Genomic DNA, 72089 nt, shown 5'->3' with positions numbered 1-72089 from the left:
CCCAGCCACATTGGGAGAGGCAATCAGACATGAAACATACCTCCTGAAGCTCCACAAATGTGAGAGACAAGATCCATGTGGAATACTCTGTGGACAACCTCCCGAATGAAGGATCCATATCCATCTACATGCTCCTCACTAACTGCGGCCGCAGATACTGCAAACACAGAGACTTGGGACTGGTGGGAGGTGTACTTTCACCGCTTTTATTCTATTTTAACTGTATTACCTCTGCATATACGAACATAACTACTAATAAGTATATCTCGAATCAACTAACAGAGGAACAGTCCTATATTTACCATAAGCACAATGACTACAAACCACTGCGACCTGCAAGGGCCCTGCAGAGTCGCATATGGACAAGATTGTACTGCTATAATCGTTTATCAAAAATAGTCATTTATGAAATATACTACACAAAGATACCCTTTTTATGAAACATCCTTCAAACTATGCTATGTTTTTATATGTGTTTTACACTAAGAATTTTAATATATATACTCCTGTGATTATCATACTATGAAGATATATACTGATATATGCCTATAGAGCCTTATGAATCTTGATACAGGTGTGTTTTTTAATTTTGTTTGTATTTTTCACTGGTTAATTTTATTTTTTATTTGTTTCATCTTATGAATATAAAAAATATTTGTCTCTACACACAATTCTGACTTATTATAATCAACCATTTATGATATAACCAGAAACGATATATATCTAAGACTATACAGTACACATTAACTTGGATAATTTAAGGGGAGTTATGCTAGAGAGCCTACTACTTCTATTACTCAAGTTTCTAAAGTAATAGATTATTTTAGGAAGAACCATCTTGTTGCCGCTATTCGGACCACCCACGTGAGGGGGAGTTTAGAGTAGGCATCTACTTCCTTAGTTATAGTTTGCTCGTGATTAAAGCTGTGCTATTTACTGATACTAAGTGCTTTAAGGGGTAGGTCAAAATGATTCCCAAGTATGGGATTTGCCCCGTAGCCCATTTGTAGGGATGCGTATTCTGCAATGTGGTTTGTGTGTGTGAAGGGATTCCCATATTGAGTATTAAGGACTTGGAGCCATTACCTTTATAGTAGCTTACCATGCCAAAGTCATGTAGAATGAGATCCAAAGCTCTCAGAGACTCAAGGGGGGAAGATAAACAGACAATCACATCGTCTTCAAAAAGACCCACACGGTGATCCACTGCAGCTATTGGTATACCTGATATACTGTATCTGGAGATGATCTTATTAACTGCGCTAGGGGTTCCATAACTAGAGTGAATATCATGGGTGATAATGGACACCCTTGCCGGGTGCCATTAGTTATGGAAAATTCACGCGATAGGGTGCCTGAGGTAAGAACTCTCGCTGATGGGGTGGTATATAGGGCCATGATATAAATGAACCGGACAAACCAAACTTCTCCATCACCATTTGCAAATATCCCCAATGTACCCGGTTGAACGCCTTCTCCGCATCCAACGTGAGAAGCAGAGAAGGCGTTCAACTCTGCTACGTCACTGCTGCCTAAACTCTGTTACGTCACTGCCGCCTCAACTCTGCTACATCACTGCCTACTCAACTCTGCTATGTCACTACCTTAGTACCTCAACTCTGCTATGTCAATACCTTACTACCTCAACTCTGCTAAATCACTACCTTATTACCTCAACTCTGCTATTTCAGTTATTTATTAAAAGGAAAGAAGTATTTTACCCTCTCTTTTTTTCTGTCATTCTTAGAGCCAAATTTTCTTCTCTAAGTTGTTCCATGTATCCAGTTTCCTCTTTTGGATTGTAATTCCAGCTTCTCTTCACCTGTATAGGTATAAAAATTAATCCGAACATCTCCCATTGACTTTAATGGGGTTCGAGTTCGAGTTGGAGTCGAACCTCAAACCGAACACCACTACTGTTCGAGGTTCAAGGTTCGAACATTTTACTATTCGATCATCACTAATTCTTACATCTCCAACTTTAGCAGCCCAGACATCTTTTGTTCCTCACTAGGGTAGCAGATTGTCAGCCTCTGTACTAAAGAGGCAAATATCTCAGGACACCCTTTTATTATAAATAGATCTCAGCAATACCAGTTCTGGTGTCAAAATTATCAATACAAAGTTGCAACAAATATCGGGAAAGTTCTCTACACTATTTGACATTTTCAATGTGCTGTCCCTGGTGCTGAACACAGAGCTAAAGACACTAGATCTAATCAATATTGTAATGTAATTGCAACTTTCTAAGTTAATTCCCTTTACATGACCCATCGTCAGAGATGTTGTTATATCCTTACCTGCCCTCATTCCAGCAACGTCTTCAACAGCGTCTGGATCGCCGCCCTGGACTCACAAGAACAGGCTGCCCGGCAGCCACACATTGCTGGAGAGCTCCCCATCACCCAGAGCCTGAACCGCCTGCTGGGTGATGTCACGGATACCTGACACCGTCCTCTGCACCACCAGTCTGTGTCACCTGGTGGGAGGTTTGAATTACTGCAGCTCTACTGCAGTATAGGAATGACTGGCATGTCTCCCTGCCAGTCAGAATGTGTTACTGACGTGTGCTTTGTGAGGATCAGGGGGCCAATCCCCAGTCCAATCACAGTCTGAACATAAATATAACCCATCAGTGGATATTTAGACTAAAGTTTCTACAATCCTCTGTGTTTCATATTCTGCATTGTTTTCTGGCTTTCCTGACCTTGACCCTTGTTTATCTGACTATTCTCTGCTTTCTGATTTGGTATTTTGCTACTCCTTTTGTTTAACTTCTCCTTATATGTAAGTTTGTCTTGTCCGTGTTTTCATGTATTGCAAGGCTGTCCAAGGCAAGTAGGCAGGGACAGTCGGCCGGGAAAAGTTCAAGGTTCACCGTCTTTCTCCGTCCTGTCTCTTTTCTGACCATTCTCTACTTGTGCTATTGTAACAGCTGTATTAGGGTTCATTTTTTGTGCCATATTTCTTGATTTTTTTTTTGTGCCATGTATGTAAATCACGTTTATTCACTTTTTATAAAAAAAAATTTGTGGGGTCTGACATTTGGTATTAGTTACACCATTTACACCATTCACCGTGCAGTTTGATCACAGTATACATTATAGAAGAAGTCCAGTGATTTGAAACAAATGAAACACATAACAAACAATCACGAATCACCTCTTCCTATGTGGTAGCAGTGCTGGATTGCTGCTCTTGGACCCCAGCCAGGCTCTGGCATCTCCTGCACAGCCAACGACTGACCCAGTTGATGGACAGCCTGCTCAGCCAATGACTGGGGTGGGACATCGCTGAAGTCACTGATTGGCTGACCATGCAATCCTTTAGCCAGAATGGGCACGTTGTGACGTTGTAAGAACTTGGGGGAAAATGGCTTCCGGCAGGGGTCCTTGAGTCTGTGAACCGGCACTTCGCGGGCAGGGGGAGAGGTAAGTAGTGATTGTTTATTATGCTCTCCCCAACCCCTACTAGCTGTGAAATTTTTCAAATTGCCGAATTTCTCCTTTAACAGATCAGACATTTCTTGAGGCGGTGATACTAAACATGTTTGTTTGTGTTTACACTTTTATTTGAAAAATGGGGGGGGGGGGGTTGGGGGGAGGGATTTTACTATGGGAAGGATTCATTTATATCATTTTTTTAAAGCTATTGTAGCCGAACTAGGGGACTTATATGTTCTGCATTGATACAATAGCTAGATGCTCTGTTGGTGCAGCCTGTTGTAAGCTGTATCAACAAATAATTCAGATAGGCTCCTCACAATTATGTCATGAGGACTGGACTCTTAAGCAAGGAAGCATCAGAGATTTCAATCAATAAATTACAAGTTGCAAGCCTTTAAAAAAATATATGTTTCCCTTCCGTACCATTGGCATCACAACATATGGGGTAAATTCGCCCCTGCGAGCCCCTGGGACAAAGGAATATTTAATGAAAAAAATAACAATTCAATTTTAATCCTCTCCTCCATGAGGTATAAATAGGCTCCACCTCCCCCTAGACCTCAGTCTTTTTTTACTTCGTTGCTGTTAGCCCTAGGGGACTTTGTCCCTCCTCCGTTTTTATGCTTTGTTAACCTGTTGCATTTAGGTTTTCTCTCCAGGTAATGATTGCTGGGATGCCGCTGGAGCCGGTGTCCAGGTAGTATCCTGATATTTGCTTCTGCAGGTCTTAGCTTTTAAGTTTTTCTTACCTAGTGCGTCTTGGAACGCACTCTGCGTGTCACCCAAGCCGCTAGCTTTTCTTCCAGTCGCGTTCGACTGTGTAACGCATCTCAGCACTGCGGCATCAGCGTCATGTCACTTACAGGGGCCGGCAGCGGCGCGCGCTCTCTGCATGCCGGATTAGCTGTGTGTTCAAGGCAGAAGGTAAGCTGTTGCTACCTCTAGGTCTGGCTGTCTTCCTCTGGAAGGATTTTCTGTGGCTCATTTGGATCTAATAGAAAACATCTGAGTGCAAAGTGCTGTGATCTCTCTTCTATATACTTAAAAGTAAGTGTTGCTGCCACCTAGTGTCTCTTTCCGATATTACTCTAGCCAGGCTAGTGGTTTATATGTATTGTAATACATTGATTATTTGCAGATGTCTGAAATGGAGACCAGTCCTGCTGCTGGCAAAAGACCTTCTAAGGAAGCACTTCATGTGCCGAGTGTGAGACTCCTCTACCTGACGGCTATGGATACCGTAGGAGGATCATTTTTTCCAGATAAGATTCATCCTTTCTTTCATAAAAATATTTATGAATGCCTAAAAATATTTATAATGCCTAAGTACGCTGTCCTTCATGCAGACCTAAACCTATGAGGAGCCTGATGTTCAGGATGTAGTTGTATGGGTCAAGTACTATGTGCAAAAGACTTAGCGGCTAATGAGAATCGCCGCCCGTGTCCTAAGTTAAAGACCAAATGGAGTATTTCTCTCTCTACTCCCAGCCTTTGAGTATATTACTTTATGGCTGTAGGATTATGGTCATTTTCAGTTTTACTGTGATTGATGAAGTTAAGTCATCATCTTCTTCTGAAACCTCTTCTACTTCTGAAGATGAGAAAGAATTATTCAGGGGGTATTTCACAGCTGATCGAATTCACAAGCTCTGCTAGCTGTGCAAGCTGAAATACACCCTGAGGAAATAGAAGAGGATAGGATTGTTCCTCCTCAAAAAAGCCTAGGACTTCATTGTCTATGTTACAGGCGCAATGGAAGGAACCGGAAAAGGCTCCGGGTTTGAGCAAGAGGTTTAAGACCTTATATGTTCTCAAGGAAGAACAATGTAAGGACTGGAATGAGCCTCCAAAGGTGGACCCGGCCATAGCCAAACTGTCAAAATGTACTGTACTGCCTGCGGAGGACAGATCCAATCTTAAGGATCCGATGGATAGAAGGGTGGAGGTAGCCCTCAAGAGATCATATACGGCAGCGGCAGCCCAAGGGGCAGTCTCCATTTCTTCTTTGAGGTTTCTAGAAGCCTAAGAAGATGGCTGACCAAGGTCCAGGAAAATCTGGAAGGTAGAGCTAGCAGGGACAAGGTCCTTCGCTCCTTAAAAAAGGTCATTATGGCCATTGACTTCCTCTGCGATGATGCATCTCAGGGAACCAGGTTAGCGTAAAAAAACTAGTACGCTCTCAACCGCTGCCGAAGGGCGCTATGGTTAAAACCCTGGGTTGGAGATGCTAACTCAAAAATTCAGCTCTGTAATATGGAGTTCAAGCCAGGTAGGCTGTTTGGCTCTGAGCTGGATAAATTAATGGAGGAATTGTCTGACAAGGAGGGGAAGTCCCTACCATTGTCCTATAAGAGCGGTGATTCCTTTCGCAGAGCAAAATCTCCTCAGCGAGGCAAAGGGAGATACCAGTACAGAGGTCGAGGAAGAAACTATTCCAGAAGAGGTTCCGGGAAGCAGCAGAATAAGGACACCAACAAGAAACCAGACTTCTGACGCAGAAGCTGTCCAGTGGGAACACGTCTGAGTTTGTTTCTCCCTGCCTGGGAAGAATTAAGAAAAGATCACTGGGTGTTAAATATTATTCAAAATGGTTATGTCCTTCATTTATCATCTCTTCCTCCTCCAAGATTTCTTCTGTCAAGAAATCTTAAGCCAGAAAGACACTTAGTCCTAGAGACAGAAATTCTTTACCTCCTTTTCATTGAGGCTCTAGAGGATGTTCCTCTATCCGAGATCGGTCAGGGAGTTTACTCCCCAGTGTTACTAGTGCTGAAGCCATCCGGAAATTGGAGGCTTATTATAGATTTGCGATATCTCAACAGGTGCATCGTAAAGAAGACGTTCCACATGGAGAACATAAGATCGGTAAAATCTATCCTCCAGGAGGGAGATTTTATGGTCACCATAGATCTACCGGATTTATATCTTCATGTACCGATTCTGAAGGCTCACAGGAGAGCCTTCGCCATCCAAATCCAGGGGAAGGTAAGACACTTACAATTCAAAGTCCTTCCATCCGGAATACCTCTGCACCCTTTGTTTTCACAAAGGTAGTGTCACCATGATGTTTCGCTTCCGTTTACAGGGGATAAAGTTATCCCTTACCTGGACGATTGGTTGATTATGACTCAGGATCTTCTGAGAGTTCAGTTGATCTATGTCCAGGACATACTTCAACAATTAGGTTGGCTTATCAACATAGAGAAATCAGACTTAATTCCTAATTCCTCCTTGTCAGGTATCCATAAGAACATAAATGCGCTTTCTAGGGCTCCTTGCCTCAGCTGCGGACGCGGTGCCATGGGCGTTATGGCACATGAGATTTCTTCAGAGAGAAGCAATAACAGTATGGAACCGAGGACTGAAGGACTTGGATGCGATGATGTTCTATCGACTCAAACAAGACATTCTCTAATGTGGTGGAGACAAGTCAAACATGGAGTTTTATTTTCAGAACCACACTGGATAACCATCACGACAGATGCTTCAGGAACAGGTTGGGGAGCTCATCTGACAGTCATCACGACTGCAGGATCTTTGAGTCAACAGGAATCCGCTCTGCCCTCCAACGTGAGGGAGCTCAGAGCGATTTACCTAGCTCTTCTTCATTTTTCTCCTCCTATTTTACAGAGAGCAGTCAGAATCCGGATGAACGACATGACCTGTGTGGCGTACCTAAACAGGGAGGTACCAGATCCCCTTCTCTCCTCAGGGAAGTAGAGAAGATTTTTCTGTTGGGCATAAACCAGAATAACCAGACTCTCTGCGATTCATATCAGGGGTGTCGACAATATATTGGCGGATTGACTGAGTCGAGGCCTGACATTACCGGGGGAATGGTCTCTCTCAAGGAGAGTGTTCATTCAGTTAACCCAGAGGTGGGGGCTTCCTCAGAGAGACCTCATGGCATCAGCAAGCAATGCCAAACTGAGGAATTTCTGTTCCCTTTACAGGGCAGACAATCCCACGGTAGTGGACTCAATGACAATACCATGGACATACCAGCTGGCGTATATCTTTCCTCCCATAGCCATGATTCCCAGAGTTTGACGAAGATCAGTCTAGATCAGTCGTCAGTAATAATAATAACTCCCCTCTGGCCGAAGGGGTCATGGTTCACCCTGCCCATGAATATGAGCAGAGGGGAATTTTGGAGATTACCTCTGCATCCGGATCTAATATATTCCAGGGTCAACATCTGTGCAGGAATCTTTCCAGCCTCAGCTTGACAGCTTGGAGACTGAGAGGACCGTATTGGACTCTAGTTTTTCTCACGCTCGTAGTAGCACTACAAATAAATCTTATGCACGTATTTGGAAGATTTTCAAGATTGGTGTGCAAGCAGGAGTATTGATGGACTTAAACCTTCTACTCCACAGTCATTGGAGTTTTTACAGGAAGGCTTCTATAAAGGATTAAAACCTAGTTCCATCAAGGTGCAGATAGCAGCCCTCTCTGCACACCTAAACTCACGTTTCTTTCAGATCTTGGAGGTAAAGAATTTTGTTAAGGCTAGACTAGGCCTAACCTGGTAAAGCAGGTAGACCCATGGGACTTATTCTTTGTGTTGAGACGCCTGTGTCTTCCTCCCTTTAAGCCTTGGGAGGAAGTAGACTTCAAGTTAACATTGAAAGTTTCTCTTTTAGTAGCCATTACCTCTGCTAAGAGAGTTGGAGAACTTCAAGCCCTTGGCTCTGCACCTCCATACATGATTTTTTCCCAAGACAAAGTTATCCTTAGGTTCCTTCCAGGATTCCTGCCTATGGTGGCTTCATTTGCCAACAAGTAAGTATGGCTGCTCTTTGTTTGCATCTCGTAAAATGTGCCTTGCACAGCACTGAGCCCTTAAAATGAATGTACCATCAGGTACATTCGCTTTAAAGTGTCACTGTCGTGATTTTTTTTTTGCAGAAATCAATAGTCCAGGCGATTTTAAGAAACTTTGTAATTGGGTTTATTATCCGAAAAATGCATTTTTATCATGAAAAAGCAGTTTGAAGCTCTCCCCCCTGCCTTCATTGTTCTCCTATGGAGAGAGCTAAAGAAAATACCAAAGCAGGACAACAAAGAGTTAATCTACAAATACCTCACCTGATATCTCCTGTGACAGTCACCAGTGACCTGTCTGAGCTCGGATTACAGCTGTCACCCAGCTCCGTGCCTGTAATCCTCTGTTATCTGCTTTCTGCTGCCGGCTAACTCCCTCCTTCCTCCTCCCCCCTCCCCTCTCCCTAGAGCAGACAGGGGACGTCTCCTGCAACAAGTCACAATTTTCAGATTTTTCAGAGTGGATGAAAAAGAGGAAGGAGGGGGGGACCTGGGAAAAGGCTTTTTACATGCAGATAATGGCAGATTTGGCTAATAAACCCAATTACAAAGTTTCTTAAAATCGCCTGGACTATTGATTTCTGCAAAAAAAAAAAAAATACGACAGTGACTCTTTAAGTATTGCCAATGTATAGAACGGTGCATGCGTGGAGAAGCCGATGCTGTAGACCTTATTTTGAACCTCGGCCCGGCTCCCGCGTAAAGGCACTGGAGGCGGGCTGGGCCTGATGTTACATTTGCTTTAAGCATTGAAAAATTCCTCACTCAATATCTATGAATGCAGTCAGGCAGGAGTACTTTGTAAATAGATTATTGACCAGGGTCTATTGTAACATAATTCACATATGCCTCTGGGAAACATCTGATTTAGTGCAGTGATTGTGTTCTCCGCGTGAAGAAGACTTTGCAAAAATCATTAAAAATTTCTTGCCATTAAAAAACAAAAAACAAAAAACCTTTGATATTTTAGAGAGACACATAAAAAGTTTTTTTTTTTTATCAATCAGGGTCTTTGTGTTCCTCTCTCCGCTCTGTCCCTTAAACCCAGATGGATCATAGACTTGCATTGAGAGTCCGTCTAGGTCACATGACACGAAGTCGGGAGTACACGCACTTAGGCTATGTTCACACTACGTAAGTCTCCGGATGTAGTGCGTTCTGTGAATAAGCGTCCGGAGACTTACATAGTTTGCGTACAATGGAAAGTATACGATGTACGGCGGCACAGTTCACACTACGTAAGAACTTACGCGAGGATCGTACGCGGTGCCGTAAAAAATGAACCAGACCATTGTTTGAGGACGAAAATGCCATAACTTACGCCCGTAGCGTAACATGCGGTCCCGTACGTAGTGGTGATTTCTTTATTTTGCCAGATTTTTGTGCCAATCCAAAAGGTTCTGTGGGGTGTCCGGGGCTAGGCGAAGATTTCCAAGTGAAAGACCGCTGTCAGATCGCTACGTAGGGCGCTCGGGAAGCATAAGTAGACTTCGGGGGTAAGTTCGCGGTCCGTACATAGCCGGCTGCAACTAGCGTAAATCCCCGGCTGGAGTTTACCGCGTATATGTCCGGACGGACATATACGCAGTGGGAACATAGCCTAAGCTTGTACTTCTTTTGGCTCGTTCTCTTAATCAATCACAGTCTGAACCTTAAAACCCAGACCAATCAAAAAAATTTATATTTCTCTCTGACATAACAAAAGTAATTTTATTTGTTTTTAATTATCCATTAAAAGCTATTCCACAGATTGCTGCAAAGTATTCTTCACGCAGAGCTCAGACAAATGTGCTGAAACTTCTTTGCCGAACTGGGGTTCCCCCAGATGCATATGGAAGTTCTGCATTTTGTCATAACATTTAAGTATCAGGGAGCCGGGCAGTGGGGGTCCATTACATATATGAAGTGACTTAGGTGAGTACACTACTAGAACATAACACACTCAGGTGAGTACACTACTAGATAGGAGTATCACCTTCAACATTACTACTATTTTTCATTACATATGAGTGCAATCGATTACATAGGGATTTTTTAATGCTCTTCTTCCATCGTTATAGGTATTGGAAAACCTCTGATTACACCGCATACTAGAGGTGACACAGACATATATCATTACATGTCTACAATGGTTTACCAGTTTAGAGGTTTTAATATTTGAAAAATGTTTCTGCAGGTCACATTACAGGAGATGTCTTGCTTGACCTCAGTCTTGGTTCCATGGTCCATCAAATGTATACAGCCTGTGAGTTTTTCAAACACATCATAGTGTTGAGGATCAGTGACCGATGCATCATGGAGCTAAAGAAACGGCTGGACTGAAGGACTGGAGCTTTTAACTGGGAACATGCCACAAGACTTCATTTAGGCATACAAGGAATTGGGTAAGGTTTTTCCTTTTTTCAGAAGTTTAAAAGATTCCCACCATCATTGTTGCTACTGTACAAGAAATATGAAGAAGATATACATTTATCCTCTAGATCAATATTTTCATTCATAAGGTCCTGAATAGAGATGAGTGAAGCAGCCGGAAATTAGTTTCACGAGCTTCGCAAATTTTTGGTCAAACTCAGTAACATTTGCTAATTGAATCTTAATGAATTTCATTAAAACAGCCAAAACTATAGTAGCTACAATACTGGAACTACTACAGAAGGGCAAATTTGTGAAACGATGTTGTTGTAAAAGTGTCGGAAGATCACAATTTAAAAAAAATGTCAATCAGCCAGTCAATAATCCAATTTCCCCCATTCCTCTCGTCTCTGTCCCTATATGACTTTGTTAGTCTCTCCCAGCTGTAACTGCCTGCTGCCACCCTGCTCTCTCCTCCACACACAGCCGACTGGCCACCTCCATTACCGAACCGCCTTATATAGAGGGGGAGGGGGAGAAGCTGACATCACAGAGGGGCCTGCAGCTGACTGGATGAGCCCTAGGGATGATGGTTACTCCCTTTCTCCTGCCCAGTGACGCTCCAGACAGCATGTGCGGCTGCCATTTGTTTTTCTTAACGAATCCAAGTGAATTTGCTTCGCTCATCTCTAGTCCTGAATATTAATTGGTTCTATATGAACGGCAAAGGAAACCTTGATTCTTAGCACTTCATGTTGACTATGAGACAATCATTTTCCTATTTTTTCTATCTCTTTCAGTGATCAGTTACAGGATAAAGAAGGGAACATGAGATCAGCAATTCCACAGGTTATGACCTTGAGAAGGAAAATATGACAGATCCAATAGTCTTACCACCATCCGATTGTATTATCAGTCTTTGGCTTCTAGATGATACATGCAAAGACCAAGATGATTACATCTGAGGAAGTTCTCAGGGTTGCTGAAACCTGGAGGACACCTCCTATTATTTTGGGGTATTGGTATGTCATATTACACAGTCGGGAAAGACAATTTCCATGTTCTCACATATGATGAGGTTTTTGCCAGAAAAGCTTTGACTGGAGAAGGATTTGTTATTGATGACTGTAAGGTTAAGAAGAGAACAGCTGTGAGTGACCTTACTGACTATGAAGCCAGCATATTCATTGTAGCTCACAAGGAGAACCGATAATTCTTGGGGATGGTGGTATGGGGCCGGCAAAGGACAGAGCACAATGTTAGGAGGATGCTGTCATTTTAGTGAAGTTAAACTTCACAGCAACAGAGAAGAATATGTCGCCCCCTGCAGGACCACAGAATCTGCTGCCTAAGGCCGAATCTTCATTCCGCCTCATGGCAGAAGCGGCCCTGGTAATCTGCTGCTCCATTCACCTGGGGGACAAGAGATCTTTATTCTTGTAATCAGGAAGGGGCTGATCAACCAGACACCAGTGTATAGGTGATTGCTTCTCCTCTTAGAACCCAGATCAGACCAAAAGCTTTCTCTTCTCACATATATTATTCCATATAGTTTCTCTACACATAGGGATGTGTGGCACTGTTTTAGGAAAATAACCACATAATATCTGATGTAGAGTAATGGGGAGCCCTGTGCAGGTACAGTAATATGGAAAAAATCGGGAAAGACAGAAAACTTGGATTTTTTTCTTCATTGTCTCTTTAACCATGCAACTGAACTGTTTATTTAACGATGTTTGTTGTTTCCACTGAATTCTTGATTAGAAGTTCCCATGACCGGCGCATGAAGACCAAAACTCATGATACGATAAGTAACGTTTACTCATATTTGTACTAAATTCATTCTAAGCAATTCTGTACAGACACTGAGCATCGGTGTAACCTGTCTAGGATTAGACAATGGCGTCCAGCACCTACAAGCACTATCATGTACACGGCTTCGATTCCAGACAAGCCCTGGAGCATTACGTGTCAGATAAACCTGATATGGCCTTTGAGGAGGATGCTTTAAAGTTTCCAATAGAAAATTTTGCAAAAACGTTCTCTAAAGGTAGGTACCGTAATCTTTCTATGTTTTATCGGCTTTATACTTTTTGATGTTTTTATTATAGAACAATTGTAAATTCTAAATAACTGGAAGTTTTTTTTGTGTGATAGAGATCAGAGGGGTTTTCCTCTGTAACTTCTAAAACATTAGAAACCCGTCTGAGAATGATGGATCTTCCAGTTGTGGAGCAATTACTTATTACATCCTCTATTATCCGGCTGAGAATTACCAGTTATTTGTACTCTCTTTTCCTGTCCGGTTTCAGCTCTGGTTTTTATAGACTAGAATTTATCTAGTAACCAGTGTCTGGTACGATAATGGCAAAAATTGGCGTGTACTACCACATAGTAGTTGTTGGGGCACAATCTCCCCAGACTACTATTTTCAGGAGTGCAGTCTTTGGCTATGTTCCCACTATGTTTTTTCCTCTCTGTTTTTGAAAAAACGTCCATCATTTTGCTGTTTGGTTGCCCGTCAAGGCAGTGACGGCTGTTGGTCCATTATTCTAGGTCTGGTGGACTGATTGGCTTTTGGGTGTGTCTTTAATTGAAAAGTCAATTGGATAGTAAAACTGGTCAAAGGACGAAGAAAAGAGAAAAACTGTGTGTGAACAACTAAAAAATTACGTCCGCTGTTTGCAAAAGACGTCCAAAAATATTTAAAGGGGTTGATCTCTTTATAGTAAAATAGTTTAGTGTTCAGTATTAGCAAGTGTTCTCACTGTATATACTGATAGCAGCTCCCTGTGTACCTCATAGAGCTAAAATCAGACTCCTTTCCTCCAGGCGGTGCTGTCCTGCTCTGTGATGAGTCTGTCCGTAAGATGGCCGACATGGAGGAGCATGTGTCCCCAGTGTCAACCACTGAGCCTGTATATTCCTATGGAGGACACAGGGGGCGGGGAATGGTCACATGCTCCTCCATGTCAGCCATCTTATGGACAGACCCACCAAAGAGCAGGACAGCACAGCCTGGAGGAGGGGAGTCTGATTTTAGCTCAATGACGTACACAGAGAGCAGCTGCCAGAAAGTAATTTAAGTACACTTACTTATACTACACAAAAAAACAATTTTACTATAAAGTGGCCAATCTGTTTAACATAACCATTATATTGACATCAGCGCAGACATAGTCTGTTATTTAATACACTGTGTGCATTGGACGTCCGTCATTCCATTGACTTCAGTGCATTGCATTGAAGTCAATTAAATCGAGGAAAAAAAGGGACGTCTTTTAAAATAGAAAACACCTATTTATAAATGTTGTGTCACCATAGCCTTTGGGTGGCATGGTTTTGGGGGGTTGATTAACAATAGCTTTTACTTTTATTTCTGATGTAGAATATTATGGAGCACTTTGCCACACAGCAGGTACAATAAAATGGGTACATATGGCAGTAATAGATGCAGTGCCACCCAGCTCAATAATCTTTAGCTTATTACTTCTTACGAGCAGGAAGTTTGCCCAGTATAGAGTCCCCCAGTAGCAAGCACCACCAGCAAGCACATTCTCCCTGCAAGTAGGCCCCCAGTATATATTGAAGTCCCCTTATTCCTGAGGTCCCCTGATTCCTCCTTCTACAGATAAGCCCCAGTTGGCACTTTTCCCCAATACATCTTCAGCAAGGATGTCTACAACTGATCCTGCAACTGGGGGCACTTCATGATCAGCTGATTGTCAAGGAACTATTCACACAGGGAAACTTGCAGCTGAAATCTCGCTGTGAGTTTTGCGAGATCCGCTAAGAGCTTAGGTCCTGGCAGGTCTCTGTCAATACATACTCGCAGCGGTCTGAAAGACTGCTGCGAGTATGTAATTCAACTGCCCCTTAACCCCTTAATCGGCTCCCGCTCCGCTGTGTGTATACATTACCTGTCTCCTTGCTGCACGGGGTCCCGGCTTCCTGCTCTGCCGCCCAGCTAATCAGTGTGTTGCCCAGCCGCAGCCACTGTCTCCTACCTTTTCTGTCTCCTTGCCCCAGTTCTGGGCTGCTGCTTTCTGCTGAAAGCACAAAAATCTGTGTTTGAGCTTTTCTCTCTGTTTTCCCCACCTCCCTTCTGAGACGGTTGATGGAAACAAGTCCATGTCTGCCTGTATCTGCAATATTGTAATCTTCTTTTTTGAAATAATGGGAGGGTTATTCAAGTTGTGATTATCCCTCCCGGTATTACGGAGTAGTGATGAGCGAACATGTTCATAAATTTTCATATGTTTGTATGAACAATACGCTAATTGTTGGGAATCGGAATGGTTATAATGATCATTTTCGGACATATTTGAACTTGCAAATGTACATAACTGCGTAATTTAAGCTTTGCGCCTATTAATCTGTACTCATGTGCATAGGCTGAAACTTACACTTCTACTGTACGTTTGTTATTTGTTCAGGAATGTTTGATGAACACAAACCGATCACAATTACTTTTTTTACGGTCATGTTTGAGAACTGACATTTTAGAAGCTTCAATATTTGGAAATATTTTTTCCTGTAGGTCACATTAATGGAGATGTCCTGATTGACCTCAGTGGTGGTTCTATGATCCATCATCTCTTAGCAGCCTGTGAGTTTTTCAAACACATCATAGTGCTGAAGGTCAATGACAGATGCATCCTGGAGCTGAAGAGATGGCTGGACTCACGGACAGGAGCGTTTAACTGGGGACATGCAACAAAACTTCATGGAGAGATAGGAGGGAACAGGTGAGAGATTAGTCCACATTTTTGGAGATACCCATTGTCATTGCTTCTACTGTGCAAAAGATATCAAGCAAATCTGCACTACATTTAGGTAGCATGACTTGAATCTACCTTACTTTTTAGACCATTAAAAATTTACTTTTCAGTACCAAAATCTGCATTTATCCTTTGAGGTCAATATTAGAGATGAGCGATCTGGGTTTGGGTTTGAGTCGATCCGAACCTGAACGATCAGCATTTGATTAGCGGTGGCTGCTGAACTTGGATAAAGCTTTAAGGTTGTCTGGAAAACATGGATACAGCCAATGACTATATCCATGTTTTCCACATAGCCTTAGGGCTTTATCCAAGTTCAGCAGCCACCGCTAATCAAATGCCGAAAGTTCGGGTTCGCTCATCTCTAGTCAATATTCATTCATGAGTTTCTCTAAATTAAAGGCGTTATTCAGTATTAGAAAATTGTATTTAAATAAAACTATCAACCCAAGTTATATAACTTACTAATGTAGTGTTATCAGTAATAGTACTGGCTTCAGTGTAGCTATAATACTGGGACTATTATAGATTAACAGTTTTTTTTAACCCCTGTTTCTGTGACAGTGTCGAAAGATGGAAAATGTCAATTTTTTACTAATGTTACACAGCCTGTCAATCATTCAAATTCCGCCATAGACAGCAGTGGACCTTGGTGGATCAGCTGCTGAAACTTAATTTTGTCCCAGGACAGCAGTGGACATTGCTGATTTTGCAATGTCAAATGACGCTTTTTCCCAGAGAGTAGGGGACATTGATGGATCAGTGACATGAAATCAAAAGTTTTTCATTGGCATCATTGGACGCTGGTGAATGAGCAACGTAAAATGAGTCTTTCTCCCAGAACAGCAATGGACATTGTAAAGTGGCAGCCACATTAGGGGCAATGTCTTAGTCTTCAAAGGCTCTACAACAGACACCTGTTTGTTTGTTTGTTTGTTTTTCATACAACCTTCAGTTTGAGAAGATTTTCTCACTATACCATTTTTCTGTTCTTAAAATAAATAAATGGTGGAAATGATGTGTTGAAACATCTTGCTGAATACATATGGACACCGGCGGGGCGTGGTGGGGCAGTTTACACCATTTTCAAGTGGTAACCAAGAGCCTCATTATTTTTATGGAGGGTTTTTTTTGGCAGTTGGGTGGGCTGCTTTTAACTATTTTCATGTCTGTAGTGGGTCTGTATCCTGCCATTGCGGTGAGCTGTTGCATTTTTCTGTGTTTTTGTGTGTTTACACCGGCTTAATGCTTCAACAAAATGCAAGACGCAACCCATGCATTAATCTTTTGGGGTGCTTAAACTGTCCAGCTTAAATGAACAGGAAAGGGGAAACCCCTGATGGGGTATGGGAGTGGCCGCCCCCCCCCCCTCGCTTTGGTTACGCCCAAAAAAACTCTCCTATCCAGGCTTTATTCATTTTGAGGACTGTAAGCCTCTTTGCACTAAGGCAAGACAGCCTGGTCCTCCTGGGGATCAAAATGGCCCATGCCGCACTAAACACTCTCTCCAATGAAACACTGCTGGCTGGGCATGACAGCAGAGTGAGAGCAAACTCTGTTAGCTGCAGCCAGACATCAAGCTTTTCTGCCCGGAATTGCAACAGGTCTGAAATGGTCATCCTCTTATGGTCAAACGGATTTCTCCATCTCCTTGGGTGTTTCCAGGCCAGAGATGCTAACCGGGGGTGTTTGGAACACCTGGCCGTATACCTCCTCTTCCAGCACCAATTGGTCCATCTCCGAGTTTAGATGAACATCATAGACAATTGCACTGCCCCAAGTACCCTCTGCAATGATGTTATTTAAAGTGGCCTCCATATTGTGAAGCAGGGGTATGACATTATTCACACCGTACTCATTGCGGCTGACCAACAGACAAGTTCCACTGTCTTGGCACATTGCAGACCAATCAATGTTCCTGCAGTCCACATTGGCATTGTATCTTGCGGAGGGCATTTTGTGCCACATAAGATTGACTGTGTATATAGTTTTCTTGACATCTTCAGGAGATCTTTAAGTTCTGGCAAGAAGCAGAGAAACCTAGGCACGACCAGGTTCGGCATATGGGTCATGCAAGGAACATGCATGAGCCCTCCCTGCTGCAGTGCAGAAACTTACGGCCATTGTCAGACACTATGTTGCCCATCTGCAAATGCCAAGGAGTCAGCCACTTTGCAATGTCATTCTCTATTGCAAGAAGTTAATTCCCAGTGTGGCTTCTTTCACCTAGGCTGCACAGGTGAAGGACAGCCTGAAAGTGCTGGGTTTGGCAGTGTTGGCACGCCACTCAGACTGGGGGTACAATGGCGTGATGACTAGACAAGGTCGTGGAGGCAGGATATGAGCTTTCCGGATGATGTCCACAGACAATTCTGCTAGCCTGTTATGGAGTGCTGCCAGTGACTTTGGGTACTTGAGTGACTGGGCCTTGCCAACACGGACTGGCTGAAGCTGTCCACCTCCCTCTTTTTCCTCCGGACCCAAGAGCTGTTGATGGGAGTTGACGCTGGGTCAGTGGCAAAAATACAGTGTCATCCCCTGACAATGATGCCGAGGATGACATCTGTGGTACCCAGATTCCACATCCTGTCTGTGACATCATCGTCATCATAGTCTGGGATAAAAGTATCTTCTCCCAAGCTCCCCATCTCCATACGAATATGGAAGGATCCAATACTTTGGCCCGAAGCTGCTTCTGCCTGGCTCTCCTGACTCCTTTGGAGCCTGTTTACTCTGGGAATCTCAAGGCTTTCTTCCAGGTCTTGCCTGTCAGGCAATTCCTCTACGAGATCCTCAGATTGGAGTGGCTGAGAGTGCGGGGGGGGGGAGTGCTATGCTCACCAGCAGCTCTCTCGTTGCCAGGCCTGGCAAGTGGTATTGTGTCTGGGACACGACAAGAGCTGTGGCAGAGGATACATCCTGGTCTTGCCACGGAATAGTTGTGGCACTACTTCAGGCGACCCTTCTGTTGACTGCTGTCTCAGGTTTGGGTACTGCCTGACATAGAGCTCGAACTTTGAAGGAGCCAGTCCACAATACCAGGCTGGCTGGACTGCCCTGTTTGTTTCAATGGTAGATGTAACCTTCCTCCACTGCATTTCTCATCAACTCTACCACAATTCTGCGATCCACTGAGGCCACCCTGGCTGCTACCACTTACCATACCCTCAGAAAGCCTAGTTTTCTTGGCAAGCTTGGACATATTGCTGGGTTTATGTAAACTACTGGGGGCTCACTTGAAATGGAAGGGGTTGAATACTTAATTAGACTTGGATTGGAACGGGTTTTATGGGGACTTTCATATTTTTCACAAGATTTTTTTATTAAATACAGCAGGAACTCCACTGAACAGCAACACTGGGTTTACTTCACAAGCAGCACCGTCACACTGGATTCACTGGATACTGGTTTGATATCAGCCACACACTGGTATAACAATGGGTTAACTTTACCCAAAGAATGGTTTACAGTTCACAGTGTCTTGACACCACTAACATACTGGTATAGCAATGGGTTAACTTTACCCAAGGATTGGTTTACAGTACACACTGCCTTTACAGCACTTTACAGCTAGACACTGGCTTTACAGCGGCCACACACTGATGTAGCAATGGGGTATGTTGACCCAAACACTTATTTACTATACACAGTGGCTTAACTGCACGACACACTGGATTCAATTGAGAGTTGACTCTGAAATCTCTAGTGCTATGCGGAATCCTGGGAAACTACCCAGCTTTGCTAGTCTGACTGTCTCACTTGGCTGTGTTAAACACTGGCAGAATATATAGGAACCTGGGAAAGTACCCAGCTACACTGACTGTCTATACTTAAACTTGTAACAAAAAAAGATCGCTAGGTAAAATTCCACATTAGCCTCTAGTATCATTGCTGATGCAATTTCCTCAGGAGGATAATGGCTGGGGGGTCGGGGATAGGCACCTGACAGGCACATCCAGCCTGCATGCAGCACTCCCCATTTGCTCGGCTCTCTCTCTTGCTCCAGGGCCATATTGCAATGTCCTAGAGCGGGTGTAAACTGCTATTGTAGCAGCACATATAGGTCAGTACTGTGTGTTATAGACTCTAAGACTGAAGACTGTGTAATGCCGCTCCCACCACCAGACATCACTGTATTCCTTGCATGGCTAAAGGTCAAAAGTATGTAAGGGTTAACTGATTGCCCTATTGATTATATGAATTGTTTCACTGTTCTTTACAGTACACTTTAGCCAATCCCTGAGCCAGCTACCTTAGGGGCTACAGTACTATCACAATGGGTTATTATGTTTCTTGTCCAATTATATTCCCCCCTGAAGGGATTAATGTAGTGGGATGAAACTAGCTAAAGGTCAGTCAGTCCAGAGAGTGTGTTCCGTAGTGATTATTGATTATTCCAGAGAGCCTGCTGAGAGCATTGTTCCTGGGCCTGGCCAGGCGGCCAGGGCTCATGTGTGGAACTATTAAGTCTTTTGTATATACTGATACCCTAGCCATGTCTGGCAAATAAGTGGCTGTGGAACACAGATCTAAATTCTACCTGTGCTGGGCTGTCGTCTAATTCTTCTACCTCTGAATTCAAAGCACAAGTAACTGAGGTAATGTATCAGTAGAATCAGTAGATACATTACCTTACCAGTAGAAGTCAGTAGAATAGCACAGTGCAAAGGCCCGAATCTCTAATGCAAACCTGCTAGGATTCTTAAGGGCTACCCAGACGGCTAGCTCTCACACTATGTGGGCCTGTAATCCCTGATCATTTGTCACTCTGTGTCCACATGGTAGCTTAGGTGGATATTCATTCCCATGGATACAGGGCTTTCTCTTATGTTCCCAGCTGAGCACCACAGTTATCTGGATAGGATGCCACATTTACCACCACAGACCCCCAAGTCACTGCAGCTCCACTTCTCAAGATTACTTATCTCAAAAGTCTAGTGTCTTTAGAGTCTGCTGACATAACTCATCAGTGTATTCCCTGCTCCTATGCATAGCATGGTACAATTACTCTTCTCACCACATGGCTGAGTTCACACATGACGTTTTGTTGCACCATGTGATCTTTCAGTGAATTGCACAATCATGACAAAACCCCTGCAAAGATTGCACAATTTTTCTGCAATTCGCATCAAAATAACAGGGAAATTTGTGAAAACAGGCATAGGGAGAGTGAGGAGAAGAGTAACTACAGCATATTTACAGATTGCAGTTTCATTGCGGTACTGCATTATTTCTGTGAAGATGATGCAGTACCACAACAGTACTGCAATGAAACTCCAACAAGTGTGAACACAGCCTAATGCTGACCGATGAGCAGGTGCTGTAACCTCACTGATGGCGTGACAGACAGTTGACAAAAGACAGACAGTTAAGTAATGGTATCTGCTTCAATAGCATGTTTTTTTTTACCTGATGTCGGAGTACCCCTTTAAGGGGTACAATTAGAAGGGCCCAGAATTCCTCAGTACACCAGTCCTGGTTGAATAGAAGTCTTTCCATCAATACTGAAACCAATAATCCAGCGATAAATAATGATCTTTGATGTATTCAGGTTTACTGTAAGAAAATGACTGTCCTCTTTCTTTCCTATTTCTTTCAGTGACCAATTTCAGGAACATGAAGGAAAAGTGAGATCAGCCGCTCAACATGTAGTGAAATGTGACCCTGAGAAGGAAAATATGACCGAACCGATAGTCTTACCACTGGCCGATTGTATCATCAGTGTTTGGCTTCTAGATGTAATATGCACAGACCAAGATGATTACATTAGATATCTGAGGAAGTTCTCAGGGTTGCTGAAACCTGGAGGACATCTCATATTATTTGGGTGTTTAGATATGACATATTTCACAGTTGGGAAAGACAAGCTCCATGCTTTCACATATAATGAGGATTTTGTCAGGAAAGCTCTAGTTGGAGAAGGATTTGTTATTGATGATTGCAAGGTTAAGAAGAGAACGGCTGTGAGTGACCTTACTGACTATAGGGGCACAATCTTCATTGTAGCTCACAAGGAGAAGTAGGTAATATTTGTCTTGGGAAATTACCTGAATGCTGGTTTCATAGCTTACACTGTACATTACTGCTCTATAGTTTCCTCCATGCTGCTGCTGTTTCTGGGTGTTTTAAAGAAAGTCGAAGGCTCCCTTTTCTGTGCCCCATTCGGCCCGATTCGGACGATTATCGCTCTGTGAAATAGAGAGAACGATCAGCCGATGATCGTGTCATCGGCTGATCGTTCATTTAGGGCCAGACCTAAAATCATCGTTCCCACACTGGGCATCGCTACGGTTGAATAGCGGTGCACGGCGGGCGACCAACGATTTGAGAAGCAGCAGCAGCATACATTACCTGTCAGGTCTTCTGCTCCGCTCCGTCTTCCTCCCCGGGTCCCGGGTGCTCTGGCTTCAGAATGGTCTGTCAGCTGGCGGAGCGCTCAGCCAATCACAGGCCGGGACCCCAGCGGCCTGTGATCGGCTGGGTGGCCTGTCAGCTGACAGGCCATTCTGAAGATGGAGCACGCCGGACCCGGGGAGGAGGATGGAGCGGAGCAGAAGACCTGACAGGTAATGTATGCTGCAAGGGCTGCAAGGACATCGGTAACGATCATCGGGCCGTAGAATAGGCCCAGTAAACGAGTGGCGATCTAGCAGATCGGCGCTCGTTTACTTCGTTGATCGGGCCCTCATCGGCCCGTGAAATAGGACCCTAAGACCCCTGCCACCACCATTTTCCACCACGTCAAAGGGAGGGGGTGTTGTGCGGTTGTCTGGTTATGCTGGTTTGTGATGACAACTACTATACAGTATAAAGTAAATGATCATTTTTTTGTGTTCAACAAAGTGTGAATTCTTTTTCATGGAAAAATAAGACATCCCTTGAAAATAAGACACATCCCTGAGGAAGCTGCTAGACGGCGGAACGCGTGGGGTGATTTCTTATCCCATCTGACTCTCATTCTGTTGGACTGTATATGGTGATCTTTTCCAATTTTCTTTTTTTTTTCCTATGCTCCATTATTTGTGGTTATATTTTGTTTTACTGGGTCTCTGTCTAGGTAGAGATGTTGGATTTTTGTTATTGTACATACAGTCCAGAGTCAGAGTGGTAGATTAGCCCTGGCTGGAACACCAGCAGGACTTATGGTGACATTTTAGTGTTTTTAATGTAGAGCAGGATTTGGGGTGTTGTCTCCCTCATTTTACTACTCCTGTACATTCATTTATTTATGTGGTATTTTGTATCTATGTCAGTGTTATAATAAAGATTTTTGTGATGTGCTACCATTTTTTGTGCATATGCTTTTTTTCTTTTGAGAGGTTGAAAATAAGACATAGCACATGTTTGGAAGCAAAAATTAAAGTAAGACACTGTCTTATTTTCAGGGATAAGAGAAACAGATCACTGATGGCCGCCGGTTAAATCCTAGGTGCATTGCTCCTTGGGAAACATGAATATGTAAAAGAAGAGCCCGTGGAGCCTCATTTAAGAGTCTCAAAACACAGGACTATCCAGATGTCCCTCCGGGAAGGACCCAGCCAAGGGGTGGCTCCTGTAGGGAAACCACCAAAACCACCATATTAAGTGGCCCTATAAGTCAATGTAATGACAAGGGAAAAACCAAGGCCAGGTATCCAACCATAGACAGCTGTTTCGGGGTGTTGCCCCTCATCAGTGTGGAACAGGATTCTGGTTTTGGGGAATCACGGTATGTATTCTAAAAAAGAAACCTCCTGGACACCAAGCTGACTCTTAGACAATTTAGCACATAACCGGTTCTGTCGCAACCTGGAAAGGACCTCCCTTACATGCTCAAGATGAGTTTCCCAATTGGGGGAAAATATCATCCAGACATATGACCAAAGAGATCCCTAAAAATATCATTAATAAAACATTGGAAGACAGCTGTGGCATTACTCAGGTCAAAGGGCATCACCAAATAATCAATTCCCTTGTGTTAAAAGCTGTCTTCCACATGTCACCCTCCCTGATCTGAATCAAATTGTAGGCACTACGAAGATCAATCTTAGAAAACCACTGGGTACCTGTAACCTGATGTTGCAGTCATAGGTTTGGTGCGGTGGTAGAAACTCTGCAACAGCCTCATCAGAGACATCTTTGTAGTCGAGAATAAAATCTGGAACATCAATGTCATTATTCACAGTACAAATCAGAGGATAGACAAGGTTCAGATGAGCACTACACGAGTCCCCCCATTTGACTAACTCTGTAGTTCTCCAGTCAAAGACGGGTTATGTATATGGAGCCATGGTAAACCAAGAATTAAAACCAGTAAATTTTTCAATGACAAAAAAACGACATTTTTTTCAGTAAGCAGACTTCAAAATGACTTCAGAGGTACAAAACTTTATTCTCCCTTTAGTCATAGGGGTAAAATCACCAGAGACCAAAAAGGGAGAACACAGAGGAATTAACTCTAGCCTCCAGTTATAGAGCAACGGCAGCATGAATAAGACTGACAGCAGCCTCTGCATCAACCATAGCCTCGTAAGTAAAAGCATTACAGTTCAAAACCGAAGTAACTTGTAAAAAATTTGTCAATAGAATTAGGAGGTACCTGTGTGGTGTGCCCCCCGGAGGTGTTATATCAGGAGGACGGCCAGTCACTTGCTAGGTGTTGTAGTGTGACACCACTCCTGTGGTGGATGGCCGGGATACAGCCGGACCTCAATGAGTTCTCACGGGATGCCAGTACCTGGTGGGCATACAGGTGTGATAGCATACTGTACCTGCTTTTAGAGTGTAAGGCCGTTTGTACCCTTTTCCCCTGTGGTTGGTGTCCTGCCGGGTTGCTACAAGATCCCTTGGGATAGTATCACAGATGATGTAGTCACAGGTGGCCAGAGCAGTATAATGACCCTCCCGGATAGTAGGACCCGCCACCCACAGAAAGGGGAAGTGTCCCAAGGCTGCGGTGTGTATGCTATGTAGGTAGTGGCGAATAATCACAGACTCTTGAAGTAAAGTGAAGTTGATTTACTACTTGTAAATGTGCAGCAGGTAATACAGAAGCGGCAGTATAAGGTTCTTTTAGTTGAAAGTCTCTGAAACACACTTGACAAAGTTCCAATAACACTTGGCAATAGAACAACCAGATCTGTAGTATAAGTGCACTGTAGGATATAGTTGTGTTGGTTGTGTTGTACTAAATAAGAAAAGAAGTAGAGTAGCAGAGAGGAGGATGCCATGAGAGTCTCAACCCATGTAGTACTGTCCTCTGCCGGGATGTTGGAGGATGAGGTAGAATACTTAGAAGAATAAGTAGAATAAGAGTAAGAAGAACACCTATTCCTGTGTATTGACCTTTGACTTCAGTCTTTACACTACGTTATGCCCACTAGCGTTGGCCGAACCGTACTAATGGGTAACACAGGTCCCAGATCTTGTTACCTGGGTTGAGTGGAATGCTGAGGGTTCCCTGCTGACACCCCCGCTGTGAGACAGGGTTCATAGGCTACTGCAATTTTGCTATGTCTGAATCAGTTCCTGGCTCTGTGGCTCTAATATGGATAGTGTCCTGCACTGTAAGTTTTACTTGTCCACAGCGTGGGTTGAGGTTGTCTTTTGGCTAGTCCTCTCCTGAGAGGTTTAACAGCGCATAGCGCTTGGTATAGGTACTTGTGAGAAAGTTGGCAACAGTGTACTGTCTTGCATCCTACCCATGTGAGGTACTGGCTAAGACTGACCTACTCTTCCTGTCTCCTGTGTGACTCACTTCCTCTACAGCGTGTAGGGTGCGCTGTGATTGGGTGAAAAGAGTGGAATAGAAGAACAGAGAGGAGAGGTGATAGGAAAGAAGAAAGCAGAAATCCTACTGGTCTACAGATTCTGGTAACACATAAACACAATAACCCTTTGCAATCCTTCAGCTGTGCAGCTTCCATACACTAATACATAACACAGCGACTAGGGATGAGCGAACTTTCGTGAAGTTCGGATTCGGCTGAACCGAACCTAAAACGAACCTTGCAATAACGGCAGAATATTTGCAGCTACAATAGTGGGAGTCTGATAAGTTTTAGTTTCATTTAGTTGCAGTTGCTATTACAATGAAAAAAGTGGAAAAAATCAAAGTGCAAAAATAGTGAAAAAAAATTTGCCAAGGTGTGAGTGATTACACGGGACATAGGACACAAAGTTCCTTGGACCCAGTAGGGTGGAAAACAGACATTTGACAGTGGAACTAGCAGCAGTAATAGTACTGTATTGGACCCAGTGTGGAGGAGGGGGAGGAGGAGGCAGTAGCACTTGATTGCAAACAGCCCAGTATGGTTAAAAAGAGACTATTTGAGGAGGAGGAGGAGGAGGAGGAGGCAGTACCTGATTGCACTCAGGCCAGTATTATTGAGAACAGACTAGTCATGGAGCAGGAGGATTGTCAGCCTTGGAGTGGTGGCCTGGGAATCCTTGCTGATAATGTTGGTTACCGCACTTTCCAGAATACGGACAAGTCAGATGATGTCCTTGATGCCTGCTCACAGAGTAGCGTCCTCAAAAGGGATCAACAATTGGCACAACATGTTCGAAGAAACCTGTGCACTATGAGGTTTATTACATGTGCCATACAAAATGCATGACTCCCTGCTGCACTGCAGAGACAATGTTCCTCCCATTGTCTGCTACAACACTTCCCACCATTAGTTGACCTGGGGTCCGCCATTCATATATCTCCTTCTCCTCCCTGATTGTCCGGAGGAGCTCCTGCCCACTGTGGCTTCGTTCATCCAGGCTCACAAAATGGAGGACAGCCTTAGAGCGCCGGGCCTGACATCGTTGGCAAGACACCAGGGCAGGTTGGACTGCAGTCAAAGCGGTGAATGGTTGCAAGCTGGTGGAGGCAGAACTTGTGCAGAACTGGCCCCCTAAAGCTCCGGGGAGGTGACAGTGGCAAGAATGGGCTAACTTTCTGGTGGTCTTCTGGGGGAATGTTGATCCAATAGGCAGTAACAGACATGTACTGCCCCTGCCCATAATTAAAGGACCAGACATCAGCACTGGGGTGCACGGTCTGAGACACCAAGATACCCAATGAGACGCCAACATTTTTCTTCTTAACTGTGCAGTGATGGGACAGCTGATGGGACTTTTTTTTTACTTTTTTGTTTCTGGGACAGTGATGAGACTTTTTTTGGACTTTTTCCGTTTCTGGGACAGTGATGGGACTTTTTTTTTGGACTTTTTTTATTAACTTTTTGTTGTTGCAGCTAAACGGAGTTCTTCTATTTTTTGAACCTGATTGTGAAGATGTGAACTGATTTTACCTTAATAAATTCGATAAGTTTGATCATTGAAGTTGCTTTCATGTGTCTTGGTTAATACTCACAGACAGCTGTCACATTACATTTTTGATTAGGCAGCACCCAGGTATATCTGAGGAGACTAATTTAAGGTCTCACCCTAACAGGGGTGATGGCACACATCTTGATATTCAAAGAAAACTAGGATACAAGGGATTATAGGAGTAATAATCCCTTGTATTCTGGTGTATTCTGTGAAAAAAGTACCATTTTGCATCACCGTTGTTATTTTTAATAGATTCGCAAGGAACTTTCTCAAAGTTCGTAACGAATCTGGTTCATAACGGTTCGGTTCGCTCATCCCTAACAGCGACATCTAGTGGTAAACTCCTAATACTACTTTCACCATAATAAGACCACAAAAAGTACAGACTTTTGCGAAGGGTGTAGGCAACAGTAAAACCCCCTAGTGACCCCCCACTTGAGAAAAGCCTTTTACGGTGTAACACCTTGAGAAAAAGACTGGACGTTTGTTAAGGCACAGCATAAGTTATAAGAATACATTATAACTGAGATAACTTTTTAAATCAACAATAAAAACAACAATAGAAACAATGCAGTAGACAATAATCCAATTGTCCATAGTGCAAATAACTGATCATCAAGAGTCCTTAAGAGCAATATATGTACAGGAGGCGTAAGTCCATTTTAGTCCATGTTTCAAATCCCTAACTAACTAATCTAATTTTAACTACATTACTAAACAACTATGTGGGAAGGAATAAATCGAGGGGCCTAAACCGAGGGGCAAAACTAAACAAAAACCAGATAGATACGAGCTGGGGGTTGACCTCTGGTTGATCTGGTAGATCTTCTCTAGTGTTGATTGAACTGTTCGAGAAAAGTTAGGTCCGAGTTAAACATCTCGATTTTCTCGAACTCGAACTGAACCGAACATTTTACTGCTAGCGTTCAAGCGCCTTTTTTTGCCAGCCAATCTGTGCAGAGCAGAAACGTCATTGCTGAGGTGTAGGGGTCTCATTGGCTGCTAAAGTCACATGACCATCTCATATAAAAGTCACTGTGCTGCATTCTGGACGCCATTTTCTCCTCACTCACTCACTGTGCTGAAAAGATGGCTATTGCAGTGTATTATCTACCTGCATGCAGCCATTTTGATTAGTCACTGTGCTGCGTTCTGGAAGCCATTGCCTCCTCACTCACTGTGCTGTACAGACAGCTATCGCAGTGTATCATCTTAACCCGTTAACCCGCTCCTGCCGCTCCACTATAAATTAACATCACTGCAGCCTATGCCCGGTGCTGCAGAGACGTGAATATGTGATGCAAGATGACACAGGCAAAAAAGCTGCGACTGTGTCATCTGCAATGGGACCCGATGCAACTGTCAGCACCAGAGCCATGCTTTGATGTTGACAGTTAACTCTATAGATACTGCGGTCGGCATGTATCTATACATGCATCTATAGAGCTCCAGACAGAGAATTCTCCCTCTATAGACAAAGGAGAGGGGGCAGACATAGGGACTTCAGCTTATAGGACCATTATGACCTGGGCACAGAGGCCTCAATGCCCATTGATCGTGAAAGGGTTAACCATAAAATTGAGCTGTTTATTTAACAATGATTGTGGTTTCAACTGAATTTTTGATCAGAAGTTCCCATGACCGGCGCATGAAGACAATAACTCTTGATATTATAAGTAATGTTTACTGATACTTTATACATTCATTCTCAGCAGTTGAATACAGACACTGAGCATCGGTGTAACCTGTCTAGGATTAGACAATGGCGTCCAGCACCTATAAGCGCTACCATGTACACGGCTTTGATTCCAGACAACATCTGGAGCATTACGTGTCAGATAAACCTGATATGGCCTTTGAGGAGGATGCCTTAAAGTTTCCAATAGAAAATTTTGCAAAAACATTCTCTAAAGGTAGGTACCGTTTTATTGGTTTTATACTTTTGATGTTTTTATTATAGAACAATTGTAAATTCGAAATAACTAAATGAAAAGCGTAAACTTTCTTTTTTGGTGTGATAGAGATCAGAGGGGTGATCTGCATTTCCCCAGTCATATCACTCTGATGTCAGTGGAATCAATTTCCCTCTGTAACTTCTACCACATTAGAAACTACTAGACAACTTTTTTCAGGAGTGTAATCTTTGGCTATGTTCCCACTACGTTTTTCCTCTGTTTTTGAAATGAAAAAATTACAGCTGTTTAATTGAAAAGTCCATTGAATTTAATAGTAAAACCGGTCAAAGGACGGAGAAAAGAGAAAAACTTTGTGTGAACAACTAAAAAAATAACGTCCACTGTTTGCAAAAGAATTCAGAAAATTATTGGCATGATCATTATTTCGATGTCAGCGCAGGCAATGTCCGTTATTTTATACACTGTGTGCATTGGACGTCCATCATTCCATTGACTTCAGTGCATTGCATTAAAGTCAATTAAATTGCAGCAAAAAGGGACGCCTATTAAAATAGAAAAGGCGGACGCTTATTTTTGAACATCATGTCACCATAGTCTTTGGGTGGCATTGTTTTGGGGGGTTGGTTAGCGATAGCTTTTACTTTTTTCTGATGTAGAGTATTGTGGAGCACTGCACAACATAGTAATATGGGTACAAGGCAATAATAGACGCAACATTGGAAATCAGCAGGGCAGTGAGTTTTGGCAACAGTAAGGAACCAAAGATCACTTGGCAGCAAACTGAACTCTTCATGGTGCCCCAAACCGGATAGAAAATGGGGAAAAATTGGCAACCAGAACTGTATGGATATTTAATGATGGAAATATATGAGCTTTGTATGATAGTTTTATCACCAGTACTATAGCGCCTTGGTGCTGCAGCTAGTTTGGGCCTTAAATGGCAACTCCAGTAAAATGTTCTTTCTTTCAAAACAACTGGTGTCAGAAAGTGCCAGAGATTTGTAATTGACTTCTAAGAAACATTCTCAAGTCATCCAGTACTTATCAGCTTCTGTATGTCCTGCATATCTATGTCTATGACATACAGCAGCTGATAAGTACTGGAAGACGTGATATTTTTTAATAGAAGTATAATGCAAATCTCTGGCACTTTCTGAAACCAGTTGACTTAAAAGATTTTTTTTTTTTACTGGAGTACCCTAGTAGGTAGTTTTCCCCTAAGTACATACAGTTGTGCTCAGGAATTTACATGCCCCAGCAGAGTTTTTGCTTTCTTGTCCTTTTTTAAAGAATATGAATGATAACACACACACACACACACACCCTCATGGTTAGTGGTTGGGTGAAGCTATTTATTGTTAGACTACTGTGTTTTCCCTTTTTAATCATAATGACAACCAAAAATATCCAAATGACCCTGATCAAAATTTCATATACCCCAGTTCTTAATACTGTACATCAAACAGTTTGACGTCTCTTGTGGTTGTAGTTGTGGATGAGCCTCTTTATTTTCTCAGATGGTAAAGCTGCCCATTCTTCTTGGCAAAAAGCCTCCAGTTCCAATAAATTCCTGGGCTTTCCTGCATCAACTGCATGCTTGAGATCTCCCCAGAGTGGCTCAATTACATTGAGGTCAGGAGACTGAGATGGCCACTCCAGAACCTTCACTTTGTACTGCTGAAGCCAATGACAGGACGACTTGGCCTTGTGTTTTGGATCTTTGTCATGTTGGAACATCTAAGTACGTCCCATGCGCAGTTTCCGGGCTCATGAGTGCAAATTTGCCTCCACTTTTGCTGGTAACATGCTGCATTCATCTTTCCTTCATCTTTGACCAAGTTTCCTGCTTGAGACCTTTCTAAATGTAACTTTTATGGTTGTGGCCAAAAAGTTAGATTTTGGACTTATCAATCCAAATTACCTTGGTCCAGAAGTTTGAGGTTTGTCTCTGTGCTTTTTGGTGTATTGTAGCCGAGATACTTTGTGGCATTTGCACAATAATGGCTTTCTTCTTTTCGACCTTGCAGACCATTTTTCTTCTTATTGTGCATCTTGAAAGAGCCACACCACTATTTTTAAGAGAGTCCTGTGCTTCAGCCACAGCTAACACAAAAGACTCCAAGCTGTCATTGATTTTAGAGGGGGCAATACAGGGTATTAACAACTGGGGTATGTAAACTTTTGATCAGGGTCATTTGGTTGTTTTTGATTTTCATTATGATTAAAAAAAAACACAGAAAACACAGTAGTTTGACTTCACCCGACCACTAACTATGGGTGAAAAGAAGGACAAGAAAGCAAAAATTCTGCCGGGGAATGTAAATTTTTGAGCACGACTGTTGGTCCCTTGATTCCTCCTTCTACAGACAAGCCGCATGTCAGGATTGTGCTGTAACCTAGTGTGAACTGAACCTGTTTTTGCTTCTGTGTGCCACACCCGCTTGCTTCTCAGCTATCTGGCAATGCGGGAGTTAATCTGATTTCCTAGGAGACTTGATCTTTCCAGCTGAGTAGGTCTTAAGACTGATAGGAATCTCTGCCTATCTGGAACCTGGATATCTGAGCGCCGGTCCAATGGGGATTCGGACTGGGCTCTGGTTCAGTATATAAAGGAAGCTAAGACAGAGTTCCAGTGCTGGTTATTAGCTTAATACCCTGATCCCAGCTTCCCTTGTCTACTCCTGCGATCCCCACTCCTAATCCCCAGGGCCGATTCTAGCTTGTCTGCTGCCTGAGGCAAAAATGTAAATTTTGCCCCCCCCCCCCCCCCGCCTCTAGATTAAATTATGTAGCAACTATTCCCACATCACCCCAGCTATCAATAAACTTATTATTTTGTCATTTTGTATTATGAGGGTCTGTAGTTGTTGTGCTGTATTATGATGTTCTGCAGCAGCTGTGCTATATGCTGGCACTTGTAGTACAACAATTGCAGCTAAAAGATGATGTCTTTATAAAGTAAGAGGCCATTATTTTTAAAGGTGAGCAGTGCTATACAGATATCATAATGCACATAGATTATTGTAATACACCTCGGCTGCTGCAGAACCTCATTACACATCTCAGATGCCGCAGAACCTCATAGGTCTCTTACTGTAAGGAACCAGAACTATCTTTTAGCTGTAAGTGTTGTACTACAAGTTCCAGCATATAGAACAGAGGGGCTGAGAGCTGGATTCTGACATAATAAATGATGAGGCTGTGCACACCAGTGCTACCTGCTCTGCATGAAGTGGCAGCCTGGCTGTCTGGATACAGCAGGACAACTGCAAGTTTACAGCAGAAAAATACTTTAAAAAAACTGCAGCAAATATGAAATATAGAGCAGCTGAAGCTTGTGTGCATGCACTGGTATACACACTGTACATATGAGGTCTCTGCCATGATGAAGGGTCTGTGTACAAATGAGGGGAGCAGTGAGGGAAGTGCTGGAGATCTAAGAGGTTCAGGACAGGACTTACAGATTGTTATGGTCCTAAGCCTGTGTTTTCTGCCTGCCCTGTAAGAACTGAGCAGCCTGTGGGCTATGGACAGACTCTCCCCTTACTGTTTTATCCCCCGACTCGACTGCTGAGAACATGTTATAGGAGTCAGGACACAGTAACTGCATGAGAGAAGCAGAGCCCTTCTATACAACTAGGAGGAAGGGAGGGGGTTAACCCTTGGATGACACTGACAACAAAGAACAGTAGTGCAGAGCAGCTGTATCTCTACTGCCCGGCTTTCCTGCTCTCTGCATGACTTATCTCCTGGTTGCCCTGTAACATAGATGAGTGTCAGGGATTACACTCACCTTAGTTTTTAACTTTGCCCACCAGTGCTGCATGCCAGGAACAGATCGATAGCCTGTGTGAGCAGCTGTCCGCTCTCAGAATACTGCCCCCTGCAGGCGGGGAGGAACCTTGTCTGAGGCAAAACACTATCTGCTTCTCTGCCACAGATTACACAGATGTCGGACACTGCTTGGGGAGGAAGCTGAGACAGAGCACAGGGACACAGCACACTGGGCTGCAAATGACAGCAGCAGGGAAGATTCTGCCGCCCCTGCAGGCTCCCAAAATCTGCCGCCTGAGGCGGCATCCTCATTCTCCCTCATGGCAGAAACGGGCCTGCTAATCCCTCTGTTTTGCTCGACTTGATACCTGACCTCCTGCCTGACTTTTTGACTACCCGTTTGCTTGCTGATTTTGTACTGCATTGCCTGTTTGGATTTTTTGACCCGGCTTGCTTGACTATTCTTTTGTGTTGTTTGTCCGTCTTGTTCCGTGTGCACGTATTCAGCGCAGGGAACGTCAACGTGGTTGTCCACGGCCGCCTAGGGCCGACTGAGGCAAGCAGGTAGGGAGAGTGGGTGGGTTCAGACCTAGGGCCCACTGTCTTGTCGTGCCTGTACCTCCCTGTCCTGACACCGCAGTTGGCACTTTTCCCCGGTATATGTTTAGTAAGGATGTCTACAACCAATCCGCCAACTGGGGACACTTCATGATCCGCTGACTATGAAGGAACTATTCTAAATAGTAGAGATAATCCAAAGTTGAGAACCGCTTAAAGGGGTATTCCACTCAAACATAATTTTTCATATGTTGCTGCCCATGGTGAGGCTGGGCTGCTGCTTTCTGCTGAAAACACAACAAACTTTATGTGAGCCTTTCTCTCTGTCTCCCCCTTCTTCCTTCCAAGACGGCTGATGTAAACAAGTCTCTGGCTGCCTGTATCTGCAACCTTGTAGCTTCTTTGCTGGGAGGGTTGATATGAGGTCAAGTTGCTGATGAACTTACTGTGATTGTCCCTCCCGGCATTATCGAGTTGCTACAAAGTTGCAGTTGTCTCAGGAGAGAGGGGGTGGAGGGAAAAGCTCACACACAGTTTTTTGGGCAGCAATATATGAAAAGTTTTGTTTGAGCGGAATACCTCTTTAAATATAGTTTTAAGACATTTTAAACTACTGAAACAAAATCCAATCTTTGTAGAACAGGATTTTTCAGCTGTTTTTCAGTTTCTTTGTGTATTGCAAAATCAGATTACATCTTATACTGGAGGCTATACAAGAATAAGTCATTACTTTTCTATTAAATCTTTAAAATTTAAATTTAAAATTTTAGAAGCTTCATTATTTGAAAATATTTTTTTTCTTCAGGTCACATTAATGGAGATGTCCTGATTGACCTCAGCCTTGGTTCCATGGTCCATCATCTCTTTGCAGCTTGTGAGTTTTTCAAACACATCATAGTGCTGAAGATCAATGACCAATGCATCCTGGAGCTAAAGAGATGGCTGGACACACGGACAGGAGCGTTTGACTGGGGACATGCCACAAAGCTTCATGGAGAGCTAGGAGGGAACAGGTGAGATATTAGTCCACATTTTTGGTGATACCTATTAGAGATCAGCCAATCACTCAAAAATTCATTTTAAGAGTATTTGCGAATCGCATACAAACAAATCTCCTTAAAACAGGCAAACTATAGTAGCTACAATACTGGGACAATTACAGAGTACCATTTTTTTCAACAGCTGTTTCTCTGACAGTGTCAAAAGTTGAAAAAGTTGGAAAATGTCAACGGTGGATCAGCGGCGTAAATTCAATTTTGTCCCAGGACAGCAGTGGACATTGCTAAATTAGTGACATTAAATTATGCTTTGGTGGATCAGCGGCATCAATGGACGCCGGTGGATTAGAGGCGTAAAATGAGTCTTTCTCCCAGGACAGCAGTAGACATTGTAAAGCGGTAGCCCCATTAGGAGCAATGTCTTAGTCTTCGATGGATCTAGAACAGACAACTTTTTTTTTTTTCATCCAACCTTAAGTTGGAGAAGATTTTCCTGATGTACTGTTGTTTCTTAAAAAAAAAAAATGGTGGAAATGATGTGTTGAAAAACCTTGCTGAATCTGGGCCTCTGGCTTTTTGCAAGACATGCATATGTTGCAGAGAAATGATAGAATCCAGGGGTTTGATCAAATCCCGGGAAATGATGAAATTATCACGCCTTTACATCATTTCCCTGAAGAAAGTCAGGAATTTCATCAAATCCCTGACTCCTTTCAGGGAAATGATGAAATGAACAAGTTGCCGGAGCATTGCTTTCCTTATTGAGCCATTCATCTGTAGTGTTACTCGCCTAAGAAGGGGAAGCAACTATCGGAGACAGTAAAGCAGGTTGCGTTGTTTGTGGTTGTGAATCTGCCGGAGCTCATTCATGTGACATTTGTAAAAAAACATTATATATATGTGGCAATATCGTAGTAGAAGAAGGATACGGGTCGAAAATTCTGTGCTATTTATGCCGAAAGGCAAAGAGCGTTAAAAATCGAAGGGAAAATGCTGTGAAACACTTTAAAAGATTGGCTGAAAATAATTTACGTTTCTTTGAACAAAATTTAAAGACGTATTGGTGGATTCCACAATTATGGTTATAGGACAGGGAGGTGAGGACAAGACGAGACAGTGGGCCCTGATACTGAACCCACCCTCTGTCCCTACCTTCTTGTGTCAAACGGCCCCAAGCAGCCGCGGACGACCACAAAAACGTTCCCTGTACTAGATACGTGCACACAGAACACAACAGACAGACAAACACAATAAAGGAAAGTTAGGGAGCCAAGTCAGAACCAAACAGGCAATGCAGTACAAAATCAGGAAACAATCGGATAGTCAAAGGTCAGGTAACAAGTCGAGCAAGCAGAGGAATTAGGAACGGATCGCAGGAACAGACAGGGGGAGCTGGGATCAGGGTATGAACCTTAATAGCCAGCAGAGAAGGACTGGCTCAGCTTTCTTTTATGAGGATCAAGAGCCTGGTCCGGATCCCCATGGAATAGGGTCAATCAAAAGACTTGCACAGCTGCAGCAATCAAGTCTAGCAGATCTCAGTGTAACTCCTGCATTGCCGGAAGCTGAGAAGCAAGCGGGTGTGTCACACAAGAGTAAAAACATGCCCAGTTCACACCCAGTGGTTTGCAATTAAGCTCCTTTTACTTTAATGGAACCGCGTTTCAAACCCCACCCAATCTGGAGACAAGAGCGGGGCAAAAGTGGCCATGTTTTTGTAGCGCTGGATAACCTCTTTAAGGCTTAAACAAAATGCAAGACCCTACCCATGTATTCATCTCTTTGGGTGTTTAAGCTGTCTCCAGCTTAACCCCTTAAGGACAGAGCCTGAAATGGCCTTAATGACAGAGACAAATTTTATGAATATGACCAGTGTCACTTTATTCATTAATAACTTCGGGATGCTTTTACCTATCCGGCTGATTCTGAGATTGTTTTCTCGTGACATATTGTACTTTACATTTCTGGTAAATTGGAGTCGATACTCATAACAAATCTTTATGAAAAAAACCCAAATAATGTGAAAAAATGTGAAAAAATGCATTTTTCCAACTTTGAAACTTTTTTGCGTATACAGAAAGTGGTTATACCACATAAATTATATATTAAATAGCATTAGCAACATGTCTACTTTATGTTGGCGGCATTTATTAAACTATCTTTCGTTTTTTTTAGACGATAGGAAGCTTAAAACATTAGCAGCAAATTTCCAAATTTTCAGTAAAATTTCAAAATCAGATATTTTTAGGGACCTGTTCAGGTTTAAAGTGTATTTGAGGGGCCTGTATGTTAGAAAGCCCCACAAAGCACCCAATTTCAGAAACTGCACCCCCCAAACTCTGCAAAAGCACATCCAGAAAGTGTTTTAACCCTTTAGGGGAGTCACAGAAATAAAAGCTAAGTGTGTAAGGAATTTGAAAATTTTAATTTTCTCTGCAGAGATTTTATTGTAATCCAATATTTTTCACAATTATAAACCTATTACCAGAGAAATGCACCCCAATAATTATTGCCCCGTTTCTGCAGTTTATAGAAATACCCCATATGTGGCCCTATTGCGCTACTTGACGCAACCACAAGCCTCAGATATAAGGGAGCGCCTAGTGAATTTCAACGCCTCCGTTATATTTGGTCATTTTTGACTGTACCACTTCAGGTTGGCAGAGGCTCTGGGGTGTCAAAACCTAAAAAACACCCCTAAAGGGACACCATTTAGAAAACTACACCCCTCAAGGAATGTAACAAGGGGTGCGGTGAGCATCTGGACCCCACAGGTGCTTCACAGATTTTCCGAACAATATGGCGTGAAAAAAGAAAAATTTATTTTTTACACTAAAACGTTGTTCTAGCCTTCAATTTTTCATTTTCTTAAAGGGATAAGAGGCAAAAAAAGACACAAAATGTGTAGCGCAGTTTCTCCCGAGTACAGAAATACCCCACATGTGGCGATAGAGTGCCAAGGGGGCGCAGGACGAGCCTCCAAAGGGAAGGAGCGCCAATTGGCTTTTGGAAGCTGGATTTCACTGAAAAGGATTTCAAGGGCCATGTCGCATTTACAGAGCCCTCGTGCTGCCAAGACACTGGAAACCCCCCACAAGTGATTCCATTCTGGAAACTACACCCCTCAAGGAATCTAACAAGGGGTGCAGTAAGCATATGGACCCCACTGGTGACGGGCACAAATGTGGAATAATGTGACGTGAAAGGGAAAAATTTCATTTTTTCACTTTTACGGCACAAATGTGCCCGTCATCAAGGGGTTCATATCCTCACTGCACCCCTTGTTAGATTCCCTGAGGGCTGCAGTTTCCAGAATGGGGTCACTTGTGGGGGGTTTCCAGTGTTTTGGCAGCACGAGGGCTCTGTAAATGCGACATGGCGTTCATCATCCATTCTAGCCAAATCCAACCTCCAAAATCCAAATGGCGCTCCTTCCCTTCGGAGGCTTGCCCTGCGCCCACATGGCGCTTTATGTCCACATGTGGGGTATTTACGGACTCGGGGAAAATTGCTCTACACATATTGTGTGTTTTTTTCTCTTTTAACCCCTTGTGAAAATGATAAATTCAAGGCTAAACCAACATTATAGTGTAAAAAATGTAATATTTCATTTTCACGCCACATTGTTCCACATTTGTGCCCGTCACCAGTGGGGTCCATATGCTCACTACACCCCTTGTTACATTCCTTGAGGGGTGTAGTTTCCATAATGGGGTCACTTGTGGGGGGTTTCAACTGTCTTGGCAACACAGATGCCTTTTGAATGCAACATGGCCCCTCAAAATCCATTCCATCCAAATCCAGCCTTCAAAAACGAAATGGTGCTCCTTCCCTTCGGAGGCTTGCCTTGCGCCCACATGGTGCTTTATGTCCACATGTGGGGTATTTACGGACTCGGGGGAAATTGCGCTACACATTTTGTTTTTTTCCCCTCTTTTAACCCCTTGTGAAAATGATATATTCAAGGCTAAACCAACATTATAGTGTAAAAAATGTAATATTTCATTTTCACGCCACATTGTTCCACATTTGTGTCCGTCACCAGTGGGGTCCATATGCTCACTACACCCCTTGTTACATTCCTTGAGGGGTGCAGTTTCCATAATGGGGTCACTTGTGGGGGGTTTCAATTGTCTTGGCAACACAGGGACCTTTTGAATGCAACATGGCCCCTCGAAATCCATTCCATCCAAATCCAGCCTTCAAAAACCAAATGGCGCTTCTTCCCTTCGGAGGCTTACCCTGCACCCGCATGGCGCTTTATGTACACATGTGGGGTATTTCCGTACTCAGGGGAAATTGCTCTACACATTAAATGTTTTTTTTTATCTTTTAGCCCCTTGTGAAAATGAAAAAACATGACAAGATTAATGATTTAGAGTAAAAATTTTACAAAAATTACACTAAATGTTGGTCTAGCCTTGATTTTTTTCCATTTCCACAAGGGGTTAAAAAAGAAAATGAACACAAAACGTGTAGGGTAGTTTCCCCTGAGTACGAAAATACCCCACATGTGGGCATAATGTGCCATATGGGCACAGGGCAAGTCACCAAAGGGACAGAGCGCCATTTAGAGGCTGGAATGGAGGATGGAGGCCATGTCGCAATTACAAAGCTCCTGTGCTGCCAGGACAGTAGAAACCCCCGACAAGTGACCCAATTCTGGAAACTACACCCCATAAGGAATCTAACAAGGGGTGCAGTGAGCATATGGACCCCACTGGTGACGGGCACTTACGTAGAACATGTGCCAAGAAAATAAAAAATACAATTTTTTTCATTTTCACGTCCCAAATGTGGCCGTCACCAGGGGGCCATATCCCCGCTGCCCCACTTGTTAGATTCCTTATGGGGTGTAGTTTCCAGAATGGGGTCACTTGTGGGGGGTTTCTACTGTCCTGGCCGCACAGAGGCTTTGTAATTGCATCATGGCATCCTCTAATGGGAATGGCGGCCATACCTACTTAGCTGGGGAAAAGGGACAATTCTAATTTATTTGGGGGTATTAGGCCAATTATTAGTTTATAAGGTTGGAAATGACAGGTGTCCATCAAATTCAACCTGTGTTGATCCAGAGGAAGGCAAAAAAAAACCCTCATAAGGCAGACGACAGTAGCCTCATCACAGGGGAAAAATTCCTTCCCGACTCCATAATGGCGATCAGAATCCCCGAAATAGGAATAAGGGACAGAATTTAGATAATGTAGAACCCCAGTGACGTGTGGTGCGCCTTGAAGCGATCCTGTATGCAGAGGCCGGGGGGATCAGGACAGGTGTCACACTGGAAAATGTTGTCCTTCCTGATTCCCCTGTTACGCCACACTCTGCACTTCTTCTGGGGTCTCCTGTTTTCCAGTGTGGGGGACGTCACCTGGAAAATGTTGTCCTGGTGCGATACGGGGTCCTTCATATCCAGAAGCGCTGGGTCCGCTCCATGGCTGCTAAATATTAGGGCTCTATTACTGCTTCTGATATGTTCGGATCGTGCCGCAAGCTACAGTAGCTCGGGCAGCGAGGGACCAGAAGAGGGGGTGCTAGTATAAATGTTATCCCCGTACAGGTGGTGGTGACCTTTATCCAGCAGTGGGAAGATCAGTTCCCGGACGATCTTCCCACTAACTCCGAGGATGGAGGGGGGGAGGGGGCATCTGGGGGCTGCATTCGGGTGTCCCTTCCTTCATACACTCTAAGGGTACATGCACACTGCGGAATCGCGACAGATAACCCTTCGTGCATTCCACAGCTGGCACCCACCGGCGAACTGATGCAGGCGCACATCTCCACACGTGTCATAGACTCCATTCTATGCACGGGCGGATTCCGCTCTCCGTCCAATGTGTTCATTCTTTGGATGGACGACGGATTCCGCCCGTGCATAGAATGGAGTCTATGACACGGGTAGAGACACGCGCCTCCATCAGTCCGCCGGTGGGTGCCAGCTGCGGAATGCACAAAGGGTTATCCTTCGCCATTCCGCAGTGTGCACGTACCCTAAATATGTAAGTGTACCCTGAGGTACTCTCACAGAGTTTGTAGAATTTCACACCATACCGTCATCTCTTATTGGGACGGTACTGGCGGAAATGACGTGTCTGGGGGGCAGCGTACGCTACGCTACCCCCAGACACGTCACAGGATGATGAGGATGATGAGGATGAATGGAGGAAAGAAGGACCCCCCATTCAGCCTCACTGGCTGTTTCGGTGTCGGAGGCAATAACGTATCCCTCTGACGCTGAAAACACCCTGGGGGCCATCTTTATACGGGGACTAGTATATGGGGTATGTAGTGGTGTAGTGTCAAACTTTATTCAATGTAGTGTGGTGTAATGTAGTGTTTTTTACGTGTTTTTTTACAGTAAGTATAAAAAAAAAACCTACGCCAACAAAGGAGTTGCTGATAAATGCCGCACTTATGTCCGGCACTTATAAGCAGACTGTGGCAGTAGAATATAGAAAAAAAACACCCTACGCCAAAAAGGAGGAGTTGCTGATTAGCAGCGCACTTTCGTGCGATGCTGATCAACACTCAGCGGCGATAGGGTGCGGAAAATAGAAGAAAAAAAAATTTGGAAAAAAAAAAAAAAACTTTTTCTATATTCTGAATATCCCTGTAGCTGCTGATAAGTGTATTACACATATCAGCCGCTAGGGGGCAGCAGAGCGCAAAATCCGGAAAATGACGAGGCTGGAGCCGAAAATAGCCGAAAGAAGACGACGGGGACCGCCGGAAAGACCCGAAGACCGAACGGAATGACGGAGGACGCCGCGAACCCGGAAGACGCCGATCAGGAGCCCGGGACAGGTGAGTAATGTACAAATACCTGCTCTGGACCCCTCCGCTACCTAGCTGAGGGGTCCAGGGCAGGTATTTATTATTTTGCTGGACTCTGATCGCCGTGCCACCGGCCCGATCGCCGTGAACGGCCGGCCGGCCGTTCACGGCGATCGGGCCGGTGGCACGGCGATCACCATTACTTTTTACAGTAATGGCGGTCGGTGCCGTCCTCGGACAGCACCGACCGCCATTTTTTTCCGGGTCATCGGGTCACCGATGACCCGGAAAGGTTCCGATCGCCGCTATTGGCTGATCTGAATTGATCAGCCTATAGCGGCGATCGTAAGCACGGGGGGTGTTAACCACCCCCCGTGCCGTGAAGCTAAGATGGCCTGCTATGATTTATAGCAGGCCATCTTCCCCGACCGCTGTGTGTGAACACGCAGCGATCGGGGAAACATCGGGCGTAAATTTACGCCCTGATGCGCCAAGTACCAGGGCGCGAGGGCGTAAGTTTACGCCCGATGTCGTTAAGGGGTTAAATGAACAGGGAAGGGGGAAACCCCTGGTGGGGTATGGAAGTGACCTTTCCAACCTTGCTTTGGTCACTCCCCAAAAAACTCAACCTAAGGGTGCATTCACATGTTGCTCCAGGGCTGCTGTATAAAACCAGCAACGAATTGTTATGCCCAATGAGTGCTATGTAGAGTTTGGCAAATACGCAGTTTCAGAGTTGAACTAGGTAGTTCCGCACTGAACTTTGTTTTATCTGGCATTTTACAAAGGAAACTAACATCAACAAGGGTGGCCAGCCAGAACTCGTTCCTCCTATGCATGTATTTCATGCGGGTGCCAGAGCCCAAACACTCTAGCAGGCACATGGCCATATGAATGAGCTTGACCGACTGCCTTTCCTCACCCGTGTCCTTGGTGTAGTTCCAGGGTGCGCTATGGTCATCTCCTTCCCAAACTGATTAACCCCTAGCCGCACCAGGCAGTTATAGTACGTCCTGGCAGGAGGTTACTTTCCGCACCAGGACGTACTATAACTTCCCGGCTCCCGGTGCTCACTGTTTACACAAACAGTGACCGGGAGCCGAAAATAAACTGTCAGCTGATAGCTGACAGTTTAGAGTAGCTGCCGCTGGACCCCCTGAAGGGGTCCAGCACAGCCAATCACCGGCATCAGTGGATCGGTAACAATCCACTGATACGGGTGAAGCAACCTGCAAACCCCCGGTACCGGTCTCTGCTGAGTTCCGGGATCCGGGGGAAGCTGCTGCCGCACCATCCCCGCCCGACCCCCCCCCCCCTCCAGCTGCTGTGTCCCCCGTTCCGCTGTGTCCCACGATTCTTGTCGTCCCCAAACACCCGACCCCCCGTGTCCCCGGTCCTCGTCATCCTCTTCCTGCCCTCTGTGTCCTCCGTTCCTCTTCCCCCTCGCTGTGTCCCCCGATCCTTGTCCCCAACCTGCTGTGTCCTCTGTTCCCACCTCCCCCGCATCCTCTGATGCCACTGCAGCCCCCCCCCCCCCCCCGGTGCCGGACCATACCCTCGCTGATTGCTGCCACCCGAGATGTCTGTGCCAGAGATGTCTCTCCATCCCCCTCCTCCGCGCCGAACTGGCTCCCTGGATCCCGGAACTCACTCTGAGCCAGTGCTGAGAGGAGGAGGGGGAAGGAGCGACCTCGGCTGTGACCCCCCTCCTGCTGCAGCAGCATGTACCAGCATCTGTGTAATGACGCTGGTACATGCTGCTATATACTGTGATTGGCAGCTCTGTGATCAGAGCTGCCAATCACAGTATCTGATCGTGGCAGAGCATGGATGCAGGCTCTGATCCCTCACTTTGTGAGGAGATCAGAGCCTGCATCCATATACTGTGAAACATACACACACGCACATAATAAAAAGTACCCCCTTCCCTGTGATCTCCCAGTAATAAGGGAGATCTTAGTGTCCGTCAGCGCCCGTTAGTGAGCATTAGTGTCAGTGTCAGTCAGCGTCCGTTAGTAAGCGTCAGTGTCAGTCAGCGTCCGTTAGTAAGCGTCAGAGCCAGCGTCCGTTAGTAAGCATCAGTGTCAGTGTCCGTTAGTAAGAGTCAGTGTCAGTCAGTGTCCGTTAGTAAGGGTCAGTCAGCGTCAGTGAATGTCAGTGTCCGTCAGTACGTATCATTCAGCATCCGTTAGTAAGTTTCAGTCAGCGTCCTTCAAAAAAACTCAGTCAGCATCCATCAGTGAGTGTCATTCACTGTCCGTCATTAGCGGGTGTCAGTAAGCGTCAATCAGCGTCCATTAGCAGGTGTCAGTAAGCATCCGTCAGCATCCAGTAGCAGGTGTCAGTAAGCGTCAGTCAGCGTCCATTAGCAGGTGTCTGTAAGTGTCAGTCACCTTCCATAAGTAAGTGTCAGCCAGCATCAGTCAGCATCCGTTAGTAGGGTCAGTAAGGGTCCGTTACTGAGCATCAATCAGTGTCCGTTAGTAAGCGTCAGTCACCTTCCGTTAGTCAGTCAGCATCCATAAGTAAGCGTCAGTCAGCATCCATTAGTAAGTGTGAGTAAGCGTCAGTCAGTGTCCGTTAGTGTCAGTAAACTTCTGTGCACACACACACACACACACACGCTTCTTCTCTTCTGAGCCCTGTTGTACGCCCATATAATACTTTAGGTTCACAAATGGGGTATTTCTGTGCTCAGGAGAAATTGCTTTACAAATATTGGGGGGCTTTTTCTCCTCCAAGCTTTTTGAAATTTGAAAAATTTGGGGTTTCACCAATGTATAAATGTGAAAAATTTGATTTTTCATTTTGACAGCTCGCTTTTGCAAAAAACTGTGAAAAACCTGTAGGGTCCAAATGCCCACTGTACCCCTTGTTATATTCCTTAAGGGGTCTAGTTTTCAGAATGGGGTCACTTGTGGAGGGGTTTCCACTGTCTTTGCACTAGGGCGGCTTTGTAATTGTAACATGGTCTCCTACATTTATTCCAGCCAAATCCACACTCCAAAATTTAAAGGGTGCTCCTTCTCTTCTGAGCCGTGTTGTGCGCCCGCACAACATTTTATGTCCACAAATGGGGTATTTGTAAAAACTGCAGATTCAGAGGAAAAAATGTGTTATTGCATTTCACTTTTTATAGCTGTGCGGTATGAAAAAAATAGGACTGAATTGGAATATCTGCCAAGAAAATGGAAATTTTTACTTTTCACACTTACTTTGCAGTTATTCCTGTGAAATGCCTAAAGGGTTAAAAACTGTTTTAAATGTCAATTTGAATACTTGAAAGGGTGAAGATTTCAAAATGGGGTGAATTATGGGAGTTTCTACTATCCAGACCTCTAGAATATTCTCCAAACCTGAACTGGTCCCTAAAAAATTCAGAGTTAAAATTTTCACAAAATTTCAGAAAATTGCTACTAAACAATTACTGCCTCTAAAATACTAAAAACGTTAAAGCATGCCCACCAAATGCTGCCAACATAAAGTAGACATGTTATAGATATGAATTAATCAATAATTTATGTGGTATAACTATCTTCCTTACTGACAGAGACTTTCAAATTTAGAGAAATGCTATTTTTTTCAATTTTTCACATTATTTTGGAGTTTTTTACAAAAAAAGTTAAAAAGTATCGGCCCAAATGTACCACTAACATGAAATGGAACATGTCACGAAAAAACAATCTTGGAACCACAAGGATCGGTAAAAGCATTCCAGAGTTATCAATATATAAAGTGACACGTCATATTTGAAAAATTTGGCCGTGTCTTAAACACCAAAACTGGCTGTGTCTCCTAAGGGTTAATCCATTTCCTTGGGTGTTTCCAGGCCAGAGATGCTAACAGGTGGTGTTTGGAACACCTGGCCGTATACCTCCTCCAGCACCAATTGCTTCACCTCCAGGCTCAGATGTAAATCATAGGCAGTTGTACTGTGCAGTTTCCCCTCTGTGATGATGTTTTTTTATTTTATGATGTTATTTAGTGCGGCCTCCATGCTATGAAGCAGCACTGTACTCATTGCGGCTGACCAACAGAGTAGCTTCCCTGATTGGTACTAGCAATCAGCATACCTGTACGTCACGCATCATCAGCCAATCAGTGACCTGGAAATTGCAATTCTGCATGAAGCTGCCAGAATGTATGACAAGGAAGTCAGACACCGCCGATTTTTGTTGGTACAGCCGATCCAATACGGAGGGATGAGTTCTTTCTCACTGGCACATCACAGATCACACACATGAGTGGCTGAAGTGTGTGTACAGTCTCCTTGCATTCTTCAGGAGATCTTTCAGTCCTAGGAAGGAGTGGAGGAACCTATGCACGATTAGGTTCAGCACATCGGCCATGCAAGTAACGTGCCTGAGCCCTCCCCACTGCAATGCACTGCAGTTGTCAGCCACTACGTTGATCACCTGCAAATGCAGAGGGATCAGCCACTTTGTGATGTCGTCCTCCACAGCCAGAAGTAGTTTACTCCCAGTGTGGCTTCTTTCACCCTGGCTGTGCAGGTGTGCAAAAGCCATCAGGATGTGCAAAAGCCATCAGGTCCCTAAATGGCTTTGATTCCACTAATTGGAATGGGAGGGATTGCAGGGCAAAAAGAATAGCCAGATGGGCATTTAGTGTCTTTACCGATGGGTGGTTATAGGAGTAATGCTGTCTCCTGGTCATTGCTTCCGACAGTGACTGTTGTCTCATCAGTAGAGGTGTTTGACTACTGCAGAATCCTGGCTTTCTGCTTTTGGCTGCCATATGCTGTTCCTGGTAAGATGTGGAATGGTGGTCTCGGTTCTTCCAGGCAGCGGGGTCGGGTCACTCCGTTTGCTGTCGCATAGAAGTGATGCCTGGGTTTTAATCAAAACCCCAACCTACTTTGTGCTCACAAATGCGGTAAATGGCTGCATGGTCTTTGCTGCCACCAACATTAAAAAACTGCCAGACTTCTGATGTAAGTGTCCATTTCTTCGGAGCAGGCCCAGTGCTAGCCTGTTGTGGAGTGCTGCCACTGCCTTTGGGTACTCGTTGAGTGCCTGGGCCTTGTTGACCTGGACTGTCTGATGTTGTCCGCCTTTTTCTGAACCCACTAGCTTTTAATGACGACCCTTCTGTTGACTGCTGTCTCTGGGTTTGGGTATTTCCTGACATGGAGCTAGAACTTTGAAGGAGCCAGTCCATTATCCCAGGCTGGCTAGTCTTCACCTGCCCAGTATATGTCACTGGTAGCTGAAACCTTGCTCAACTTTGTTTGCCATCGCCACTATCACGACCCTGCCTTCCACTATGGGGCCACTATGGCCACTGACACTTGCCATACCCTTAAAAGGCTCACTTTCTTTGCACGCTTGGACATATTGCTGGGTTTATGTAAACTAATAGGGGCTCACTTGGAATGAAAGGAGTTGAATACTTTAATAGACAGGGGATGGAAGGGGTTTGATTGGGACTTTAATGTGTTTCACAAGATTTTTATTAAATACAGCATTTCACTGGATTCACTGGATACTAGTTTGACAGCAGCCACACACTGATATAGCAATGAGTTAACTTCACCCAAAGACTGATTTACAGTACACAATGCCTTGACACCACCAACATACTGGTATAGCACTGGGTCAACTTCACCCAAAGACTGGTTTACAGTACACAATGCCTTGACATCACCAACATACTGGTATAGCACTGGGTTAACTTCACCCAAAGACTGGTTTACAGTACACACTGAGTTGACACTGCCAACACACTGTTAAAGCAATGGGTTAACTTTGCCTAAAAACTGGTTTACAGTACACACTGCCTTGAAAGCACCAACACAGTGGTATAGCTAGACACTGGCTTAAGAGCAGCCACACACTGGTATAGCAATGGGTTAATTTCACTCAAAGACTCGGTTACAATACACAGTGGCTTCACAGCACGGACACACTGGATTCACTGAAGACCATATTGGCAGCAGCCGCGCACTGAATTCAATGGAGACTCGATTGACAGCTGCCACACACTAGATTGATGTGACCCACAGCCCAACTACCCACAATTGACTATGCTAACCTATCGTCTCCTAACTCTTCCCTATCTCTTCTCCCTGACATCTATCCCTGCTGCTATCTCCTCTGCACCTAACAGCTGGGTGCCATCTGTAGCATCAGGTCGCTCTATATAGAGGGGAGGGGGGGCAACAGACTGGGGCTTTCTCACTATTCTATGAGCGCAAGAGATTATTAATAATGCCTTGCTCCCACCAAATTTCACAAATTTTAACTGTTTTTTTTTTTTCCAACATGGACGGCCGCCATGTTTAGCAAATTTGTGAAGCTAATCTGGCAAATTCACTTATGGCTATGAAGCGAATTTAATGGCCGATCTGCCGCAAAACGGAATTTGTCAGATTCGCTTTGCTCACCTCTATTATCCATTGTCATTGTTGCTACTGTGCAAAAGCTACCAAGCAGATCTGCACTAAGTTTAGGTAGCATGACTTGAGTCTACCATACTTTGCATTTCTAGTTCATTAAAATTACAGTTTCAGTACTAAAATCTGAATTTATCCTCAAGGTCAATATTCTCATTCATAAGTTTCTCTAAACTAAAGGGGTTATTCGGTATAAGAAAATTGTATTAAAAAAAATAATTATCACTCCAAGTTATATAACTTACTACTGCAGTGTTATCACTGACAGTACTGGCTTTGGTGAGCTTTTACATGCTCCACCCCTGAAATAAAATATAATATAGAAGGACTACAAAGTGAGTATTACAAATATACAATATACATATATAATATTATATATAATACAATATACAAAATCCAACAGCATCTAACAAAATCTAACAAGCAAGTACAAATGCACACTGTAGATGTTTAGGATGTACGCAAGAAGATCCGCAATCCCCAGTGCAAGCGGTACTCATAATAAAGATAGTCCAACAGCATCCAGTTGTAGTGTTCACAACAGCAAATTTAAAAACACACTGAACCCCCTCAAGAGCAGGTCAGCGTATTGGTCAGTACTGTGTGTTACAGACACTGAGACTGAAGACTGTGTAATGCCGCTCCCACCACCAGAGTCATGTCACTGTTCTTTGCACTACACTTTAGCCAATCCCTGAGACAGCTAACTCAGGGGTTATTGTCTTATCACAATGGGTTATTATGTCTCTTGTCCAATTAGATTCCTCCCTAAAGGGATATATTTTTAGTGGGATGGGACTAGATGAGGGTCAGTCAGTCCAGAGAGTGAGTTCAATAGTGATTATTGATTATTCTAGAGAGCCTGTTGAGAGCATTCTTCCTGGGCCTGGCCAGGCGGCCAGGGCTTATGGCTGGGACTATTATCTCTAGCCTTGCCAACACCTCACTAACCACGCCCCAACTAACCCTCCCCGCAGGGGATATAAAGCAATAAAGCTATAAAGCCTTTTATGTGGCCATGTTTAGCATGCCTCTATATAGAATAGGCCCCTTCTGTGTAGCACTCCCATGAATAGTTCACTCTTTGTAGAACCCCCACGAATAGCCCCCTCTGTATAGCACCCCCATGAAGAGCCCCCCCTCTGTAGCACCCCCATGAAGAGCCTCCTCTGTAGCACCCCCATGAATAGCCCCTTCTGTGTAGCACCCCCATGAAGAGCCCCCTTTGTAGGACCCCCATGAATAGCCCCCTCTCTGTAGCACCCCCATGAAGGGACCCCTCTCTGTAGCACCCCCATAAAGAGCCTGTCGCTTTCCTCTTCAGGCCTCCGCTCCTCCCTGCTTCGCGCCGGTGTGCGTCCAGGAAGTGATGTCACTGGCCATAGGACTCTCTAGCAGATGAGCAGCACTGGATGCCTAAAAGGACCGGATCGCGGGGCAGAGGTGTGCAGCGGCTGTGGCCTTATTATAATGGGGGCAATCTCACTGGGCCCCCTGGAGCACTGGGCCCCCGGTAGCCCAGATTGAACTCATTATAATCGGCCTATGGTGGTACTGCATTATTTCTGTGAAGACCATGCAGTACCACAACAGTAATGAAACTGCAACATGTGTGAACACAGCCTAATGCTGACCGATGAGCAGGTGCTGTAACCTTACTGATGGTGTGCAGTGAAATTCGATGTTTTGGGCAGGGAACTGTCAGGGGTGGTAGGATAGGGGAGTAGGCAGAATTGTAGGTCTGTGATGAACAACTGAGGGAAAGCAATGCCTCCTGGGACTTGTCCAACTAAACAACTGTTCAACCAGGATGTACATGTCAGGAAAGGACAGGAAGGCACACAGACAGGTGAGCCCTGAAGCTGGCACCCGCCCACTGGTCCTACCTATTTGCCTCAGATGCCCTAGATGGCAAACGGACAACTGGACGGCAGTCCCTGTACTTTCTAAGGTGCAACACGAAACAAAACAAGACAGACACACACAATAAGAGAGAGGTCAGAATTCCGGGTCAATAACAGTCGAGCGGCGAGGTACAAACACGAGTCCAAAGGGTAGTCAGTAATACAAGCAGAAGGTCAGGTAATGGGAATAGCAAGGTCAGGAAAGATTGCGAGGTCAAGAAAACACTAGGGGTACTAGGCTCTATCGCAGGCAAGGACTGAGACACAGGGGAAAGAACTTATACAGCCTGGAGTCTCAGCTCCCTGAACACAATTGGAGCCGAGACTCCAGGCTAACACAGAGAGATGGATTGACTGGAGCAATCTGCTGTCAGTCACCAAACTCTAACGCCGCTCAGCTGGGGGAGAATGAGCCCAGCCGCGGCTAGTAGTGTGGGCGTTCCCAGCAGGCTGACTGCCAGGGACGCTGCCGACGCGCCCCTAGCAACCAGCCCTGCACTAAGGACGCCGTCGGCGTCTCCTGAGCTGGCCACGCGCACCGCAGAGCGAGAGCCGGGAGCGCGGCCGGCCGTAACATTATAACAGTGGGCCGGCTGCTAGGGACGCCGGCGGCGCGCCCCCAGCAACCGGCCCTGCACGTTACCAGGGACGCCGGCGGCTCTGCTCAGAGTCCGGCTGCGTGCTCCGGCAGAGCCAGGAGCCGAGCGCGCGGCCCGGATCCTGACAGAACCCCCCCCCTTGAGGAGGGGCCTCCGGACCCTCACAAGAGCCTCCAGGTTTGGTAGGATGTTCCTCATGAAATTTTTTGATCAACACTGGGGCATGAAGATCCTGTGAAGTGACCCATGTGCGCTCCTCTGGCCCGTACCCCTTCCAATGTACGAGATATTGTATGGTTTTGCGGATTCTCTTAGAATCTAAAATTCTTTCGACCTCATACTCTAGCTCGCCTTGAACCACCACTGGAAGAGGAGGGGAGCTGGTACTTGTTGGAGAAGTATATTTCTTAAGGAGGCATTTGTGAAACACAGGATGGACTTTCAAAGATTGAGGTAATTGTAACCTAAAAGACACAGGACTTATAATGTCTACAATGGAAAATGGACCAATATACCTCGGGGCGAGTTTATACGAAGGAACTCGGAGACGCAGGTTTTTTGTAGATAGCCATACTAGCCAACGGTTAGAGTCGCCAGACTCTCCGCCCAAACTGTGCACAGTTTTTTAGTAAGTTCATTAACAGAAGAAAAGTGTGTTTCTTGATTTGGGATAGCAGAAAACCTGGGATGGTAGCCATAATTGCAAAAGAACGGAGTTAGTTGCGTGGAAGTATTTACGTGATTGTTTAAAGCGAATTCTGCCATTGGTAAGTATTCTGACCATGTAAGCTTATTATCGGAAACAAAACACCTTAGATATTGCTCAAGGGATTGATTGGTCCGTTCCGTCTGACCGCTGGTTTCGGGGTGAAATGCTGAGGAAAAAGACAGTGATATATTTAACAGTTTACAGAAAGCTCTCCAGAATTTTGAAACGAATTGTACCCCTCGGTCTGAAACTATGTTGGTAGGTATTCCATGTAGACGAAGGAAATGCCTAACAAACAACTTGGCGAGAGACCTGGCATTGGGAAGTTCTTTCAAAGCAATAAAATGACACATTTTACTGAACCTATCAACAACTACCCAGATTACTGTCTTTCCTAGAGAAGGAGGAAGATCAGTAATGAAATCCATTGACAGGTGAGACCATGGGCGGCCAGGTAACGGTAGTGGTTGGAGTAGACCCTCAGGCAATGACCTCGGGGTTTTAGTCCGGGCACACGTCTCACAAGACTTTACATATTCCGGTACGTCCCTCTGCCATGAGGGCCACCAGCAGGAGCGGGACAAGAGATAAGCAGTACCGACAATACCAGGGTGGCCAGCAAGTGTGGATGCATGAACTTCTTTCAAAACTGCTAACCTAAGGTGTACAGGGATGAACAGCTTTTCAGGGGGTACATTAGCAGGCACATCATTTTGAGATCTCAAATTTTTTTCTTTTAAGTCAATGGATACACTAGCGACCACAATACCTGGGGTTAAGATATTTTTGGGTTCCTCCTCAGGCATATCATTAGTTCCAAAGCTCCGAGATAAGGCGTCAGCCTTTACATTTTTGGACCCTGGACAGTATGTAACCACAAAATTGAACCGGGTGAAAAACAAGGCCCAACGCGCTTGACGTGGGTTCAACCTTTTGGCTTTATCTAGATATAACAGGTTCTTATGGTCAGTTAGAACCGTTATCTGGTGTTTAGCACCCTCCAGGAAATGCCTCCACTCCTCAAAAGCCCATTTGATGGCCAACAGCTCTCTATTACCAATGTCATAGTTGGCCTCGGAGATGGAGAATTTCCTGGAGAAGTATGCCACAGGTCTCAGATTGGTATACGGTTCCCTTCCTTATGACAATACTGCTCCAACTCCGAACTCTGACGTGTCTACTTCTACCACAAATGGTGAATCAAGGTCAGGATGCACCAGTACAGGAGCAGATGAAAAACTATGTTTAAGCTGGGTGAAAGCTTGATCTGCCTCTATAGGCCAGGAGGTTGGATTCGCACCTTTTTTCGTTAATTCGGTTAAAGGCTTGACAATAAGTTGGAAATTACGGATAAACTTCCTATAGAAGTTTGCAAAACCTAGGAACCATTGAATCTATTTCAAGGTGGTGGGCTTAGCCCACTTAAGTACTGCTGACACCTTCTGAGGGTCCATCTGTACAGATTCTGGAGTCAAAATATATCCTAAGAATCCAACCTCCTTAACCCCAAATAGGCACTTAGATAATTTAGCACAAAGGGTATTCTCTCGGAGTCTAGATAAAACCTCGCGGACATGTTGAACATGGGACTCCCAATCAGGGGAATAAATAAGTATGTCATCCAGATAGATTACTACATATTGACCAAACAGATCACGGAAAAGATCATTAACAAACCTTTGGAAGACGGCGGGGGCATTACTTAACCCGAAAGGCATTACAAGATACTCAAAATGTCCCTCGGGCGTGTTAAAAGCCGTCTTCCACTCTTCCCCTTCCCTGATCCGAATCAAATTGTAGGTGCCCCGTAGGTATATTTTAGAAAACCAGCGGGCACCTACCACCTGGTTCAAAAGATCCGGGATCAAGGGAAGGGGGTGTTGATCTCTGATGGTGATCTTGTTTAGTTCCCTGTAATCAATACAAGGACGCAGACCACCATCTTTTTTTTCCACAAAAAAGAATCCAGCGCCCATAGGGGACACTGAAGGCCGTATATGACCCTTCCTCAGACTGTCCTGAATGTACTGGCGCATCGACTCTCGTTCCGGAGGAGACAAGTTAAAAATGCGCCCCTTGGGAAACTTGGCCCCGGGCACCAGGTCGATGGCACAGTCATATGGACGATGAGGAGGTAAGGCGTCGGCAATGGCCTCATTAAACACATCGGAAAAATCTGAAATAAAATCAGGAATAGGAGAATCAATCACTGTACACATAATAGGGTTTACTTGTAACAAATGAGAGTCACAGGAGTCACCCCACTGAACCAGCTCTGTGGACGTCCAATTAAATACCGGATTATGTTGGCGCAACCACGGTAGACCCAGTATTATATCAGCGGCCAACTCATCCAACACAAAAAATGATATCTCTTCACAGTGAAGACACCCAACTTGCATTAATATCTCCGGGGTGCGATATTTCACTGACCCACCTCTCAGAGAGGCGGAGTCTACACCTGCCACTGTGAAGGGAGTACTGAGAGGTATCAATGTTAAACTCAATGAGTCTGCTACGGAGGTACGGACAAAATTCAGGGCGGCACCTGAATCAACCATGGCAGTACATGAAATAACAATATTGTTGAATACCAATGTAACCGATAAACAAAAATTATCAAACTGTCTAGGAGGTACCTGTGTGCCTTAGTGACCCTCCGGATTATCACTCAGGCACTGAAGTTTTCCGGCTTCCGAGAAGGCTTGGTGAGACAGTCTTTCAGGTAGTGCCCCGACTTTCCGCAGTAAAGACAGAGAGAATGCTCCATACGGAATTTTCTTCGGGCGGAAGCACTTCCCAGGATCATGTGTTCGTCGGAAGTCGTAGGAGAGGGAAGCGACTCTGTCACCTTGGGGAACGGTTTAGGAAGCTGACTGACCCTCGACTGTACTGTGGTCACCCCCATTATTTCTCGCTTTCTTTCCCTGAGTCTCCGGTCAATACTAATAGCCAATGTCATATATGCACTGAGGGAATCAGGAGTGGGATGACTGACCATGGCATCCTTGATGGAATCCGTGAGACCCTGTCGGAACAGGGTCTTCAGAGGGGAATCCTGCTATCCAGTCAGGGTGCACCATTGGCGGAACTGCGAGCAGTACTCTTCCGCGGTGCGACGGCCCTGCTGAATGGACAATAGGTGGGATTCCGCTACTGCAACACGGTTTGGGTCATCGTAAATTTGACCCAGGGAGGAAAAGAATGTTTCCACCGAATTCCACTCTGGAGCCTCAGGGGAAAGGGCTAAGGCCCAGTCCTGAGGGGGACCTTGAAGGAGGGAGACAATTAGAGCAACCCTTTCTGCATCTGAAATAAAAGGGTTAAAACGAAAATACAAATAACAAGACTCCCTAAAGGTCTTGTCAGCACTTCCACTAAATCTATCGGGCAGTATCATTTTAGTTTTATGCTTAACTACCTGGACAGGTGCTGCCTCTGTGTTCTGTGTCACCGGGCGGGACGAAGTAGCCTGAGATAGATTGTCGACACGATTAGATAATTGGGCTACTAATCCAGCGACACCTTTGAGCTGAGTAGTCAACTCGTCTAGACGGTCAGCGACCGAAGTATCGGTACTCATGCTGATCCGCCGGGAGTGACGTCGGTTAGGGCCTGCGATAATGTCAGGAAAGGACAGGAAGGCACACAGACAGGTGAGCCCTGAAGCTGGCACCCGCCCACTGGTCCTACCTATTTTCCTTAGATGCCCTAGATGGCAAACGGACAACTGGACGGCAGTCCCTGTACTTTCTAAGGTGCAACACGAAACAAAACAAGACAGACACACACAATAAGAAAGAGGTCAGAATTCCAGGTCAATAACAGTCGAGTGGCGAGGTACAAACACGAGTCCAAAGGGTAGTCAGTAATACAAGCAGAAGGTCAGGTAACGGGAATAGCAAGGTCAGGAAAGATTGCGAGGTCAAGAAAACACTAGGGGTACTAGGCTCTATCGCAGGCAAGGACTGAGACACAGGGGAAGGAACTTATACAGCCTGGAGTCTCAGCCCCCTGAACACAATTGGAGCCGAGACTCCAGGCTAACACAGAGAGATGGATTGACTGGAGCAATCTGCTGTCAGTCACCAAACTCTAACGCCGCTCAGCTGGGGGAGAATGATCCCAGCCGAGGCTAGTAGTGTGGGCGTTCCCAGCAGGCTGACTGCCAGGGACGCTGCCAACGCGCCCCTAGCAACCAGCCCTGCACTAAGGACGCCGTCTCCTGAGCTGGCCGCGCGCACCGCAGAGTGAGAGCCGGGAGCGCGGCCGGCCGTAACATTATAACAGTGGGCCGGCTGCTAGGGACGCTCTGCTCAGAGTCCGGCCGCGCGCTCCAGCAGAGCCAGGAGCCGAGCGCGCGGCCCGGATCCTGACAGTACAACCATGAAATATAGAACTAAGGATGGATTTTTGGTAGGTTCAGGACTAAGACAGACAGGTAAGTAACTGTATCTGCTTCTGTAGCATGTTTTTTTTTTAACCTAATGTCAGAGTACCCCTTTAACGGGTACAATAAGAAGGGTCCATCAATCCTTAGTACACCAGTCATGGTTGAATACAAGTCTTTCCATCAATACTGAAACCAATAATCCGGAGATAAATAATGAGCTTTGATGTATTCAGGTGACTGTAGGACAATTACTTTCCTCTTTTTTTTCCTATTTTTTTCAGGGACCAATTTCAGGAACATGAAGGAAAAGTGAGATCAGCCGCTCAACATGTAGTAAAATGTGACCTTGAGAAGGAAAATATGACGGATCCGATAGTCTTACCACCGGCCGATTGTATCATCAGTGTTTGGCTCCTAGATGTTATCAGCAAAGACCAAGATGATTACATCAGATATCTGAGGAAGTTCTCAGGGTTGCTGAAACCAGGAGGACACCTCATATTATTTGGATGTTTGGATATGACATATTACACAGTTGGGAGGGACAAGCTCCATGCTCTCACATATGATGAGGATTTTGTCAGGAAAGCTCTAGTTGGAGAAGGATTTGTTATTGATTCCTGTGTGCTTAAGAAAAGAACAGCTGTGAGTGACCTTACTGACTATAAGGGTGTCATCTTTATTGTGGCTCACAAGGAGAATTAGGTCTGACTGATTTCCCCCAATGAAAATATTTGTCTTGGGAAATTATCTGAATGCTGGCTATACTGTTCTATAGGGTCCTCCATGCTGATTCTGGGTTTCTAAAGAGATATAAGGATGGAGGCTCGTCTCTTCTGTGTGCAATTTATAGGGGGAAAAAAATCACAGTAGCTTATTCATATAGAGATCAAGCCAACAGAGAGGAAAAATAGTCAGATATACAAAATGATCAGACATAGAGCCACTTTGGAAGATTCCGTTCAGTCCCATCCAAAAGCTACAACCAAGGGAGGTGGTGAAGAGAAGGGGCATGGATGGATGGATGGGTAACATCTATATTTCCACATATGCATTTCATCTTCTACATTTATTGGGAATTTATTACGCCCAAAAAAACCTCTCCTATCCAGGCTTTATTCATTTTGAGGACTGTAAGCCTCTTTACACTAAGGCAAGACAGCCTGGTCCTCCTGGGGGTCAAAATGGCCCTTGCCGCACTAAACACTCTCTCCAATGAAACACTGCTGGCTGGGCATGACAGCAGAGTGAGAGCGAACTCTGTTAGCTGCAGCCAGACATCAAGCTTTTCTGAAATGGTCATCCTCTTATGGTCAAACGGATTTCTCCATCTCCTTGGGTGTTTCCAGGCCAGAGATGCTAACCGGGGGTGTTTGGAACACCTGGCCGTATACCTCCTCTTCCAGCACCAATTGGTCCATCTCCGAGTTTAGATGAACATCATAGACAATTGCACTGCCCCAAGTACCCTCTGCAATGATGTTATTTAAAGTGGCCTCCATAATGTGAAGCAGGGGGATGACGTTATTCACACCATACTCATTGCAGCTGACCAACAGACAAGTTCCACTGTCTTGACACATCGCAGACCAATCGATGTTCCTGCAGTCCACATTGGCATTGTATCTTGCGGAGGGCATTTTGTGCCATATAAGATTGACTGAAGTGTGTATATAGTTTTCTTGACATCTTCAGGAGATCTTTAAGTTCTGGCAAGAAGCAGAGAAACCTAGGAACGACCAGGTTCGGCATATGGGCCATGCAAGGAACATGCATGAGTCCTCCCTGCTGCAGTGCAGAAACTTACGGCCATTGTCAGACACTATGTTGCCCATCTGCAAATGCCAAGGAGTCAGCCACTTTGCAATGTCATTCTCTATTGCAAGAAGTTAATTCCCAGTGTGGCTTCTTTCACCTAGGCTGCACAGGTGAAGGACAGCCCTAAAGTGCTGGGTTTGGCAGTGTTGGTACGCCACTCAGACTGGGGGTGCAGTGGCGTGATGACTAGACAAGGTCGTGGAGGCAGGATATGAGCTTTCCGGATGATGTCCACAGACAATTCTGCTAGCCTGTTATGGAGTGCTGCCAGTGCCTTTGGGTACTTGAGTGACTGGGCCTTGCCAACACGGACTGGCTGAAGCTGTCCACCTCCCTCTTTTTCCTCCGGACCCAAGAGCTGTTGATGGGAGTTGATGCTGGGTGAGTGGCAAAAATACAGTGTCATCCCCTGACAATGATGCCGAGGATGACATCTCCAGTACCCAGATTCCACATCCTGTCTGTGACATCATCGTCATCGTAGTCTGGGATAAAAGTATCTTCTCCCAAGCTCCCCTCCGCCATACGAATATGGAAGGATCCAATACTTTGGCCTGAAGCTGCTTCTGCCTGGCTCTTCTGACTCCTTTGGAGCCTGTTAACTCTGGGAATCTCAAGGCTTTCTTCCAGGTCTTGCCTGTCAGGCAATTCCTCTACGAGATCCTCAGATTGGAGTGCTTGAGAGTGTGGGGGGGAGTGCTATGCTCACCAGCAGCTCTCTCGTTGCCAGGCCTGGCAAGTGGTATTGTGTCTGGGACACAACAAGAGTTGTGGCAGAGGATACATCCTGGTCTTGCCACGGAATAGTCGCGGCACTACTTCAGGCGACCCTTCTGTTGACTGCTGTCTCAGGTTTGGGTACTGCCTGACATAGAACTCGAACTTTGAAGGAGCCAGTCCACAATACCAGGCTGGCTGGTCTTTACCTGCCCTGTTTGTTTCACTGGTAGATGTAACCTTCCTCCACTGCATTTCTCATCACCTCTACCACAATTCTGCGATCCACTGAGGCCACCCTGGCTGCTACCACTTACCATACCCTCAGAAAGCCTAGTTTTCTTGGCAAGCTTGGACATATTGCTGGGTTTATGTAAACTACTGGGGGCTCACTTGAAATGGAAGGGGTTGAATACTTAATTAGACTTGGATTGGAACGGGTTTTATGGGGACTTTCATATTTTTCACAAGATTTTTTTATTAAATACAGCAGGAACTCCACTGAACAGCAACACTGGGTTTACTTCACAAGCAGCACAGTCACACTGGATTCACTGGATACTGGTTTGATATCAGCCACACACTGGTATAACAATGGGTTAACTTCACCCAAAGAATGGTTTACAGTTCACAGTGTCTTGACACCACTAACATACTGGTATAGCAATGGGTTAACTTTACCCAAAGATTGGTTTACAGTACACACTGCCTTTACAGCACTTTACAGCTAGACACTGGCTTTACAGCGGCCACACACTGATGTAGCAATGGGGTATGTTGACCCAAACACTTATTTACTATACACAGTGGCTTAACTGCACGACACACTGCACATTAGCCTCTAGTATCATTGCTGCTGCAATTTCCTCAGGAGGATAATGGCTGGGGGGTCGGGGATAGGCACCTGACAGGCACATCCAGCCTGCATGCAGCACTCCCCATTTGCTCGGCTCTCTCTTGCTCCAGGCAATGTCCTAGAGCGGGTGTAAACTGCTATTGTAGCAGCACATATAGGTCAGTACTGTGTGTTATAGACTCTAAGACTGAAGACTGTGTAATGCCGCTCCCACCACCAGACATCACTGTATTCCTTGCATGGCTAAAGGTCAAAAGTATGTAAGGGTTAACTGATTGCTCTATTGATTATATGAATTGTTTCACTGTTCTTTACAGTACACTTTAGCCAATCCCTGAGCCAGCTACCTTAGGGGCTACAGTACTATCACAAAGGGTTATATGTTTCTTGTCCAATTAGATTCCCCCCTGAAGGGATAAATGTAGTGGGATGGGACTAGCTAAAGGTCAGTCAGTCCAGAGAGTGTGTTCCGTAGTGATTATTGATTATTCCAGAGAGCCTGCTGAGAGCATTGTTCCTGGGCCTGGCCAGGCGGCCAGGGCTCATGTGTGGAACTATTATGTCTTTTGTATATACTGATACCCTAGCCATGTCTGGCAAATAAGTGGCTGTGGAACACAGATCTAAATCCTACCTGTGCTGGGCTGTCGTCTACTTCTTCTACCTCTGAATTCAAAGCACATGTAACTGAGGTAATGTATAAGTCAGTAAAATAGCACAGTGCAAAGGCCCGAATCTCTAATGCAAACCTGCTTGGATTCTTAAGGGCCACCCAGACGGCTAGCTCTCACACTATGTGGGCCTGTAATCCCTGATCATTTGTCACTCTGTGTCCACATGGTAGCTTAGGTGGATATTCATTCCCATGGATACAGGGCTTTCTCTTATGTTCCCAGCCGAGCACCACAGTTATCTGGATAGGATGCCACATTTACCACCAAAGAACCCCAAGTCACTGCAGCTCCACTTCTCAAGATTACATATCTCAAAAGTCTAGTGTCTTCAGAGTCTGCTGACATAACTCATCAGTGTATTACCTTCTCCTATGCTTTGTAAAGTATCAAAGTAATGTATCTGCTCTCGTCTACCAGCTGTGTCTTCTATCCCACACAAAAGTCTATTGTATTACTAAGATTCCTGAACTATGAAAAGGACTGTTATGGCTACACGAGAACCACTGCAAAGATATATGTATAATCTGCAGGGTTCTTCAGTAGTGATTTTAAGTGTTTGAAAGCCTAAGACAGCATGGTACAATTACTCTTCTCACCACATGGCTGAGTTCACACATGGCGTTTTGTTGCACCATGTGATCTTTCAGTGAATTGCACAATCATGACAAAACCCCTGCAAAGATTGCACAATTTTTCAGCAATTCGCATCAAAATAACTGGGAAATTTGTGAAAACAGGCATAGGGAGAGTGAGGAGAAGAGTAACTACAGCATATTTACAGATTGCAGTTTCATTGCGGTACTGTATTATTTCTGTGAAGATGATGCAGTACCACAACAGTACTGCAATAAAACTCCGACAAGTGTGAACACAGCCTAATGCTGACCGATGAGCAGGTGCTGTAACCCCACTGATAGCGTGCAGTGAAATTAGATATTTGGCAGTAGGCAGAGTTGAAGGGCTGTGATGAACAACTGAGGGAAAGCAATGCCTCCTGGGACTTCTCCGACTAAACAACTGTTCAACCAGGATGTACAACCACGCAATACAAAACTAAGAATGTATTTTTGGTAGGTTCAGGACTAAGACAGACAGGTAAGTAACGGTATCTGCTTCAATAGCATGTTTTTTTTTTACCTGATGTCGGAGTACCCCTTTAAGGGGTACAATTAGAAGGGCCCAGAATTCCTCAGTACACCAGTCCTGGTTGAATAGAAGTCTTTCCATCAATACTGAAACCAATAATCCAGCGATAAATAATGAGCTTTGATGTATTCAGGTTTACTGTAAGAAAATGACTGTCCTCTTTCTTTCCTATTTCTTTCAGTGACCAATTTCAGGAACATGAAGGAAAAGTGAGATCAGCCGCTCAACATGTAGTGAAATGTGACCTTGAGAAGGAAAATATGACCGAACCGATAGTCTTACCACCGGCCGATTGTATCATCAGTGTTTGGCTTCTAGATGTAATATGCACAGACCAAGATGATTACATCAGATATCTGAGGAAGTTCTCAGGGTTGCTGAAACCTGGAGGACATCTCATATTATTTGGGTGTTTAGATGTAACATATTTCACAGTTGGGAAAGACAAGCTCCATGCTCTCACATATAATGAGGATTTTGTCAGGAAAGCTCTAGTTGGAGAAGGATTTGTTATTGATGTCTGTAAGGTTAAGAAGAGAACGGCTGTGAGTGACCTTACTGACTATAGGGGCACAATCTTCATTGTAGCTCACAAGGAGAAGTAGGTAATATTTGTCTTGGGAAATTACCTGAATGCTGGTTTCATAGCTTACACTGTACATTACTGCTCTATAGTTTCCTCCATGCTGCTGCTGTTTCTGGATGTTTTAAAGAAAGCCGAAGGCTCCCTTTTCTGTGTGTAATTTATGATAAAAAAAATCACAGTAACTTATTCATGTAGAGATTAAGCCTGCAGAGAGGAAACATAGCGAAAATAGCCAGATACATAAAATGATCAGACATAGAGCCACTCTAAATAAATCCTGTCAGTCTAATCTAAAAGACACCACGTGATCAGCTACTGTAATTATCAAATAACATTGGTCCAAAGCAGAGAACACCTTTATTCTTTGTCTAATCCGTGATATAATGTATAAACAATAAATTGCTCAATCTTCAGTATAGAAGGGCTTGTGCATCATGGACTTCAGGGGACATAGGTTACATAGTTACAAAGTATGACTGAATGAAGACACGTCCATCAAATTAAACCAAGGAAGGGGATGAAGAGAAGGGGTATGGAAGGATGGGAAAATTCTATATTTCTACATAAGTATTATATATCTTATACATTTATTGGGAGTCCTACTGTTTATTTGTCTATACCAATATTGCTTCTACATCTTTTCTGATAAAACAGGAGCCTGATATCTTATGACATCATTCTGTTCTTTGTTTGCTTTGTATGAATAGTATAATAAAGTAAAGACTAGTATAATAAAGTAAAGACTATTGCGCATCACTCTTGTTCTCAGTTTGGGTGCATTTTTGCAGCTCATTCCCAGTAAAGTGAATGGAGTTGAAATGTAATACCACACATAATCAGAGGACCATTTAAATTAATAGATTTTAAAGGGAAACCTAAGTGTTAGTGATCATGGTGGGAAAAAAATTATTTGGGTCTTATATGTATACTGGCATCATTTGTAAAATTGGTGTTTGTATAGTGCATTTCATTCTATAATGGTTTGGAGCTAATAAGAAATGAGCGATCAGTTATTTGCTGTGGTTGGTTTCGACTACGTCAAATTTGGAGGCACTTATAATATCATGAAGGGTGGTTGCCTAAATGTGGAAAAATTGTAACAGTTCAAGAAAAGATAGAAGAGCCGGATCAATAATAATGATCTAATAATCTAATAATAATCAACCACTACAGCAACCTTTTTAGGATTTGTTTTAGTAAGTACCCTGTTTCCCAGAAAATAAGACATCCCACCAAAATAAGGCATAGTGGAGGATTTACAGGAAAGATTAAAATAAGGCATTACCCGAAAGTAAGGGCCCTATTCCACAGTGACGATAATCGGCCGAATCGGCCCCATTCGGCCCGATTCGGACGATTATCGCTCTGTGAAATAGAGAGAACGATCAGCCGATGATCGTGTCATCGGCTGATCGTTCATTTAGGGCCAGACCTAAAATCATCGTTCCCCCACTGGGCATCGCTACGGTTGAATAGCGGTGCACGGCGGGCGACCGACGATTTGAGAAGCAGCAGCAGCATACATTACCTGTCAGGTCTTCTGCTCCGCTCCGTCTTCCTCCCCGGGTCCCGGGTGCTCTGGCTTCAGAATGGTCTGTCAGCTGGCGGAGCGCTCAGCCAATCACAGGCCGGGACCCCGGCGGCCTGTGATCGGCTGGGTGGCCTGTCAGCTGACAGGCCATTCTGAAGATAGAGCACGCCGGACCCGGGGAGGAGGATGGAGCGGAGCAGAAGACCTGACAGGTAATGTATGCTGCAAGGGCTGCAAGGACATCGGTAACGATTATCGGGCCGTAGAATAGGCCCAGTAAACGAGTGGCGATCTAGTAGATCGGCGCTCGTTTACTTCGTTGATCGGGCCCTCATCGGCCCGTGAAATAGGACCCTAAGACCCCTGCCACCACCATTTTCCACCACGTCAAAGGGAGGGGGTGTGGTGCGGTTGTCTGGTTATGCTGGTTTGTGATGACAACTACTATACAGTATAAAGTAAATGATCATTTTTTTGTGTTCAACAATAAGTGTGAATTCTTTTTCATGGAAAAATAAGACATCCCTTGAAAATAAGACATTTCCCTGAGGAAGTCGCTAGATGGCGGAACGCGTGGGGTGATTTCTTATCCCATCTGACTCTCATTCTGTTGGACTGTATATGGTGATCTTTTCCAATTTTCTTTTTTTTTTCCTATGCTCCATTATTTGTGGTTATATTTTGTTTTACTGGGTCTCTGTCTAGGTAGAGATGTTGGATTTTTATTATTGTACATACAGTCCAGAGTCAGAGTGGTAGATTAGCCCTGGCTGGAACACCAGCAGGACTTATGGTCACAATTTAGTGTTTTTAATGTAGAGCAGTACATGTTGTCTCCCTCATTTTACTACTCCTGTACATTCATTTATTTATGTGGTACTTTGTATCTATGTCAGTGTTATAATAAAGATTTTTGTGATGTGCTACCATTTTTTGTGCATATACTTTTTTTCTTTTGAGAGGTTGAAAATAAGACATAGCACATGTTTGGAAGCAAAAATTAAAGTAAGACACTGTCTTATTTTCAGGGATAAGAGAAACAGATCACTGATGGTGGTTAAATCCTAGGTGCATTGCTCCATGGGAAACATGAATATGCAAAAGAAGAGCCCGTGGAGCCTCATTTAAGAGTCTCAAAACAAAGGACTATCCAGATGTCCCTCCGGGAAGGACCCAGCCAAGGGGGGCTCCTGTAGGGAAACCACCAAAACCACCATATTAAGTGGCCCTATAAGTCAATGTAATGACAAGGGAAAAACCAAGGCCAGGTATCCAACCATAGACAGCTGTTTCGGGGTGTTGCTTCTCATCAGTGTGGAACAGGATTCTGGTTTTGGGGAATCACGGTATGTATTCTAAAAATGAAACCTCCTGGACACCTAGCTGACTCTTAGACAATTTAGCACATAACAGGTTCTGTCGCAACCTGGAAAGGACCTCCCTTACATGCTCAAGATGAGTTTCCCAATTGGGGGAAAATATCATCCAGACATACGACCAAAGAGATCCCTAAAAATATCATTAATAAAACATTGGAAGACAGCTGTGGCATTACTCAGGTCAAAGGGCATCATCAAATACTCAATTCCCTTGTGTTAAAAGCTGTCTTCCACATGTCACCCTCCCTGATCTGAATCAAATTGTAGGCACTACGAAGATCAATCTTAGAAAACCAGTGGGTACCTGTAACCTGATGTTGCAGTCATAGGTTTGGTGCGGTGGTAGAAACTCTGCAACAGCCTCATCAGAGACATCTTTGTAGTCGAGAATAAAATCTGGAACATCAATGTCATTATTCACAGTACAAATCAGAGGATAGACAAGGTTCAGATGAGCACTACACGAGTCCCCCCATTTGACTAACTCTGTAGTTCTCCAGTCAAAGACGGGTTATGTATATGGAGCCATGGTAAACCAAGAATTAAAACCAGTAAATTTTTCAATGACAAAAAAACTACATTTTTTCAGTAAGCAGACTTCAAAATGACTTCAGAGGTACAAAACTTTATTCTCCCTTTAGTCATAAGGGTAAAATCACCCGAGACCAAAAAGGGAGAACACAGAGGAATTAACTCTAGCCTCCAGTTATAGAGCAACGGCAGCATGAATAAGACTGACAGCAGCCTCTGCATCAACCATAGCCTCGTAAGTAAAAGCATTACAGTTCGAAACCAAAGTAACTTGTAAAAAATTTGTCAATAGAATTAGGAGGTACCTGTGTGGTGTGCCCCCCGGAGGTGTTATATCGGGAGGACGGCCAGTCACTTGCTAGGTGTTGTAGTGTGACACCACTCCTGTGGTGGATGGCCGGGATACAGCCGGACCTCAATGAGTTCTCACGGGATGCCAGTACCTGGTGGGCATACAGGTGTGATAGCATACTGTACCTGCTTTTAGAGTGTAAGGCCGGTTGTACCCTTTTCCCCTGTGGTTGGTGTCCTGCCGGGTTGCTACAAGATCCCTTGGGATAGTATCACAGATGATGTAGTCACAGGTGGCCAGAGCAGTATAATGACCCTCCCGGATAGTAGGACCCACCACCCACAGAAAGGGGAAGTGTCCCAAGGCTGCGGTGTGTATGCTATGTAGGTAGTGGCGAATAATCACAGACTCTTGAAGTAAAGTGAAGTTGATTTACTACTTGTAAATGTGCAGCAGGTAATACAGAAGCGGCAGTATAAGGTTCCTTTAGTTGAAAGTCTCTGAAACACACTTGACAAAGTTCCGATAACACTTGGCAATAGAACAACCAGATCTGTAGTATAAGTGCACTGTAGGATATAGTTGTGTTGGTTGTGTTGTACTAAATAAGAAAAGAAGTAGAGTAGCAGAGAGGAGGATGCCATGAGAGTCTCAACCCATGTAGTACTGTGCTCTGCCGGGATGTTGGAGGATGAGGTAGAATACTTAGAAGAATAAGTAGAATAAGAGTAAGAAGAACACCTATGCCTGTGTATTGACCTTTGACTTCAGTCTTTACACTACCTTATGCCCACTAGCGTTGGCCGAACCGTACTAATGGGTAACACAGGTCCCAGACCTTGTTACCTGGGTTGAGCGGAATGCTGAGGGTTCCCTGCTGACACCCCCGCTGTAAGACAGGGTTCATAGGCTACTGCAATTTTGCTCTGTCTGGATCGGTTCCTGGCTCTGTGGCTCTAATATGGATAGTGTCCTGCACTGTAAGTTCTCCTTGTCCACAGCGTGGGTTTAGGTTGTCTTTTGGCTAGTCCTCTCCTGAGAGGTTTAACAGCGCATAGCGCTTGGTATAGGTACTTGTGAGAAAGTTGGCAACAGTGTACTGTCTTGCATCCTACCCATGTGAGGTACTGGCTAAGACTGACCTACTCTTCCTGTCTCCTGTGTGACTCACTTCCTCTACAGCGTGTAGGGTGCGCTGTGATTGGGTGAAAAGAGTGGAATAGAAGAACAGAGAGGAGAGGTGATAGGAAAGAAGAAAGCAGAAATCCTACTGGTCTACAGAGTCTAGTAACACATAAACACAATAACCCTTTGCAATCCTTCAGCTGTGCAGCTTCCATACACTAATACATAACACAGCGACTAGGGATGAGCGAACTTTCGTGAAGTTCGGATTCGGCCGAACCGAACCTAAAACGAACTTTGCAATAACGGCAGAATAATTGCAGCTACAATAGTGGGAGTCTGATAGGTTATAGTTTCATTTAGTTGCAGTTGCTATTACAATGAAAAAAGTGGAAAAAATCAAAGTGCAAAAATAGTGAAAAAAATTTTGCCAAGGTGTGAGTGATTACACGGGACATAGGACACAACGTTTCTTGGACCCAGTGGGGTGGAAAACAGACATTTGACAGTGGAACTAGCAGCAGTAATAGTACTGTATTGGACCCAGTGTGGAGGAGGGGGAGGAGGAGGCAGTAGCACTTGATTGCAAACAGCCCAGTATGGTTAAAAAGAGACTATTTGAGGAGGAGGAGGCAGTACCTGATTGCACTCAGGCCAGTATTATTGAGAACAGACTAGTCATGGAGCAGGAGGATTGTCAGCCTTGGAGTGGTGGCCTGGGAATCCTTGCTGATGATGTTTGTTACCGCACTTTCCAGAATACGGACAAGTCGGATGATGTCCTTGATGGCTGCTTACAGAGTCGCGTCGAAGAAGGTCGAAGAAACCTGTGCACTATGAGGTTTATTACATGTGCCATACAAAATGCATGACTCCCTGCTGCACTGCAGAGACAATGTTCCTCCCATTGTCTGCTACAACACTTCCAACCGTTAGTTGACCTGGGGTCAGCCATTCATATATCTCCTTCTCCTCCCTGATTGTCCGGAGGAGCTCCTGCCCACTGTGGCTTCGTTCATCCAGGCTCACAAAATGGAGGACAGCCTTAGAGCGCCGGGCCTGACATCGTTGGCAAGACATCGGGGCAGGTTGGACTGCAGTCAAAGCGGTGAATGGTTGCAAGCTGGTGGAGGCAGAACTTGTGCAGAACTGGCCCCCTAAAGCTCCGGGGAGGTGACAGTGGCAAGAATGGGCTAATTTTCTGGTGGTCTTCTGGGGGAATGTTGATCCAATGGGCAATAACAGACATGTACTGCCCTTGCCCATAATTAAAGGACGAGACATCAGCACTGGGGTGCACGGTCTTGGACACCAAGATACCCAACATTTTTCTTCTTAACTGTGCAGTGATGGGACAGGTGATGGGACAGCTGATGGGACTTTTTTTTTTTTTACTTTTTTTGTTTCTGGGACAGTGATGAGATTTTTTTTTGGACTTTTTCTGTTTCTGGGACAGTGATGGGACTTTTTTTTTGGACTTTTTTTTATTAACTTTTTGTTGTTGCAGCTAAACGGGGTTCTTCTATTTTTTGAACCTGATTATGAAGATGTGAACTGATTTTACCGTAATAAATACAATAAGTTTGATCATTGAAGTTGCTTTTTATGTGTCTTGGTTAATACTCACAGACAGCTGTCACATTACATTTTTGATTAGGCAGCACCCAGGTATATCTGAGGAGACTAATTTAAGGTCTCACCCTAACAGGGGTGACGGCACACATCTTGATATTCAAAGAAAACTAGGATACAAGGGATTATAGTAGTAATAATCCCTTGTACTCTGGTGTATTCTGTGAAAAAAGTACCATTTTGCGTCACCGTTGTTATTTTTAACAGATTCGTAAGGAACTTTCTCAAAGTTTGTAACGAATCTGGTTCATAACGGTTCGGTTCGCTCATCCCTAACAGCGACATCTAGTGGTAAACTCCTAATACTACTTTCACCATAATAAGACCACAAAAAGTACAGAATTTTGCGAAGGGTGTATGCAACAGTAAAACCCCCTAGTGGGACACCACATACTCCCCCACTTGAGAAAAGCCGTTTACGGTGTAACACCTTGAGAAAAAGACTGGACGTTTGTTAAGGCACAGCATAAGTTATAAGAATACATTATAACTGAGATAACTTTTTAAACCAACAATAAAAACAACAATAGAAACAATGCAGTAGACAATAGTCCAATTGTCCATAGTGCAAATAACTGATCATCAAGAGTCCTTAAGAGCAATATATGTACAGGAGGCGTAAGTCCATTTTAGTCCATGTTTCAAATCCCTAACTAACTAATCTAATTTTAACTACATTACTAAACAACTATGTGGGAAGGAATAAATCGAGGGGCCTAAACCGAGGGGCAAAACTAAACAAAAACCAGATAGATACGAGCTGGGGGTTCACCTCTGGTTGATCTGGTGGATCTTCTCTAGTGTTGATTGAACTGTTCGAGAAAAAATAGGTCCGCGTTAAACATCTCGATTTTCTCGAACTCGAACTGAACCGAACATTTTACTGCTAGCGTTCAAGCGCCTTTTTTTGCCAGCCAATCTGTGCAGAGCAGAAACGTCATTGCTGAGGTGTAGGGGTCTCATTGGCTGCTAAAATCACATGATCATCTCATATAAAAGTCACTGTGCTGCATTCTGGATGCCATTTTCTCCTCACTCACTCACTGTGCTGTATAGATGGCTATTGCAGTGTATTATCTACCTGCATGCAGCCATTTTGATTAGTCACTGTGCTGCGTTCTGGAAGCCATTGCCTCCTCACTCACTGTGCTGTACAGACAGCTATCGCAGTGTATCATCTACCTGCATGCAGCCATTTCGATTAGTCACTGTGCTGCGATTTTGTTCGCCATTCTCTCCTCACTCACTCACTGTGCTATAGAGACGGCTATCACAGTGTATCATCTACCTTCATGCAGCCATTTCAATTAGTCACTGTGCTGCATTCTGGACGCCATTGTCTCCTCACTCACTTTTCTGTTCAGACAGCTAGCTCACAGATAGATTAGTGATATTACAGAGATAGGCATTGAGATTAGAGAGATTAGTGGGGTGTTTATCAAGGTTACACTAGCATATTTACAACAAGCATTTTTCTGTCCATAGACACCATTGCAGCCACAGCAATACTTAGCTTTTGGATTCCAGGCTGCATATTGGATTTGTCAATTTATACATAGTGCCCAAAAGTGCTCACACCTATTATACATTAATTAAATGTACATCTCATTTGTTAATGTGCATTTCCTTGGTTATTACAGCTGTATTCCTATAAGCTGAAAACGTCCTCTTTCTGACAGGAAATATACAAAATAGTAGACTTCTTTTATACAGTTATTAAACGTACATCTCGTTTGTGTACGTGCATTTCCTTAGTTATTACAGCTGTTTTCCTATAACCTGAAAAAGGTCCTCTGTCCATGAGGAAATATACGAAATAGTAGACATCTGTTATACAGTGATTAAACGTACACCTCATTTGTGAAAATGCATTTGTTTAGTTATTACAGCTGTATTCCTATAAGCTGAAAAACGCCCTCTGTCCGTCAGGAAAAATACGAAATAGTAGACATCTGTTATACAGTGTTATATGACAAATCCGATCGAAACGAAAAATAGATAGCACACCTCACACCACCGAGGGCTTTGAAACGCAGTTTGAACGGAGTCTGTGCGCAAAGTGGTTTGGGCAGAAAAATGGCTGGAAGAAGAAGAAACGGAAGTAGAATACGGATTACAATATAATGCTTTTCAAGAACTATAATTAGCGGGCACGGCGATTGGACCGTGCCCGCTAATAGCCACGGTCCAGGGCTACAAGCGGCACCCGGGACCACGGCCCCGCTCTGAACACCCCTAGGCGGCCCAGGATGTACCTGTATGCCCAGGATCATCTAGGCGTTAAAGCGAATGTACCATCAGGTACATTCGTTTTAAGTTCTGCACTTGTATAGAACGGCACTGGTGCGGGGAAGCCGGTACCACGGTCTTTTTTTTGAACCACGGCCTGGTTCCCACGTACGGCGCAGCTCTATTCCCGGGCATCAGCCTGGACTGAAGCACTGGAGGCGAGCCGACCCGCCCCCATTGGAAGGAAACCCCCTCCCCTCTATGATGCGGATCCATGGATTCTAATGGAGCCATGTCATAGAGGGGCGGGGGGGTTTTCCCACTGGAGGCAGGCCGGCCCAGCTCCAGTGCTGCAGCCCCGGAATAGAAGAGAGCCGTACGTGGAAAACAGGCCACGGTTAAAAAATAGGACCACAGTACTGGCTTCTACATGCCGGTGCCAATTTAAACATGTGCAGAACTTAAAGTAAATGTACTTGATGGTACATTTGGTTTAAAGTACAGACTTCCAAGGCATACATTTACATCCACTGTCATTAAGGGGTTAACCCCCTCCTGCCGCTCCACTATAAATTAACGTCACTGCAGCCTATGCCCGATGCTGCAGAGACGTGAATATGTGATGCAAGATGACACAGGCAAAAAAGCTGCGACTGTGTCATCTGCAATGGGACCCGGTGCAACTGTCAGCACCAGAGCCATGCTTTGATGTTGACAGTTAACTCTATAGATACTGCGGTCGGCATAACCGCAGCATCTATAGAGCTCCAGACAGAGAATTCTCCCTCTATAGACAAAGGAGAGGGGGCAGACATAGGGACTTCAGCTTATAGGACCATTATGACCTGGGCACAGAGGCCTCAATGCCCATTGATCGTGAAAGGGTTAACTATAAAATTGAGCTGTTTATTTAACAATGATTGTGGTTTCAACTGAATTTTTGATCAGAAGTTCCCATGACCGGCGCATGAAGACAATAACTCTTGATATTATAAGTAATGTTTACTGATACTTTATACATTCATTCTCAGCAGTTGAATACAGACACTGAGCATCGGTGTAACCTGTCTAGGATTAGACAATGGCGTCCAGCACCTATAAGCGCTACCATGTACACGGCTTTGATTCCAGACAACATCTGGAGCATTACGTGTCAGATAAACCTGATATGGCCTTTGAGGAGGATGCCTTAAAGTTTCCAATAGAAAATTTTGCAAAAACATTCTCTAAAGGTAGGTACCGTAATTTTTCCATGTTTTATTGGTTTTATACTTTTGATGTTTTTATTATAGAACAATTGTAAATTCGAAATAACTAAATGAAAAGCGTAAACTTTCTTTTTTGGTGTGATAGAGATCAGAGGGGTGATCTGCATTTCCCCAGTCATATCACTCTGATGTCAGTGGAATCAATTTCCCTCTGTAACTTCACAACATTGGAAACTACTACACTACTATTTTCAGGAGTGTAATCTTTGGCTATGTTCCCACTACGTTTTTCCTCTGTTTTTTAAATGAAAAAATTGCACCCATTTACAGTAATTGAAAAGTCCAATTGAATTTAATAGTAAAACCAGTCAAATGCCACTCAACATAGTCTTTGGGTGGCATTGTTTTGGGGGGTTGGTTAGCGATAGCTTTTACTTTTTTCTGATGTAGAGTATTGTGGAGCACTGCACAACATAGTAATATGGGTACATTTGGCAATAATAGACGCAACATTGGAAATCAGCAGGGCAGTGAGTTTCGGCAACAGTAAGGAACCAAAGATCACTTGGCAGCAAACTGAACTCTTCATGGTGCCCCAAACCGGATAGAAAATGGGGAAAAGTTGGCAACCAGAACTGTATGGATATTTAATGATTAAAATATATGAGCTTTGTATGATAGTTTTATCACCAGTACTATAGCGCCTTGGTGCTGCAGCTAGTTTGGGCCTTAAAGGGCAACTCCAGTAAAATGTTCCTTCTTTCAAATCAACTGGTGTCAGAAAGTCCCAGAAATTTGTAATTTACAAATTTATCAGCTGCTGTATGTCCTGCATATCTATGTCTATGACACATGGCAGCTGATAAGTACTGGAAGACGTAAAATTTTTAATAGAAGTAAAATAAAAATTTCTGACACCAGTTGGCTTGAAAGATTATTATTTATTTATTTTTTACTGGAGTAGGTAGTTTCCCCTAAGTACATACAGTTGTGCTCAGAAGTTTACATTCCCCAGCAGAGTTTTTGCTTTCTTGTCCTTTTTTTAGAGAATATGTAAGATAACACAACCCCCCCCCATCCTTTTTTAATCATAATGACAACCAAAAATAGTCAAATGACCCTAATCAAAATTTCATATACCCCAGTTCTTAATTCTGTACACTGCCCCTTCTAACATCAAACAGTTTGACGTCTCTTGTGGTTGTAGTTGTGGATGAGCCTCTTTATTTTCTCAGATGGTAAAGCTGCCCATTCTTCTTGGCAAAAAGCCTCCAGTTCCAGTAAATTCCTGGGCTTTCCTGCATCAACTGCATGCTTGAGATCTCATCTACTGCACGCTGAGTGGCTCAATTATATTGAGGTCAAGAGACTGAGGTGGTCATTCCAGAACCTTCACTTTGTTCTGCTGCAGCCAATGACAGGTCGACTTGGCCTTGTGTTTTAGATCCTTGTCATGTTGGAACATCCAAGTACGTCCCATGCGCAGTTTCCGGGCTCATGAGTGCAAATTTGCCTCCACTTTTGCTGATACATGCTGCATTCATCTTTCCTTCAACTTTGACCAAGTTTCCTGGTTGACACCTCTCCAAATGTAACCAAATTACCTTCTTCCAGAAGT

General features: G+C 44.4%; 2 protein-coding genes across 3 annotated transcripts in view; both read left to right on the top strand.

The window, feature by feature from the left end:
- The first annotated feature begins 12494 nt into the window (after window positions 1-12494).
- On the top strand, window positions 12495-61410 carry LOC138769060 (indolethylamine N-methyltransferase-like). 2 transcript variants are annotated; one of them, XM_069947240.1, is made up of 4 exons: window positions 12620-12675; window positions 28426-28623; window positions 33764-33971; window positions 60140-61410. In XM_069947240.1, exons 2-4 carry the CDS (start codon window positions 28473-28475, stop codon window positions 60561-60563), a joined length of 783 nt encoding a protein of 260 aa, XP_069803341.1. In that variant the 5' UTR covers window positions 12620-12675; window positions 28426-28472; the 3' UTR covers window positions 60564-61410. The 2 variants fall into 2 exon arrangements, with proteins under 2 accessions (XP_069803340.1, XP_069803341.1); XM_069947239.1 differs by lacking the exons at window positions 28426-28623; window positions 33764-33971; window positions 60140-61410 and adding exons at window positions 15166-15373; window positions 21006-22681 and having other exon boundaries at window positions 12495-12675.
- Window positions 61411-70300: 8890 nt separating this feature from the next.
- The window catches only part of LOC138769646 (indolethylamine N-methyltransferase-like), a 14984-nt gene continuing 13195 nt past the window's right edge, over window positions 70301-72089 (top strand). Inside the window, exon 1 of the mRNA XM_069948249.1 lies at window positions 70301-70495. Coding sequence (XP_069804350.1) covers window positions 70345-70495 — 151 coding nt within the window. The 5' untranslated portion in view covers window positions 70301-70344. The remainder of the gene's footprint in view (window positions 70496-72089) is intronic.

The sequence above is a fragment of the Dendropsophus ebraccatus genome, chromosome 12 (genome assembly GCF_027789765.1).
Source record: "Dendropsophus ebraccatus isolate aDenEbr1 chromosome 12, aDenEbr1.pat, whole genome shotgun sequence".
NCBI lineage: Eukaryota > Metazoa > Chordata > Amphibia > Anura > Hylidae > Dendropsophus > Dendropsophus ebraccatus.
Note: the sequence above shows the minus strand (reverse complement) of the source record. Positions and strands in the feature narration are given on the sequence as shown.

What these genes read in the sequence shown, in the direction of transcription:
- LOC138769060 (XM_069947240.1), top strand. Translation starts at nt 28,473, where the DNA reads ATGGCGTCCAGCACCTATAAGCGCTACCATGTACACGGCTTTGATTCC. An exon ending in TGCAAAAACATTCTCTAAAG is followed by an intron (nt 28,624 to 33,763) that starts GTAGGTACCGTT and finishes TTTTTTCTTCAG; the next exon opens with GTCACATTAATGGAGATGTC. An exon ending in GGAGAGCTAGGAGGGAACAG is followed by an intron (nt 33,972 to 60,139) that starts GTGAGATATTAG and finishes TATTTCTTTCAG; the next exon opens with TGACCAATTTCAGGAACATG.